This window comes from Cannabis sativa, chromosome 8 (genome assembly GCF_029168945.1).
Source record: "Cannabis sativa cultivar Pink pepper isolate KNU-18-1 chromosome 8, ASM2916894v1, whole genome shotgun sequence".
Classification (NCBI taxonomy): domain Eukaryota; kingdom Viridiplantae; phylum Streptophyta; class Magnoliopsida; order Rosales; family Cannabaceae; genus Cannabis; species Cannabis sativa.
In genome coordinates this window covers 29,911,269-29,983,357 of record NC_083608.1, presented here as the reverse complement: position 1 = coordinate 29,983,357, position 72,089 = coordinate 29,911,269, and the positions used below count along the sequence as shown (strand labels likewise).

The following is a 72,089-nucleotide window of genomic DNA, read 5'->3' as shown; positions in this document are numbered from 1 at the left end:
GACTAGACCAATATTGAACTTGGTAAAGATATTATAAACTTACTGTTATATCTTTCTAAGTCAGTATCACCAAGTTGATCTTAGATCAAAAGATCTTAATCTTGGTATGGTTAGGTTCGATCTCAAGAGTGTTATTTATGTTCTTAGAGTTGTTCGTTAAAGCTGGCCAATTGATTTGGGCCAAGACATACATCTTGGGAACATGATAGTACAATTGAGTGGGAGTGCTAATCATAAAAATAGAATCTATAGCTTCTATCTAGACATAGAAGTGAAATGATAATTTCCTTCGAGCTTGGCTTAATAGAGATAAATGGAAGAGCTCTTATTTTAGAAATTATATTAGTTTACTGAAATATCATTTATAGGAAGCTAAGTACTTTAAGGATAAAATACATTAAGGGGTAGAACGGTAAATTTGTTCCTACTCGATGTAAATCATCTATAGAATATCTTTGATTATTTGGATTAGAACGATGGATAATTAATAGCGTATCTATATCTTGGAATATATAGAGCGTTCTATATAATTCAGAGTACAATTTTGAATCTATAGTGGCACAAAGAGGAATTAATAAGTTAGAAAATTTACTTGGTAAATTCTAGATCTACTTATTGGAAGCTTGATTATATAGGCCCATGGTCCCTACACTAGTTGAGATAATACTGCTTGTAGACTCAGTTAATTAGTTTTGATTAATCAATTATAATTCTAAGATTAGACTCTATTTTATTTATGAATGTTCACTAAGCAACAACTTAATTGTGAAGAAAAGACGTTTTAGGGTTTATTTATCAATTAATAGACTTTATTAAGTCTAATTAATAAATAAGTTAAATAGTAATTTTATTTGATGATTAATTTTAATTATTAAATAAATAATTTTGACATTTAAAGGATTAAAATTGGAAAATATGGCATTAGTGAAAAAAAAAAAAAAAGAAGATAAATTATTGAATAAAATGACAAAATTATAACTAGTGAGGCCCACATCCTATGCTCGGCCACTTAACGACAAATTTAGCTATTTATTTATCAACTTTTTAATTTCATATAATTCAAACCTAATTCTAGAAGGATTCCTATAAATAGATAGTGATAGACTCTTAACCTGAAAAGAGAGACATTGATAACATAAACCTCTCAGTCAACTTTGTCAAATTAAGAAAGAGCCATCTCTCTCTCTATTTCGAATCCCTCCCTCTCTTTCTCTTCATAAATGTCGTCCATTATAGTGATAGAGTACATGCCCACTCATATCAAGTCAAGTACTCAATCATAGTACGGAAGAGTGTGAAGATTCCAACACTTGAAGGAGATTCAGGCCCAAATCTTGTTATTACTCTACGACAGAAAGGAACAAGGGTTAGAGATCTGAGTGGAAGAAGACATATTATTTCACTGCCACTAATGTAAAGTTTTCTTAACTTTATATGTGTTTATTTCTATTATTTTAGGAATTCATGTTTAGGGTTTTAGATTATAGGATATAATCAACATACATGTTAGTAAATCCAGATTCTGGTAAAATAACTTTCAACAGCCAAAGCCATAGCTAATGGTTTCTGAACAAATTGTTGCGTCAACATTGATCTTGACACTGTTATCAATTGGCTTGATCCATCGCTCAGCACCATTGCCCACAAACAAGAGGTTCAATGAGGGAATACTCCCCACTCTCCCTCAACTTTTATCGACGAGACTGTAATGCAACCGATACCACTTCAGCAACCGACCACCCCTTCTGCTCCCAAACCGTATCATCATGAGTTCCACAAATAGCTCAACAAACCATAGCTACTGTAGCTACTCTAGACTGTAATATGAAAACTTCATGTTTGATAGTGACTATTTAGTAAGAAAAGTGAACAATAATTACTATAAGAACACACTAAAATTTCAAAATAGAATAATAATGAAAAAAATAAAAGCTAGTGATTCTTCAGTTAATTGTTGCCCCATTGATCAAGTATATTCTTTTATAAGTGGTCTTTGTGGTCTGATTCTTTAATGGAATTCGATCTCTTGATCTTCAAGCTCACTAGATTTCCTCAATTTTGGACTTTTGTCTGTCTAGCAATTATTGTAATGTTGAATTTTAGAAGTAAAATTGACTAGACCATCATCAACTTTTCTTTTTCTTTTTCTTTAAAAACTTACCTATAGTCAATTATAAAGATCACATATTCTTTTCCCATGGAACCAAATTATTCTTTTCCCTTTTGGTGCTAGTGGAACTCTAATGAGAAGTCTAATAGACTTGAAAAGATGTTCTTATAACCAGTTCAGTTTGATTCTTAATTATAATCTTTTGGACCACAAAATAAACCTTTTTTTTCTAGACCAAAACTCAGTAGAAACATTATTAAATAAATATATCTGCCTTCCAACATCCCAACATGGCTTCATTTTAAAATGGAGTACTTTGAGTTTGAGCTACTGAACCAACCTCATATACTTCTGCTCTTTTTCTAATTTCTTATTTCATTTCTTCTTCTTCTTCTTTTTCTGTTTACAATATTTTATTTTAGTCACATGCACATAAACAGTTATTCACTACAAAACATCTTATTTTCTCCAATGGAGTTGAAGAAAATGATCTTTTTCGGTGGTCCTTATTTATGAATTGGGAATATGTAAGCTTGAGGACAAATAATGAATTTATCAAAAGACAATTATAGTGAATTAGAGGGGATATTTCTGATTGTGACTAATCAGGCATCTTTTAATATATTAATAAATAAATATTTGATGTAGGTATAATGGAAAACATAAAAAACAAAACTAAGCCTAGAGCATCTTTCCTAAATCATATATCTAGTAAGAAAAAATGTAAATAATGAAAAAACATAAGTTATATATGAGAGGTTCGAATTGGCTTATGAAATGATTGATAACCTCCCACTCAAGATTTCTTTTGTGGCAAAAAAAAATAAAAAAATTGTTAATATAAATTGGATGAAATAATATAAAGCAAAGAAGTAGGTGAGGGATGGAAAATTCTGTTCTTTCAACCACCAAACTTACCCTTTCTTGTAGCACATGGCAGCTTTGATTACATATCATATTCTTGTCTTGAATGAATTGTATTTTAAATTCTAATAAAACCCTTTAAGCATGCTCTGGTATTCTCTTGGCTGCTATTACTTGAAGCTCCAAAATAAGGCCAAATTGCCTCGATAATTATAGGTTTATGGTAGTAGGAGAAACTGTGCCAACTGGCAAGAATTCCAAAAATAGACCCAATTTCAAGTGTCTAGAATTTTTTCTTTTTCAAATCTATTATTAATGTTAAGGTCTGAATGATTAAAAAAAAAAATCACAATAGGAATGTGGACTCAACCAACTCGTAGAGGAAATCAATCAACTAACCAACATTTATGATCATTAAGTGTTTGATTATAAGTGTCATGGCTGTTAGGTCTAAGAGCCCATCAACATGAAGTTGAAGAAGAAGAAGAAGAAGAAAGAAGAGGATACCTATTGCCCTTCCATATTCTTTTTTCTTATTATTATTATATGAAAGAGCACTTGTCATATTGCAGAAAATAGTCAGTTTTTTTTTCCAATGATTTGCTTTGTAACGAGTAATAATTTATGTGTGGGACAATGAAGTTAATTTATCTACTTTTGGTCTAACAGGTTATGCAGTTAAAAAGCTTTATTTTTGTTTTCTCCAAATTGTAGTATTGTAACTAAGATCCAAACTCTCTTTCATAATATTTTATGCTTTTAACTCATTCTGCTTTTTCTTTGCATTATGTAAATCAAATGTTCTAGTGTACAGTATTTTTTCATTATTAGCATCATCTATGAAACCCCCAATGTTATTTGGAACTGTTCAAAACGTCACTATTATCTCAGCAATCTCGTTTTCCAAGTCAACATCTTCACTGGGGAAAAAAATTGATGGTTACATTTATTTGAATTCAACAGTCCAGTTTTTCAAAAGGATATATTGCTACCACCAATTTTTTTAATCTAATTTTTAAAATAACTAAAATCTTCTCTTTTTTATTTGAATAATTTAGGCCCAACTTTTTATATTTTAAAGATAATTTTTGGCATAAATATTTAAGTTTAAGTTGTTTATAAATATTTAACTTTAATTTTTCATGATAAAAATACTTAAGTCATATTCTTAAAACTTCCATAGTTATATAGCCAATAGATATCAAATTAAATTTTTATTTTTTATTTAAAAATTAATTTAAATATACCAATAAAAAAATAGTACATATATAATAATGGAAAATTCTATAATGCACCCCCTTAAAATGGATATATTGATGCACCCTTATCTGTTTTAGCATCTGAAATAATTTTTTAGTCAAATTTTTTCTCATGGTCATGTATGTTATAGTTATTTAAGACATCCTGCAAAATTTTAAGAAATTTGGAAAAGTTTAACACGACGAAAATTATGTTCAAACAGTATGTTGCACGCGTGACTATTTTATTTTATACGCGTGTAAAATAGACTGTTTGAACATTGTTTTCTATATTGTAAATTATTCCGAATTTTTCAAAATTTTGTAGGATATCTTAAATAGCTATAAGGTACATGAATATGAAAAAAAATTAGACTAAAAAATTTTTCTGGATGCCGAAACAAGTTAAGGGTACATCAATGCATCCCTTTTAAGGGGTGCATTGTAGAATCACCCTATAATAATTTGACTTTTAAAAGTCAGGAACCTACAAAAATTATAGAAATATAACATAGGAAAATTCTACAATGCACACCCTTAAAATGGATATATTGATGCACCCCTATCTGTTTTAGCATCCGAAATAATTTTTTAGTCAAATTTTTTCTCATGGTCATGTACATTATAGTTATTTAAGACATCCTGCAAAATTTTAAGAAATTTGAAAAAGTTTAACATGCCGAAAATTATGTTCAAACAGTGTGTTGTACGCGTGACTATTTTATTTTATACGCGTGTAAAATAGACTGTTTGAACATTGTTTTCTATATTGTAAATTATTCCGAATTTTTCAAAATTTTGTAGGACATCTTAAATAGTTATAACGTACATGAATATGAAAAAAAATTAGACTAAAAAATTTTTCTGAATGCCGAAATAAGTTAAGGGTGCACCAGTACATCTCTTTTAAGGGGGTGCATTGTAGAATCACCCACTATAACATATGTACTAGGGTGATTCTACAATGCACCCTCTTAAAAGGGATGTACTGATGCATCCTTGACTTGTTTCGGCATCCAGAAGAATTTTTTAGTCTATTTTTTTCCATATTCATGTACGTTATAGCTATTTAAGATAACCTACAAAATTTTGAGAAATTTAGAATAATTTACAATATAAAAAACAATGTTCAAACAGTCTATTTTACACGCGTATAAAATAAAATAGTCACTCGTGCAACACACTGTTTGAACGTATTTTTCGGTGTGCTAAACTTTTCTAAATTTTTTAAAATTTTACAGGATGTCTTAAATAACTATAACGTACATCACCATGAGAAAAAATTTGACTAAAAAATTATTTCGGGTGCTAAAATAGATAAGGGTGCATCAATGTATCCATTTTAAGGGGGTGCATTGTAGAATTTTCCTATGTATTATTATCATAAAAAATTAAACTTATGTATTTATCTGCAACTGAAAGTTAAAATTAAGTATTTATGTCGCAAATTACTCTATTTTAATTTGTAGATCCTTAATTATTGATCTTTTCTAGTGGCAATATCCTCTAATTTATGCCAACTACTTAAAATAAATTTTATAATATTTAAATAATTAAAATTACAATACTACTTTGGTGTCATTAAATTTATTAAAAAAATAATTAAAGTTATTTCGACTAATAAAAATATTCTACGTGTACATACAGTAGCAGTATTTGGCATTTAAAAGTAAATTTGAAATCAGGCCTCAAATTTACAAATAAAAGTTAAATTAAAGGAATATTGCTAAAATAATAATGATAATTGTATATAAATTGCAACATGTTGATCTCGCTTTTAGCCAACGATAATGAGCCAATTAAAGCAATTAAAAATAATTAATAATAATGATCAAGCAAATAGAACACAAAAATTGTTATAGTGGTTCAGTCCCATGATGGTGGTAATATCCTATTTCCATTTTTCTTGTATTGACTTGTGAGAAGAGAGCAAGGATTTCTTGATCTTCTTTGAAAGCTCTTACAATGGTTTTAGTAGCGTAACTGTTCTATGGAATGAATGATTTCGGATCCCTGAATAGTGAAATAATTTCACTATTTATAGGGAATAATTACATTAGTTTAGTTTTCCAAAACAAATAAGAAAATTTAATTACTTTCCTAAATCAAGAGAAATAAAAAGGAAAACTAGGTGGATTTCCTTCTTTCTCTTGTCAGCGTGAATCTATCCCACAAAATAGAGATTTGATCGAGATTTGCATTGCTTGAACATTTAGAGAATACCCTTAAAGATATTCTAGTTGCATTTACTCTAATTGGTCTGTGCGAGCTAACTGCAAAATAGATGTTGGTAGGTCGGTATAATGTTCCTTGTCTAAATATTTCAGCTTCTTCTTCAAACTAGTCATTTATGATATAAATAACTCTTGACGGTACACCATGAAGTGAACTACCCGCCCAAGTTACGAAATTCTCTCCACATATCACCCAGATGGATGCCACATCATTTTGTACAAAAATTGGGATAACATTTTCCCCCTAAGTCCGCATGAGAACTTCTTGCTCGCACGTGGACTTATTTGGCCACCAAGCTGGTCAGATAAGTGACACGTGTTTGGTCTTTGTATTGCTCTTGATCCGATGTGACTGAATGAAGATTCGATTCTCTTCAATATTTGGTGCATTTATTGTTGCCTTGAGATTTGGAGCTCGATTATCGCATTAAGTACAGTTTCCGTATACTGCATGTCGTTGTACGTACTTTCCAACATATATGATGATTATACTTTTTTGAAGGAAAAATCAAAATTTGAACTTTAAATTACCATATTACTCCTCTAACTGCCTATATAATAGTTAAAAAATTATTTTATACTCTTTTAGCCATTTTCACTCTCAAAGAAAATTAGTGCAACATTTATTTTCTCTCTGAAATCTTCGAAGAACTCTCTAACCGAAGCTCGATCTTTAGCATTCATTCAAGCACATTCAAGAATACATGCATTATTATTTTAAATTTCTCTGTGAAATCTTGAATTTTGAAACGCTTCTTCAATGATTCGAGACTAGAAATTTTAGGGCTTTTGATTTTTGATGTTAATACACGCCCATGACATATATATTTTCAAATTTTTAGCTTTTCCTCACTGTTTTTCTAGGAACTATTATAAATTCTCCATTCAGAATTTTTGGATATTTTCCAAGTTCTTCATCATTCATTAAACCTCTCAATTTAGGAATTTCATTATTAGAATGAAATTTATTCCTTTTTTCTTTTAAATTGGCCTGGTCAGCATATTTGATATGTTTTTTTTTCGAAAAATTTATATTTCTATCCGGTTCTTACCTCTTTGTCTTCATTCTTTTGTAGATGAATCCTGATGAATACTAGGGAGGTAACCATCGGATTGAAAGTGACCTTTTTCATCTTCTTTCGAGACCTAACCTAGGCTTCATTCAGACTCATCTTCATCGAGTGAAAATTGATCCACTTCGAGCTTTGATGAATGGGAGGTTACGAGTGACTTGTCAGAATCCCCTGAATCTTTGGTGCAGTATAATTATTATCCCGACTAGAAAAATGCAAAAGGATATGGCCTGTTCATTTAGACATTTAACAGAGGCTAGAGGTGCACTTTCTTACTACTTGGACGTATAAGGTCCGGGCTGACGTCCCTGACACATTGCCAAAAGGCCGTCTAGAGCCTTTCATAAAGCAATATGCACTAACATAAATTTATATCACTATCGCGAGGCATACTTCCAAACCAAACTTGCCGCCCAGGAATAAAGTAATAGCAAAAACCAAGGAAACCTTTAGGAAAGCTTCAGATAAGGACCCACACTTTGCTCGACTATTTGCGATGGTCAATGTGGAATGATCTGAACCTTCTAGGGAGGATGCTGAAACAAATGTTGGGGACATTGATGTCCAAGAGGTTGAGGACCAGAGCGAGGTCAATGCATCCACTCCTCCTTTCAGCGATGGAGATGAGGTAGCAGAAGAAAAGGAAGAAGCTCCTTGGGTTCTTTCATTTGGAGGATATAATGAGGTCGGAGAGCCTGTTTCCGATTTTGGAGATGTCTTGGTTTTGGGTCAAGACTATGTTAAGAAGGAGTACGAGGAGGCCCGTCCTATGAGGACTAGCGAGAGAAGGGTTCCTCAGTGGGTCTCCCCTCTGTCCAACCTTACATACAAGAGGTTAAAGAACCTCCATGACAAAGGTCTTCTTGGCAGAGTCAAAGATTTTCTACCTACTCACTTTGCAACCATACTTTAGGAAGATCGCGAACTATTATAAGATTTTCCCGACCTAATTCACCTCGAAGGGAATCAAGTACTTGGCCACATTATTTGTGTTGTATACTCAACAAGGATGGGGCTAGCCTTATGCCCACGACACCAATTGACTCTTTTATTTGAAGTCAAGCCCAAAATAGAACAAGTCAGGCTACTTTTATTTTTCTCAAAATGAGTATCAATGGCTAAGCGGTATGACACAAAAAGACATCTCAAAGATTGGTAGCTTCCTCCAAGACTACTATATTTTGAAGGAGATGACTGTTAACCATCTTTCATTTCAGTTGGCTGAATCTTATTTTTGTCCCCCTTTCACTTTGGGGTTAAGTTCAAGAGAGCAGACAATTCTTCAACTTTCAGCATTTGCTTGGAACATCTCTCTCCTGACTACCACTAAAAATCTCCTTGAGTATGGACTTTATCCATTAGAAGAGGTACAAGAAAATGATCAAGTAGCTAAGGATCTTACTCTTGAGCAAGAAGTTCCATAGAAGAAGAAGAAGAAGAAGAAGAAGAAGGAGGAGAAGGAGAAGGAGAAGGAGAAGGAGAAGGAGAAGGAGAAGGAGAAGAAGAAGGAGAAGAAGAAGCAGCAGAAGAAGGAGAAGGAGGAGAAGGAGAAGAAGGAGAAGAAGAAGAAGAAGAAGCAGGAGAAGGAGAAGATGGAGGAGAAGAAGGAGAATGAGAAGAAGGAGAAGGAGGAGAAGAAGAAGAAGGAGAAGGAGGAGAAGAAGGAGAAGAAGGAGAAGGAGAAGGAGAAGGAGAAGAAGAAGAAGAAGAAGAAGAAGAAGTTAACAAAGCCAAGTAAAGGGCCAGTCGAATGGACTATTAAAATTAGGGACAATACTGAGGTAGTTGCTCATCCTATTGTACAGGCAGTCATTAGCAAAGGAATAGTCAAGGTGCAAGATGATGGAGACTCTTAGTATGAGATGCTCCATCTTTACTTGTTTGGGAGGGTGCAACTACTGAAATTCAGGGTATCAATTATTTTATCTAGCTTTGTTTCTCTTTTAACTTGTTTAAATATTTACCAAGTATTTTCTTCTATGCAACTATGTCAAACAAGTTGAAAGAGATGCTGAAGAGGAAGGTCGGTGATAGTTCCAGCCAGAAGTCACATGTTAAGCAGCTGATAACTCTAAGATTTACAGTTATTTTAGTATCTTTAAACTAGAGTTTTAAACTAAATAGTAGAGTAATTAGTGTCTATTTTATGTAATTGTGTTTAGTTTGTTGTGTCTTTGTAGTAAATAGAAATGTGTGTGTGCTATTAAGTGTTATAGAGACTTATGTTACTGTTTTTGTGTGTATTAAGCAGAAAAAAGGCTGAAATAGGTGTTGGGGAGTGTTTGGAACAAGAAGAAAAAGAAGCAGGAAAATGCATGTTGCTGACTGTCATTGCTGTAGCAATTAGCACGTAAAAATTGGCAAGCCCAGTAAGAGAATCGTGCCAGAAATTCCAGCTGGCTTTAATGAGGAATAAAGGATGCTTATGTGGTGAAAATGTGTACAATGAGTCAGTTTATGTGGAAAAAAAACAAGTGGACAATGACTTGGATTTCCAATTAGGGTAAACTTTAGTACATTTACCTAAATGGGGGGCAGCCGAGAATAGAGATTGGAGGAAATAAATAGAGAATAGAATGACTGCTGCAACTTTTAGAGACTAAGAGCAGTACGAATTTTCAAAAAAAAAAGTACAGAGAAAAAAGAACGAGAATACAAAGAAGAGAAGAAGAAGACTAAGAAGAAGGAGAAGAAGGCAACCTCAATAGAGAAGATTTGAGCTCACCAACTCATTTCTTTTGCTCTCCTCTTCAATTTTTGTATTATTTTCTACTCTCTAATATTCTCTTTAGCTTCATGACTTTGTTATTTTCTTGTTTTATGTTGTTAATTTCAAACATGAACTAAGATCTTTGATATTTGGGTGGTTATGAACCCTTTGTATGAACTAGTGCTTTGATTTGCAATGGTTGAAGTAATCCTATCTTTATTCAATAAAATGTGATGAAATGTTGATTGAATGTTAATTTTTGGTCAGATTTAACATTTAGTAAGCTAGATCTTACTTGGAAAAGTAAGACCTAGTTGAACACATTTAATTGATGATTGATTTTAACCTATCTTTTAAGCATTAATTAGTAGTGGAATAGGCATATTTTGCTACCTTGCATAACTAAAGATTTGATGCTACCTTGGACTGTTTGTGACATGATTTAGTGTAGGAATGCATTATTGAGGTTATGAATGGTATATTGCAGGTTTTGGGAAAAGCTTGCGGATTTTTGTGAAATGTGTTAACTCTGATAGGATTGTTAAGTCATTGTTAACTCATTGTTGTATCAACTGAAACATACCAGGGGGAAATTACCACCCAAGTCTATTTTCTAAATCTGAAATTTTCACAACTTTAATCACTCTTGGCTTCTTAATTTTAGTTTATTTAGCATAAAATATTATTTCTAAAGTCTAGAATTAAGGTTAAGAATTTTTCTCTTGAATTGATTAGTTATTTTGCTTTATTTTTACTTAGAATTTTTGAATTGCTTTTAGTTGATCTTGTATTATTGTGTAAAAGTCCCTGTGGATACGAACTTTGATTACTTATCTTTGTATTACTTGTTTGTGATTGTGTACACTTGTGCAATTATAAATCAATATAATTTTCGCAACAAGTTTTTGGCGTCGTTGCAGGGGATTTTAAGTTCTAAATTCTGTTTTATCAACTAATTGAAATTTTATTTTTGTTATTTTTGATCTTGCTAGTTTGATCTTTGAAATCTCATGTATCTATAGTGTATCAACCAGAAAGAGGACTTTGAACTTGCTCCTATTGACTCCGAGATAGAACGCACATTTCGAAGAAGGAAAAGGGTTCAAAAGGCTAAGGGCCGAGACATCATGGCTGAGAATCTTGATGATGATGGGATTGCCCAACAGATTGGCAGATGATCGAGTAAGGGCTATACGGGAATATGCTGCCCCCATGTTTAATGAGCTCAACCAGGCATTGTGAGGCCTGAGATACAAGCACCACAGTTTGAGCTCAAGCCAGTGATGTTTCAAATGCTCCAAACCGTGGGGCAATTCAGCGGGATGCCAACTGAGGATCCTCACCTCCATCTCTGTTCATTCTTGGAGGTGAGTGATTCTTTTAAGATCCAAGGAGTGAGTGAAGAGGTGCTAACGCTGAAGCTATTCCCATTCTCACTATAAGACCGAGCTAGATCATGGCTCAATACTTTGCCCCCTGATTCCGTCACCAATAAGAATGATCTTGATGAAAAGTTTCTGTGGAAATACTTTCCTCCTACTAGAAATGCAAAATTCAGATGTGAGATCATGTCTTTTCAGCAACTTGAAGATGAATCTACAAGTGATGCGTGGGAAAGGTTTAAGGAACTTTTGCAAAAGTGTCCACATCATGGCATTCCACATTGTATACAGATGGAGACCTTTTATAATGGCCTAAATGCAGCTTCTTGAATGGTGTTAGATGCATCGGCCAATGGTGCTATTTTGTCCAAGTCTTACAATGAAGCGTTTGAGATTTTGGAGACCATTGCAAGTAACAACTACAAATGGCCCAACACAAGAGCTTCAACAAGTAGAAAAGTGGCGGGGGTCCTTGAAGTAGATGGAATAACAGCTTTGACAGCTCAAATGGCTTCCATGACGAATGTTTTAAAGAATTTGAGCATTGGGAACTCTAAGAATATTTAGCCAGTTGCTTCCATTCAAAGTGAGGATGTCTCATGTGTGTTTTGTGGAGAAGGACATGTGTTTGAGAAGTGTCCTTCTAATCCAGAGTCCATTTGTTACATGGAATATCAGAATTTTAACAGAAACAATGGGGCATTCTCAAATCCTAATCTAACTTGGGGGGTCAAGGAGCAAGCTCAAGCACCGCACTAGCCCAAGGAAGACAAGCATATCCACCGAGTTTTTCACAACAGCTGCGACATTCACAACATGCTCTAAACTCCCAATCGAGTTCTTTGGAGAGTTTAATGCACGATTATATAGCTAAAAATGATGCAGTGATACAAAGTCAGGCAACCTCTCTTCGTAACCTTGAGTTGTAGCTGGGACATTTAGCTAATGAATTAAAAGCTAGGTCGCAAGGTTCTTTGTTTAGTGACACGGAAAATCCAAGGAGAGATGGGAAAGAACAATGTAAAGCCATTCAGCTAAGGAGTGGCAAGAATCTGAAAAGTTCTGAGGAGGAAATAAAGGGTAGTGGCGAGCCCACTTCAATCCAAGTCGACAAAAAATTGAGTAACAAAACTGCCCAGGAAGTTACTGAAACTGGCGCAGTTGATACAGCAAAGTGTCAGCAACCTGTGAGTCAGCAATCCGCACCAGTAAATTTTGGTCCTAAACTACCCCTTCCATTTCCTCATAGATTTCGGAAACAGTAGGATGATGGGCAATTCAGGAAGTTTTTGGATGTGTTAAAGCAGCTCCATATCAATATTCCCTTGGTAGAAGCGCGAGAGAAAATGTCGAATTATGTCAAGTTCTTAAAAGATATTTTGATAAAGAAAAAAGAGGTTAGGGGAGTTTGAAACTGTAGCTCTCACCGAAGGATGCATCGCCATGTTAAAAAGCAAGATCCCACCGAAGCTGAAGGATCTTGGTAGTTTTATAATCCCTTGTTCTATTGGGGGACGGGATGTTGGAAGAGCCTTATGTGATTTGGGTGCAAGCATCAACCTCATGCCTATGTCAATCTTTAACAAGTTGGGTATTGGTGAAGCACGGCCTACAACAGTTACATTGCAGTTTGCTGACAGGGCCATGGCTCATCTGGAAGGCAAAATAAAAGATGTTCTAGTACAGGTTGACAAGTTCATTTTTCCTGCCGACTTCATCATCCTAGACTATGAAGCTGATAGAGAAGTGCCTATTATATTGGGTCGGCCATTCCTTGCTACCGGGAGAACTCTAATTGATGTTCAAAATGGGGAGCTCACTATGAGGGTGAATGATCAAAAAGTCACCTTTAATGTGTTCAATGCAATGAGATTTTCGGATGAGATAGAAGAATGCTCCTATCTAAGATTAACTCTATTGTGGCTGAAAGAATTCACACGGAAGTTTGGAAAGATGAGAAGTTGATAAGTTCTCTTGAAGAGCTTGAAGATTTGAGTGAAGATGAAGAAATCAAAGTTGCTTGGGTGGAGCCAATGCAACTTGTCCCCAAAATCAAGAGGCCCCTTTGAATCTTTGGAGTTGAAGGAAAGTAATTTCAAGCCTCCAAAACCCTCCATCCAAGAACCACCGAAGTTAGAGTTGAAATCCTTGCCAAGTCATCTAAAATATTCTTATTTGGGGGAGAATGAAACGCTGCTAGTTACTGTAGCAGCAAACTTGGAAGTTGAAGATGAAGGTGCCTTGCTAGAAGTGTTAAAGAAGCATAAGAAAGCAATTGGGTGGACTATGGTTGACATAAGAGGCATTAGCCCAACGATTTACACGCACAAGATACTCTTAGAAGTTGGTTGTAGTAATTTTGTTGAGCATCAGCGAAGGTTGAATCCTATCATGAAGAAAGTGGTGCAAAAAGAAGTGATCAAGTGGCTAGATTATGGTATTGTTTACCCAATCTCGGATAGTTTATGGGTTAGTCATGTTCAATGTGTGCCTAAGAAAGGAAGAGTCATGGTGGTAGCTAATGAGAACAATGAGTTCCTACTTGAACTGTGACTGGTTGGAGGGTGTGCATGGACTATCAGAAGCTAAACAATGCTATTCGGAAGGATCATTTCCCGCTACCATAAACTGACCAAATATTGGATCGTTTGGCAGGAAAAGAGTTTTATTGCTTTCTTGATGAATATTCGTGTTACAATCAAATTTCTATAACATCGGAAGACCAAGAAAAAACCACATTCACTTGTCCATATGGCACCTTTGCCTTTAGGAGAATGCCATTTGGATTATGCAATGCTCCTGCTACTTTCCAAAGGTGTATGGTGGCTATTTTCTCGGATATGGCTGAGAGTATTTTGGAGATATTCATGGATGATTTCTCTATTTACGGGGACTAATTTGGGGGTTTTTCGAAGAATTTGGAAAAGGTGTTAAAAAGATGTGAAGTAACCAACTTGTTGCTAAATTAGGAGAAATGACATTTCATGGTGCAAGAGGGCATTATTTTGGGTCACAAGGTGTCTAGAAAGGGGATAGAAGTTGACAAGGCAAAGTTGTAAGTCATTGAGAAGTTACCAGCCCCTACCACAGTAAAAGGCATAAGAAGCTTCCTTGGACACGCGGGTTTTTACAGGCGCTTCATTAAAGACTTTTCTAAGGTGTCTAAACCCTTGTGTAGCTTGCTAGAACAAAATAGGCCATTTGAGTTCACTGCTGAATGTAATGAAGCATTTTTGAAGTTGAAGACAGCTCTTGTTACAGCCCCCGTGATTGTAGCACCCGATTAGTCGCTGCCCTTTGAACGCATGTGTGACGCCAGCGATTTTTCCATTGGAGTTGTTCTTGGGCAGCAGAAAAACAAGGTCCTTCACTCTATTTATTATGCAAGTAAAATGCTTGTTGATGCCCAAATTAATTACACCACTACTGAGAAAGAGTTGCTGGCTGTGGTTTTTGCCTTTGAAAAATTCAGATCGTATCTTGTGGGGACCAAGGTCATTGTGTATAATGATCCCTCGGCAATCAAGTATTTGATAGCCAAGAAAGATTCTAAACAGAGGCTCATACGTTGGGTTTTGTTGCTACTAGAGTTCGAGGGACAATTACAAATTCAACACTCATTCCCAGACGAACAACTGTTGGTGGTGGAGCAAGCACGGGTACCATGGTTTGTGAATATTGTAAACTTCTTAGTTGGAGGTGCCAATCCACCTAATTTTACCAAACAACAGCTAAAAAAGTTCCTTCATGATAGCAGATTTAATTTTTGGGATGAGCCATACTTGTACAAACAATGTTCGGATCATATAATGTGAAGATCTGTGCCTGAAAATGAAGTTAAAAGCATCTTGGAGCATTGTCATTCAGCCCCATATGGTGGCCATTTTGGTGGACAACGTACGGCTGCCAAATTATTTCAATCAGGTTATTATTAGCCCTCAATATTCAAGGATGCCCATGATTTTACTCAAAGATGTGATCGCTGCCAGCGAGTGGGAAATATTTCAGCAAGGAATAATGCCACTAAATTGCATTTTGGAGGTTGAATTGTTTGACGTTTGGGGCATTGACTTCGTGGGGCCTTTCCTTCAATCTTTTGGAAATCTTTACATATTGGTGGCTGTAGATTATGTGTCCAAATGGGTGGAGGTAATAGCTAGTCCAACAAATGATGCTAAGGTGGTAGTGAAATTGTTGCATAAAAATGTCTTCACAAGATTCGGGACGCCAAGAGCATTGATTAGTGATGAAGGGACTTACTTTGTGAACAAAGTCTTGGCTGCCCTTTTAGCCAAGTATAATGTGAAGCACAAAATATCCATAGCTTATCACCCACGGACCAACGGACAAGCGGAGATTTCAAATAAAGAAATCAAGGGAATTCTTAAAAAAGTTGTGGATCCCAACAGAAAAGATTGGTCCCAGCGGTTAGATGACTCACTTTGGGCCTACCGTACAGCGTTTAAAACTCCTCTTGTCATGTCTCCTTATCGCCTAGTTTATGGGAAGGCATGCCATCTTCCAGTGGAGTTGGAACACAAGGCATTTTGGGCACTAAAGAACCTGAATTCGGATCTTTCAGCTGCTGGAGAGGCCCGAAAATCGCAACTAAATGAGCTAGATGAGCTGCGATTGTTTTCCTATGAAAATGCAAAGCTATACAAGGAAAAAATGAAGAAGTGGCATGATAGTAGAATCAAAGAAAGAGTTTTTGAGAAATTACAACAAGTATTGTTGTTTAACTCAAGATTAAAGCTATTTTTGGGAAAGGTGTCTCATTGAGAGAGCATGTGGTTTGCATGATAGGCTCAACTGTGAGATTGAATAGAGCATCAGATTCTATAGGTTTTGCTCAAAGCTTTTGTAGTTTCTTTCTTCTCAATTGCCTAAAAAAACCTAGAAATTGACTTTCTTTGGTTTCTGAAAAGGGTGTTGTATTGAAAGAGGCTACCTATATGACTAGACCAGTAGATCTAAGCGTAAACATAGTATAAAAGAGTAAGTTGAAATACATATTACAGTTCCTGAAAGATACACACACTCTCCTCTTTCCTCCCCCTAATCACATCATGTTACTAAATTTTAAGTCAAAGAAAAAACTAGAACAAAATCGAAACGATTCCCAACAACATTACAATCAATACAAGGAAATATCAAAAGTAGAATAAATTACAAATACGAAAAATTGATAACTCACCTACAGCAAAATGGCAGTACCTTAGCTTTTTTCGGGTTGTACGGAGAAGAATCGAGCAGCGAATGGACTGCTAATAGAGGGCGACACACCTGGTCTATGAAAGGGAAAAGGGAATGATGACAATGATAAATTAGGGAAAGAGATACACACACATACCAGAAGAATTAGAGAGAGGGAGAGAGAGAGAGAGAGAGAGAGAGAGAGAGAGAGTACCAAATGAATATCAAAGATTAATATGCTAGAGAAGATGAAGTTGCTCTTCACTGAAAATGAATCTGAGAGATCGATCTGCCAGAGAACACGAAGTTGCTCTTCACCGAGAAATCCAGGCCAAATCGGCCAAAGAAGATGATTGAAAATCAGTGAAGATGGTTGAACGGGAAAATGAAGAATTTTGGGTGAGAGGGAGAGTACTGGCTAATACAGCCACACCCTCCAAAATAATACAATACTTTTGGAAATATTTTACCAGGATCTAGATTTACTAACAAGTATGTTTCATTAACATCCTAATATGAATTTCTAAAACAATGAAATAAACACATAAGGATTTAAGGAAACCTTACATTGGGTGCAGCGGAATATAATGACTCCTCCCATTCAGATCTCTAGCCCTTGATTCCTTTCTGTAGCAGAGCATTATCAAGATCTGAACCTGGATCTCCTTCTCTCCTTCCTTGAGCCCGATTCTCCTTCTTGTTGATTGGATTCTTCACAGTCTTCCACATTGATTAAGATACCACTTGATGTGTGTGGGCACTCACTCTATCACTCAAGGGTATGAAAAATTGAAGAAGAAAAGAGGAAAGATGGTTTCGGCCTAAGGAATAGAATAGGAGGCTCAATTTTCTAGAAGACAAGAATTTTCATCAAACTGTTAAGTGTGAGCCATCACTATATATTTATAGGTAGCCACTAGGTTTAGGTTAGATTTATTTGGCATTAAAATAATGAAAAGAATAAATGGTAAATTGCATTACAAGTGGTCGGCCTTGTGTATTGGATTGGGCCCCACTTTGCAATTTTTCCATTTTGTCATTTTTCCATCCCATTTTCTCAAAAACGCCAATTTTCCAATTTAACCACTTAAATGCCAATTCTAATTATTTAATAACTTAAAATTAATTATTAAATAATATTGTCATTTAATATATTTATTAATTAGACTAATCAAGTCTCTTAATTAATAAATAAAACCTAGAATCTCTTTTCTTCACAATTTTGCCCTTGCTTAGTGAAAATTCATAAACTATACATAGTCTAATTTTAGAATTATAATTGATTAATCAAAATCAATTAACTGAGTCTTACAAGCAGTATGGTCTCAACTAGTATGGGGACCATGGGCCTATATAATAGAGCTTCTAATAAGCAGATCAAGAATTTACCAAGTAAATCTACTAACTTATTAATTCCTTGTTGCATCCACGCATAGAACTTGGAATTGCACTCTCAGTCATATAGAACGCTCTATATGTTCCACAATATAGATATGCTATAAATTATCCATTGTTATAATCTCAATAATCAATGATCCTCTATAGATGATCTACATTGCATAGGGATAAAATTACTGTTACACCCTTTCAATGTATTTTATCCTTAAAACACTTGTCACCTATAAATGATATTTTAGTGAATTAATATAAACACTAAAATGAGATCTCAATCATTTATCTCTATTTATCAAGCTCGAAGGAAATCATCGTTTCACTTCTAAATACCTATAGAAGCTATAGATTTCATATCTATGTTTAGCGTTCCCACTCAATTGTACTACCGTGTTCCAATGTACGTATCACCCTAACCAAAAAGTAGGCTTAACTAACAAATTAAAGAACACAAATAACACTCTTGAGATCGAACCTAATCATGTCAGTATTAAGATCATTTGATCTAGGATCAACTAGGTGATATTGAATTGAATAGATAATACGGTAAATTTATCATATCTAATCAAAATTTAATATTGGTCCCTTCCAGTGTATACTTCATACATCCAATACTGGTAAACTTTGCCAATGCCCTGGAAAGGACATAACACTTATCCAAGGTGTAAGTATACCTATCGCTGATTATCATGTCAGTCTAAATCCAGTGAACTGACAAACCAGGGAATTAAACTTTCGAACATATAATCAAGATTATATTCCAGTGTCCTGACAACACTATAATCATTAACAAAAACATATATTCTGGACTTAATAGAATTTATAATCATGAAATAAATCATGTGAACCATGCAACATAAAGTGATTTCTGATCTTTACTAAGTAAATCTGATTATATTGAAATGGGTTTTATTTAGGGCACAAAACCCAACAAATACAACCTTATACACTCTTTTTATTCGGTATATAATAATACAGGTTAGATTGTATTAAAAATTAGGGATGTAGAATACAAGGTCCCACCCAAACATGGTAATCTTATAATTAAATACAATGCGAAGCCCTTATACAGGGATCCAAACGATCCCATAAAGTTTAATAAAATCTCCAGAATTCAGAAATTATAACTCTAATGCCCATTTTTAGAAAATAAAGCCCACAACATAAATATTCACATATAATCATAAGAACAGGTAAGTAATGCTAATTTCCCTACTAATCCATATTTTAATCATGCGGTCATTATAATTGCCATATATACTACAATGTCTTTTCTCTAAAATCTTAATTACAATTTTTAACCAGATTTTCTGTACACCTGCCTCAAAGTTCAATTTTAAAGTTCAAAGGGAAATAAATAATATGACTTACAAATGACCCCAATACTTAGACTCTACAAAATATGCTCAACTTAATCCAAACAAATTCATAAACCAATTTTTTAATATGCTTGTATCATTTAAACTTCTCTACTAATCTCAACAACAAATGCTTTGGAATCAAAAGGACTTTAAAAGGTTATAACATTAGGCTTAGGTAAAGGTAGATGAAAATATCATTTAGGTTCAACTATACCATAAGATTTTTACATTCTAAGCACCTAACTTTTACTACAGAACTATCTTATTCTCCTAACTTTTTTCTTTTTTTTAAGAAAAGAATTGCAATATATTAAAAACAATCTCTCTCAATAATTTTAAGCTTTCTCAAAACACGGTACCCTAATTATAATTTTCCCCCAAACTTATTTCAAAGCTCATGATATAGTTAGGACAAAGGAAAATAATAAATAGGTCAAAATATGTTGGCTTGAATGGCACAAACGTTCCAAAGAAATTTCCTAAATTATTTTTCAAAACATAAGTCATCAAGGATTTCACCTCAAAGGCCAAACAATGCAAGTTCTATCGAATTCAAACTATCATGCCTCTATTGTATTTGTGAAACATATTAAAAATTTCTCATCAGAACTTTTTAAATTAAACTTGAAAATAATTGCAACAAGCACACAGTTATTAGCAATTTTCATTTTACAAGAAAAAATAATGCAATATAGACAAAAACAATGGCTTAACAAACAAACACTAACAAAATCAGAAATAACTAAAAAAAATTAAAAAAATTGTAAGTCCCTCTACTGCCAAACTAAAAATTTAGATTGTCCCTAATGTGACTATAAAAATAGAGAGAAAAAACTTACTTGAGATACGTGCCACATCAGTATGGCAAAGCTGTTGGTGGTGGTAGCCATTGGTACTATATGTACTGTGTCAGATCGGTGAAAAAGTTCTCCATGGTGGGGCTCACCATTAGCCTTTGAACTAGCTCATTTAGGTGATCCACCTGAATTCTCTCATCCTTGTTTACTACAGGTCGCTTGGCCTTTTTAAGACTCTGAACAGAATGGGGTTGTTTCTTTGTCTTCTTCTTTCTCCTTTTTACTCTCAGACCATCATCCACCACATTAACTCTACAACAAGTGGGAATATCATTTGCTGCAAAAACATTAAATATTTCCTCTTCATTTTGCACTCGCAACTTCAATTCTCTCTTTTGTATATCGATCATCGCTCTCCCTATGGCTAAGAATGGCCTCCCTAGTATAATTGGGATATTTTCATCTTCCTCCATGTCAAGAATAATGAAATCAGTAGGAAAGATGAATTTACCTGCCTTGACCAAGACATCCTCAATCATTCCCCTAGGATGCGTAACAGAGTGATTTTCCATTTGTAACGAGACAGTTGTAGGAAGAATTTCTCTTAATTTCAGCTTTGAAAGACTGATAGAGGCATTAAATTCACACTAGCCCCCAAATCACACAAGGCCTTTGTTTTAACTAAGCCTCTTATAAAGCATGGAATATTAAAACTACCTGGATCTTTAAGCTTTGGGGATAGTTTCTTTTGAAGGATAGTATTGCACTCCTCAGTAAGTGCTACAGTCTCATAGTCTTCCAATCTCTTTATCTTTGATAAGATTTCCTTTATGAACTTCACATAACCTGAAAAAATTTTCAAGTACCTCGACAAAAGGTATGTTAATGTGAAGCTTCTAGAAAATATCAAGAAACTTCAAAAATTGCTTATCAAGTTTCTTCTTTTAAAGTCGTTGAAGAGATTGAATTTTGATGTGGTGGTCATAATTAATTGGCGGCTGCTTTTTCTCAAGGTTCTCAGTTGTCTTATCTTCCTCTAAACCATCATTCTCAATCTTGATCTTTGGTGCAGGAATAGGTTTCTTGACTGGCTCTTCTAACTCTTTCCAACTTCTTAGAGTGATTGCACTACAGTTTTCTTTAGGATTTACCTCTGTATTGCTTAGAAAGTTCTCTTAAGGTCTCTCATGCAGTATATTAGACAGTTTCCCCACTTCTGTTTCAAGATTTTTTTATGGATGCTTTAGTCTCAGTCATGAACTGAGTTTGTATGTAATGACCGCATTTATAATATGGATTAGTAAAGCAATTAGCACTAATTAGTGATATTTTTATAGTTATTTATGAATTTATTTAATTATGGGTCCCATTATCAAAAGTGGATATTAGAGTTATAATTTTTCAATTCTGAAAATTTTATTAAACTCTAGGTGTATTATTTGAATTAAATATGAATTATATTATTTTTGTAATTTTTGCTCGGTGACAACGAAAAATGTGATGGATAACTATTTTAATCACATGGGTAAGTCTATAACCTTTTCTTAGTGGGATTTATGTTGGAGAAAAATAGAATACCGGGTTTGAGCGGTGTTATGAATTTTGACCATTTTACCCCTAGACTTTAAAATGCCTAAGTTTTAACTTGAGGGGTATTTTCATAATTTTTCAAGGTGACTTAGGTGGCTGCTTGGTTGTGAGGCAGCTATCCATTTGGGTCATTTTCAGCCAACATTAGGTTTAATTAATTAACCTTTTAGAGAAAAACAAAGAAAAATAAGAAAAAACCAAAAAAAAATCAAAATACTCTCTCTTCGAACCAGCAAGAACAAGGGGATTTGCTGCTGATTTTTGTGTTTTTAACAAGTTATTCAAGTGGGAATCAAGCCAAGGTAATCCTAGAATCCTCAGACTTGTGTTTTTGAAGCTTTAAGTTTGGTTGAGTATGTAATTTTTAGTTATAGGGGTTGTTAGGGTTTGCTTCTGTTATATTTTGATTTCTAAGTTTAATTTAAGCTAGAAATAAGTTCTTGTTGCTGGTTTTGTTGATTGTGGTGGTGGATGATCAAGTTTGAGTTTGACAACTCAAACTTGAGTCATCAATGGCATATTTTAATTTAGTGTGTTTTTCAGACATCTGTTGGTTGGAAAATATTGTGTAAGCTCATTTTAGGTATTCTGGAAGGTTTGGTGGCATTTGAATAAGTTTTAAACAAGTTGGTAGTTCTTTAGGGAAACCTGGTACAAACCGGTTAACCAGTTTGCCATGTCCTATAAAACCGGTTAACCGATTTTGGAAGATTCCCCGAACAACTCATTTTCTCAATCCTTGCCCATTTCAGTGCCTTAGTTGGGTATTCCCTGTTTTTTAGGTTATTGTAGTTCCTATTAATATTAACAGAACCTTAAGTTGTAGGTTCGAATTTCTCGAATTAGGGTTTTGACATGTGATTTACCCGGTTATGTTATGTGATTAGGGCATCCATCAAGCACGAGACTTTCCGTTCAGGTCGGCCAACTCACTTGAGTTCGAAAAGGAGGTAAGAAATTTGTATAATATGTGATATGAGAATGCGAATGTATGTATGTGATAATGTATATGCATGCTTGTTATGAGTGTTACACTACCAACACTTGTACGGAAATGGTACAGAGTGCATTGGTATAGTGTATATTGTTAAGAATACATTATGGTGTTACCAGCACAAGTACGGAAAAGTACAGGGTGTGTGTGGTATATCACTCAGTGGTACTCAGGGTACGAAACAAACCTACCAACACTCGTGCAATCAGGTACGTAGTTACAGTGGTTGTACCCTAGTATGGAACGTTCTTACTCATCTGTTAAGCCTTGTAAATAGGTGTATGGGCGCCTAGATACAAGTCGTTATTATGTGATATGTTATATGTTTTTCTTACTGAGTCTGTTGACTCACAGTTCTACTTTCATGTGTAGGTAAAGGAAAGGCGAAAGCTAAACAAGAGTGAGCTTGAGCTGGGATGGGATTGTACATGTCATGGCGGCGCGACCTGGAGTTTTCGGTCTCAGGACATCTGGGGTTCCATTTTGAAGTTGATGTGTGACCTGACATATGTATTTTGGAATATTTTGTAAAAAGGTTTAGAAACGGGATCCTGACTTTTATAAATAATTATGTAAAGTTTATAAAGTTTCATAATTAATATTAAGGTTTTAATTTGACACGATTTTCGAGAAAATTATTTGATAGCAAAGATAGCACTACAATTGAAAAATCATTGTAGCGTGCCTTAGCATTAGGGCATTACATTGTATACTTGTGAGAGTAAGCAAAGCAGTTTGTAGATCAATTGTTGAAGCAGGTGGAGCTTCAGAATTTTGCTACTGAGAAGTGAAAGCTTGGTTCTAAAACTGAGGTTGATGCCCTGGATTATTTGTCCAACCATTATTAAATGAGTTGAAGAAGGATTTGTTGAATTTCCTCTGAAAATTGGCTATGGCTTGCACTTGAGCAGGAGTGGCCACAACATCTTTAGTTGATTCACACTTGTCAAAAGTGTGTGTTCCTCCACAAATCTCACACCCAGTTGAGGCTTGAACAACTTTGGCAACTTCCATTGTCTTCTACAATTGCTTAGTGAGAGTAGTTACCTGGGCTATCAAAGCAGCAATGACATCCAATTCATGAATACCACCTTTCTTCTTTCTAGTTGCTCTTTCATCAAACACTTGGTGATTGTTCATTGCCATGTCTTTAATTAATTCAAAAGCGACAGTTGCACTTTTGTTCATGAATGTGTTTCTAGATGCAGCATCAATAGTGGTCCTAGTAGTAGGATATAAATCATTATAAAAGTTTTGAACCACCATGCACTGCTTCATACCATGGTGAGGGCATCTTCTCAATAGATCTTTAAATCGCTCCAAAGCTTCAACAAAGACTTACCATTATTCTGACAAAAGTTATTTATTTCTCCCCTCAATTTAGCAGCTTTTGAATGAGGGAAAAATTTAAATAAGAACTTTTGAGTCAAATCTTGCCAAGAAAAAATTGAATTTTGTTGTAGAGAATTCTGCCAGCTTTTTGCTCTTTCCTTAGGGAGAATGGAAAAAGCCTTAGTTTGATAGCATCATCACTCACTCCATTGTATTTAAAAGTGCCACAAAGCTCCAGAAAATTAGCCGAGTGTGAGGATCTTCAGAAGGCAATCCACTAAATTGGAGAATGGACTGCACCATATGTAAAATAGTTGGCTTGATCTCAAAGTTGTTGGCCTCCACTACTGGTGGTCTTATACAGTTATGTACTCTCGTCAAAGTAGGGAGTACATAGTCTCTCAGGCTCCTTTCAACATTAGGGTGAGTCTGGTCTCCTTGCATAACTCTAGGAATTAGATCATTCCCTCCATTATGTGCCATTTTCTATGATTTTTTTGCTTCTCTCTTGTTCTTTTGGTTTTGCTTGCAGGATTTCTCAATCTCAGGATCCAAAGGAACAGGGCTCTTTGCACCTCTTTTACTGCGCATATAATAAATCCACCTGAGATAGGCAAAAATCTCAACAAAATAGGTTAGAAACAAGAGAAAAAAATACTAAATTAGAATAAAAATTAACTAAACTTATATTGATAAATTCAATCCCCCACAACAACGCCAAAAACTTTGTTCGGTAAAATTTGACACCCAAGTATATGCAATCGAAATAAGTAATATAATGATAAATAAAGTATCGTTCTCACGAGGATTGATTATCAATTACCAATCAATTAATTCTTTAGTTCTATTTAATGAATAATAATTGTTGGATAAAAGTAAATAAATCAATGTTATTATCAAAATTTAGAAAAATAATAATAATAAAGATAAGATTATTATGATCCTCAACTATCCTTTATTTTACCTCATAATGTAATTACCCAATTTCTCTTTTTATTATTCAATTGATAAGTTGAGTTAAGAAGTTTATAATCTGGTTAAGGCTTATAAGCCCAATTTATATGAAAACTTCTTATATTCTTATGATAAGTTTAATCACAAAAATAGCATTAAGCATAGCAACTAGTAAAAAAAATTATACATATAATCTAGATACTCTCGTTCTAAATTGATTTGCATCCATAACAATCATAGCATATTTAAATCTTATTTTTTTTTTCAGAATTTTGATTTAAATTCATAAATAACAAGTAAGGCTGATCAGTTAATAATTGTAAAATTAAAACAAATTGCATGAAATTAAATAAAGAGAAGAAGAAGAAATTAAACAATCACATTAATCCATAAAATAAACTCAAGTGGTTCACATAATAATTCTTAAGAGAAATTAGCTACTAAAAGACATTCTAAAACAAAAAAAAAAAATTAACTAAAGACATAAAAGATAGAGCTGAAGAGATAGAATACTGTTGGAGTCCTCTACTAGTGCCTTCTACTCCTTGCTCTCCTTCTACACTCAAAATTTCTCTCATTTTTTGAATGGTGTCAAAAGCTAGCCATCATCTCCCATTTTACAGCACAAATTTTGAGTTGCCCAAAAAAACTACAAGGTCGCATCCTTACAAGCTAGTTTCCCAAAATTTGTTTCTTCGATAATTCTTTGTTCCAGTTTCCATTTTTTTTCAGCGAACACAGGTAAGGTCGCGGCCTTGTAGGCCAAGTTTCTTTTTTTCTTTGATTTTCTACCTTAATTTTGGAAATTGACCTCTATTGCCCTTTGACCACGAAATTAAGAGCTAAAAGTATCATTTTTGACCCATTTTAAGAAATAGGAAATTACTCCAAGTTAAAAGAAGTTTCTTTTCTTCATAATATTTTCTCACTTTTTCTCATAAAAGACTTGCGGAACACCTAAATTACAGAAATTGAAGATCTTCAAATATTTTTCCTAAAACACACAAAAATAAAAACCAAGCCTAATTCTACACAATAAAATAATAAAAATACTAAAACACACACTAAAATTGACTATAAAAGTGCATAAAAACAAACCTAACACTAGCCACTTGCATTAAGCGACTGTATTTGGACAGATGGGTCCTAGGGTCGGACTTGCCTTAATACAATTCCATTTGTGGCATCTTTAAGTTTTCAGGTAGTAGAGCTTCAATAATCCGCCTAACGCATGGTTTTGGATCTTCATCTTTCGAGTTAGAAATTTCTCCACTATGCGTCTGCACTAATCTTTTCAAAGCGGTCCTAGGGTCTGTCTTGCCTTCATACAATTCCATTTGTGGCATCTTTAAGTTTTCAGGTAGTGGAGCTTCAATTATCCGCCTGACGCATGGTTTCGGATCTTCATCTTCCGAGTTAGAAATTTCTCCATTATGCTTCTGCACTAATCTTTTCAAAGCGGCTATCTCTTCTTCCAAATGTTTTCTGTCGTTGTTCGGAAGCTCACGTCCATGGATCTTATCATTGATTTGGTTCCGTAGGTTATTTCCACGAGGCCTCACCTTTTCTCCCTTGCCTTTTTCACGTTTGGCATCCAGGCGTCTACAGAGTTTGTTTCATTTCTCTAAGGAAATCCTTAGGGGTTTGTACTATTTAAATTTTCTGCACTCCATGGTTCTTGATTTCTTTTTCGCTTTGACTTAATGTTCATAGTGTATTGTCTTTGTTTTTGTTCTAAAAGAAAGTTTCAAACTCAAGAGAATTGTAGTTAATTATTTTTATTGATAATAATTTTAGTGTGATGTTTTCATAAAGGTTTATTTCAAGAAAAAAATTTCACTTCTCCTAAAAATATTTGAGTTCTTCCAACAGTATTATGTAGGGGTGTTCATAAAATAGTTGATTTAATCCAATCCGTACGATTTAATCAATCTAATCCGCAAAGTGCGGATATCCGCACTTGTGCAGATTGGATGTTGATTGACATGTAAAAGTTAACTGATCAAATCCAATCCACATATATTTATAAAAAAAAAAAAATTATATATACAAATAACATTTTAATGTAAAGAAAATAGTAATTTAAAAGTCTAATACATATAATACAATTATATGACAAAACTTAATAAATTAAATGTATATTTTATTCTTATCTTTTATATTCTAAATACAATTTAAAATATAATTAAATATTTTTTATACATACAATTTTTTTTCTTCCTTTGAATTTGTTATTTTATTTATTTTAATATGTTATTGGAAACATAAAATAACTATAATTTGTTTTATTTTGTTGCAAGTTATGTGAAAAAAAAAATATTTTTTTCATAAATATTAAAAAGTAACCAATCCAAAATAGTCGATCCAATCCGCACTTTTCCGAATTGGATTGGATTAGATTTGAGCTATTGTGGGGATTGGATTGGATCCAAAAAATAAAATTTGCACTTAGTGCGGATCGGATGCACTATGAGCAAAATAGTGCGGATTTGATTGGATGAACACCCCTAGTATTATGTAAGCTGCTATTTCTGAAATTTAAATAAAAATATAATAAAAATTGTATGTTCAAGCTCTATTGGATTAATAGAGTTACCAATCTCAATGCGTGAAAATCGTCTCTGAGTATGTTGATATTATATAATTAGGAGTTATGTATAGAATACGCTATTGAAAAAGACTACTATTGAGGTAGTGTGACAGCGTCTCCATTAGTTACATATACTCAGAATAAGGTTTTTTGACAATTTGGGCAATATTCTCTTGCTACTCTTTCACACACAAATGCTTGGTACAATTTTATTAAAAAAAAATCTAATAAACAGTAGTGTAGAAAATAGTGTTTTAGGAATAGTGATAGAATCAAGAGAAGCAATAAAAGAACAATATGAAGAGCAGCTTGATTATCACACCATAATTTTGCTAGAATAGAAGTCTCAAACCCGAATTCAGTCAAAAGCTGATAAATCCATATTACCTCACACACGGACTGGGCCATAGCTCTATATTCTGATTCAGCACTAGATCTAGATACAACATTTTGTTTCTTACTCTTCCAAGAGACCAGATTGCCACCAACAAATACACAATATCCTGAAGTGGATCGTCTATCTACCTTGGAGGCTGCCCAATCTGCATCAGAAAAACACTCAATCTGGGTATGTCCATGATCCTTGTAAACTATACCTCGTCCTGGTGCTCCTTTTAAGTAACATAAAATTTGTTCTAATGCTGCCCAATGATGAATTGTTGGGGAAGACATGAACTGACTGATAACACTAACTGGAAATGCAATATCTGGACGAGTCACAGTTAAATAATTCAACTTTCCAACTAACCTGCGATATTTCTCAGGATCTTCAAATGGTTTCCCATCACGTGTAAGATGCACAGCTGGATTCATTGGAGCATTGCAAGGTTTTGATCCCAATTTCCCTGTCTCAGTTAGCAAATCAAGTACATACTTTCTTTGAGACAGAAAAATACCTTGTTTACTCCGAGTAACTTCAATCCCCAAGAAATACTTGAGTTCCCCTAAATCTTTCGTGTTAAACTGGGTGTGAATGAAAGACTTAAGGGATGAGATGCCTTCAGTATCATTTCCAGTAATAACGATGTCATCAACATACACTACTAACAAAATGATACCAATAGTTGATATTTTATAAAACACAGAATGATCTGACTTACTTTTCAACAAACCAAACTTCTCAACAGCCTGACTAAATTTACCAAACCAAGCACGAGGGCTTTGTTTCAATCCATATAAAGATTTGCGAAGATGACAAACTCGCCCTAACTCCCCGAGCAACAAACCCGTGAGGTTGCTCCATATATACTTCTTCCTCAAGATCTCCATGAAGAAAAGCATTTTTAATATCAAGCTGATGCAAAGGCCAATGATGAGTAGCTGCCATGGAAATGAACAGTCGAACAGATGTGAGTTTAGCAACAGGAGAAAAAGTATCACAATAGTCCACTCCATAGGTTTGAGCATAACCCTTGGCAACAAGACGGGCCTTTAAGCGAGCAACTGTGCCGTCTGGATTGAATTTAACCGTGAACACCCATTTACACCCGATGGCCTGTTTTCCGGAAGGTAAATCAACCAAGACCCAAGTACCATTCGCAACCAAAGCATTCATCTCTTCTATCATTGCAAAGAAGCCAACCAGGATGAGACATCGCTTCTCGAACAGTTTTAGGAATAGTGATAGAATCAAGAGAAGCAATAAAAGAACAAGAAGAAGAGGAGAGATGATTATAAGACACAAAAGAAGTAATAGGAAAAGTACATTGACGTTTACCTTTACGTAGTGCAATGGGAAGATCATCTGAGATGTCCAGATCTGATGACGAAGATGCAGGTGCAGGACATGAAACAAAGAGGTGGAGGAGGGGGCGCCCGGTGTACACTATAGGAGGCCGAGGGAGTGATGGAGGTGGTAGAGGTGGTGGAGGTGGTGGAGGTGTAGACATTGTGGGGGTGACGACCGAGGCGAGGTGAAGGAACAAGAGACCCGCTGTAACATGGAGCGGCGCATAGGATGTGACAGAATAAACCAACAAATCATCATCCTCCCCCTGACTAGTAGAAGTAGTGGAAGATGAAAAATAAGGTGTATTTTCTACAAAAGTAACATCAATAGAAACAAGATATTTGTTGAGATCAGGACAGTAACACCTATACTCTTTCTGAAGACGAGAATAACCAAGAAAGACACACTTTAGTGCCTTAGTGGTCTAATTTGGTGACGGATGGACGGACATCGCGAGCAAAACAAACACTACCAAATACTCGCGGAGCAACCGGAAATAATGACTTATTAGGAAAAAGAATTTTAAATGGAATTTCACCATTAAGAACGAGAAGAGGGCATGCGATTAATAAGAAAGCATGCCGTAAACCGCATCGGCCCAAAAAGGTTTAGGGACTTTCATTTGAAACAAGAGAGCACGTGCAAGCTTCAAGAAGATGTCCGTTTTTACGTTCGCAACACCATTCGAGGTGCCGTATCAACACAAGAAGTTTCATGAAGCATGCCATTAGAGGTCATATAAGATTGAAATTGAGCGTACATGTACTCTTTGGCATTATCACTTCTCAAAGTACGAATAGATACATTAAATTGAGTTTGAATCTCGACAAAAAGCACAGAATATAGAAAACAACTCGTAACGATTTTTCATTAAATATAACCAAGTTAACCGAGAATAATCATCCACAAAAGTAACAAAATACTGAATCCGAGTTGAGACAAAATAGGAGAAGGACCCCAAACATCGAATGAACTAACTCAAAAGGAACACTAGCACGTTTATTGACACGTGGACTCAAACTAACACGATGATGTTTGGCAAACCGACATGACTCACATTCTAACGAAGATAAACTACTATATTGGGGACACGGTTTCTTGAGCAAAGGAAGGGATGGATGACCTAAACGACAATGAGCCTCAAAAGCGGAAGCAACACTCGAACAAGCAATAGAGGTTGGCGGAAGTGGGTCAAGAACATACAAGCCACCGGCATTCATGTCCTTTACCAATAATCTTCTTCGTCATAAGATCCTGAAACAAACAATAATCAGGAAAGAATGAGATGCAACAAGTTAGATTACGAGTGAGTTGACTAACGTAAAGCAAATTAAAGGACAAATCGAGTAAATGTAAGATCGATGATAAAGATAGCATAGGTGTAGGAATAATAGTGCCGGATCCAAGAACGTACGCCGTTGACCCATCGGCTAAGGTGACAACGAAGTGGGACCGTGAGACCGAAAAGTGGAAAAGAGACGGAATTACTCCGTCATATGATCCGTGGCACCGAATCAATGACCCATTTCGAGGATTTGGAAAGAAGGCATGCATTAGAGTTACCCGAATCGCAATCGCAAGTGATGTAAGAAGATGAAGACTTAAGTGTTTCCCGATACCTTGAGAACTTGGCAAATTCATCGGCGAAATAAGGACCGATTTGTCGGATGCATCACTAGTGCTTGCAATATTGGCGAGTGTTGTTGTCGATTCTTAAATTGTAACTTCCTACACTCAAACTTGGTGTGGCTCGGTTTCTTACAATAATTGCACATGATGCTCCCTAATTTGGTGTGCGGTTATCGGGTCCTTGTGAATTACCTCCTTTAAATCCACTTGGAGTAGAGTTTCTTTCGGTGCGTAATTATTACGACTCACCAAGTGCGCTATTAAGAGGAGTTGAAGAGGTAGTCTCGTGCGAAGAACACGAGTAAACACATCTTGTAAAGAGGAGACATCGTAACCGTAGAGAACTTGTGACTTTGCAGAGTCAAATTCAGATGAGAGTCCTACAAGAAAACTCATAATAGCCATCTGTTCTCGTTGGCGCTGTTGAACTTTTACATCAGGACTAAAGGGTAATAGCACATTAAGTTCTTCATATGTTTTCTTGAAAGCCATAAAATAATTCATAAGAGACTTATCTTGTTTTTCCGCACGATAAAAAGCTTTGCAAACATCATATATGCGAGAGATGTTGTCTTTGCCAGAATACAAAAACTCCAAGTAACCCATTAGTTCTTTAACCAATTCACAATGATTAATCAAACTAATTACCTCATTATCGATAGAATTTCAAATTTGAAGGAACAAGCGAGCATCCTCACGGAGCCATATTTTCCTTGAATCGTTTGTTTCTTCAGGAGGATCGTCGATCAGTGATCATCTTTGTCAATACTCCTCAAATACAGTCGAATCGTCTTACTCCATTCCAAATAATTCGAACCAATCAACTTATGGTCCGTGATTTTAGACATCACGGGAACTACATCAGAAACAACGATTGACTTCGAATCTGATTTTATCTCTGCCATAATCTCGAAACCAAAAAAAATTGACAGAAAAAGGAAGAGAACAAACTCAAAGGAATAGATACCCAAACACAAAGAAGACAAAAGTATCAAACCACAAAATGCGAAGAACCGCCGAAAACCGAAGCAAGGAGGACGAGAAAGGAGCAGGAGTGGGACGGGCGTCGACCGACACCGGAGAAGACGCCGGACGCGCCCTCACGCGCCGGCGCGTGGGAAGGGTGGCAGCGGCGGACGACGGCGCGTGGGCCCCACGCGCGGTGAATCTGGACGCCGGACTTTTGGGTTTTGCAGTCCGGCGGCTGGGCAGTCTTCCTATGTGGGCGGTGAGAAAAAATGGTGACTCCAAATAGGGTTTTCGAAAAAACAACCCTAAACTCAAACCCTAATTTTTTTTTTCCAGAACCCTAATTTCGAATTTCGAATTTTGAATCACAATGGCTCTGATACCATGTAGAAAATAGTGAATCGAATTATATGTATATTTCATAGAATAGTACATATTTATATACAAAGCTAGGAGACTAGGAAATAGGAAACTACCAACAAAATAGGAAACTACTAAATACAAGTTACCCTAATTCTTTTACACCTAATATACAGCTAATTCTCTAACAAGTAGTAAGTAGTCTTATAAAATTATTACAAACTTTTTGAATTGCTTAAAATATTTTTGATGGCTGAGAATTCTTTAGTAATTTGTATGATTTTATTGCACTAGTTCTTTAGCTTGGTAAAACAATATTTGTATGTTTTTATGAGTTTGACTTGTTCTCATGAACAAAGATAAAGCAAGCATGATATTTATTTTGTTGGCAAAAATATATCAAGGTTTATTTTCTTTATAAACAAAATGTGACTAATTGTTGATGAGCTTTCTTAAAATTACTTCTATTTTTTTTTTTCATTGTTTTCTTAGACAATATTTATGCTCTACAATGTTGATTGGTGTCCTATGTTTTTTTTTTTTTTTTGAAAAATGCGTTTATAAATAAAATTGAAGTTAGACCTCATAGTCATTACAAAAGATATTAATAGGTATAGTAGATATCTCTACCATGCCCGTAACATTGTTGGCAAACGCCCATTTGGCCACATTATGAGCCGCGTAGTTACAGCTTCTAGCTATACAAGAGAAATTACAATTAGTCATAAAAGTAGAGAGGAGCTTGCAATGACGCACATAGTTCTCAATCCCCCAAATAGAGTCATCCCCTTTTAGGTTCTTAATAACAATCTCTGAATCACTCTCCACCAAAACAAAAGGATGATGCAATGAGACCGCCGTCTCCATGGCTAAAAGACAGGCCGCAGCTTCTCCAGCGAGTGGGTCAAAGAAGTGTAGCCTTTTAACTGCCACCCACAATGCTGATTCGTTATGGTCTCTCGCAATCGCCACAGCACATATAGTGTCACCTCCAACTTTGACATCGCAGTTGATTTTAACCCAATCTTCCAGTGGCGGAGACCAAACCTGAGTCCCAACAGACTGTGGAGGGGAAAGAAGACAAGAGTCATAATCTGTGTAAGAAGAAGAAATAGAGTCAATATAGTGTTTAATGTTACCCATTGATTTATTATGTACCTTGTCGTTACGGGCCCTCCAAATCGTATCTACCACAATCGAGGCATAGAGGAACAGCTCATTAGTATCAACTCCTCTGGATTTAAGATTCCAAAGAAAAGTAACCCAGTCCCACATTCGGGCTCCTGAATCCAGAACAGGCATAACCCCCCAAGGAGAAGATCGCCAAAGGTGGAAGGCAAAGTTACAATACAAGAACAAGTGTTATGTGGTCTCCTCAGCCTCCCCACAAATAGGGCGGGAAACCTCCTCAAAACCCATTCTCTTAGCAAGAGGGTCTCGTAAGGGTAGAGCATTAGAAAGGATACTCCACCAATGGACCTTGTGTCGCTCCAAAATCTTTGAGTTCTAAAGTTTGTTCCATAGTGCCAGAGCAATGTTGCACTAGGGATCCCGGTCAAGGGCTTGAATAAGATAGGCAGACTTGGTTGAAAACAGACCATTTGATTCTTTTGTCTAGACCCATCTATCCCTTCCCTGGCCACTCGGAATACCGCCTCTTAAGATGTTACTAACAGTTTCCTGGTCAAAAAGGTTGTGGAGCTTGGGTGTGTCCCAATTTCCGTCAGGTAGAAGTAGATCCGACACTTTCTCTAAGCCCCGCTGTTGACGATAATTGGACTTAGGGTAAAATTCCATACCATGGATAACCCAAGGGTCATCCCAAATACTTGTCTCTCTCCCATCGGATATTAGCTTGCACGCCCCTTTTCTTAAAATCTCTTTTCATCGCACCACATTTCTCCAAAACCAAGAATCAGAGCTCTTAACCTCACAGTCAAAAAACTGTTTACCCTTAAGGTATTTAGATCTGAGAACATTACAGCACGGCGACTTTTCCTCAGTAAGCAGAGCCCAACCCCACTTGGCCAGCAATGCCTGGTTCATCTCCACAGTCTTTCTAAAGCCAAGCCCCCCACAGGACTTGGGAAGGCACAACTGGTCCCAAGCTTTAAGACAGATGCCTCTATTACCTTGTCCACAGCCCCACCAGAAGTCCCTCACCATACCATCAATCCTAGATGCAAGCTTTTTAGAAAGCTTTGTCGTCTGCATCGTGTAAACAGGCAAAGCAAGCCCCGCCGATTTGATCAACGTAGCACGACCAGCCTTTGATAACGATTTTAATTTCCACCCATGGTGTCCTATGTTATTTAGTGTTTTGTTGCTCTTCTTTTTCGGTTTCACTATATATAATAAAAGGACATAAATTGAAAAATTAAATAAATCATAAAACAAATTTTAATTTTATTGTAATAATATTAACTCGCGGACTAAAATTTATTAACATCCCAATCACATAAAAACTGCGGTGTTATATTTTTAGCTTTTACAAATATATTTGATTTCTGAAAATTTGTGATAGCAAAGTGGAAAAGGAATTTCATTAGATAATATCTGATATTGCTTATGTATGCTTGAACAAGAAAGGTCAGCCTGAAATAGCTATAGCTAGCCAGACTTCGATTGAATTCAATCAAGTCCTTGCTTCATTGGCTGTTTCAATACGTTAAAACTTACTTTCTTGTCTTTGCTTTGCTTTTTCCTTTTTTTGGGTGAATGCTACAATCTGTCAAATCAAATAGGCCAACTATATGTGTTGTTTTCTTGTAAGAGGTTAACCCAATTCATGGCTTCGGTTTGGGATAGCCAAACGCAACAAAACATGTACTACTACCACCTCCAAGAAATTGACCCCTTAATGAACAGTAACCTTAATTATCTAGCCAATGGAGTTAAGTAACCCCATTGAGCGTTTTATCTCATGATTTTATAGAAAATGGAAAGAAAGAAATGTCTAAATCACATTAACCAAAGATGAAACAATCCCTGTTGTTCTTTTGTGGTCCACTTATCTATAATGAGGCTACTCCATTACTTTTGGGGCCTGCCAAAGATGGACATATTCTCCTTTTTCAATGACGTACCTCTCTCTCTCATTCTTGGCTGATTGATTCAGCTCATCATATAATCTACCATTCATTTTTTTCAAGCTTTTATTTTTCCTCTTCTACTTCATAATGTCATCATAACTGGGATTGTTTGATAATGTTGATGGGTTTGTTATGTTTTCATAGATAAAAAGAAAAGAAAGATTCCTTTTCCTTTTGAAGCCTGTCATTGTAATCTAGAGCCTGCATATAATATATATATATATATATATATATAGAGAGAGAGAGAGACAGAGAGAGAGAGAGACTGAAACCCGACAATCAACCACCTCATTGAGACAAACTGTAGCTATCCTAACTCTTTTAACTTCTTCTAAAATACCTTTGTTCAATTCCGGATTACTATCTATTTTTACAACCTTTTCTCATCTCGCATTTAATGTTTTACTTTTTCTGTTTACCTTTATCTCATTCCATTTTTGGTCTTCCATTTAAAATGGAAGGAGAAATCCTGGAACATGCTGACAAAATAATTCACTGATTCTAAGTTCTAACTAATTAGATTGAGACTTCATATAAAGAGGGGGGACCTCAATTACGTGATTGGAATCACTTGCGAAATTCCAGACTCCTCCCAATGCAAGAAAGCTAGTAAATGTCTTCACTTAACTTGTTGGAGCTGACCATGAAAAGCAATAAACTCATTAAATAATTTGTGAAAAAGAAAAAGTACCTTCCATTAGATCAAGAATAGGAGAAGAAACTTCACTTCATCTTTGTGTTGGAAGAAAATCTCTATGTATGATCAGAGAAATTGCTCTAGTACTTGAGCAAAATACATGAGAAACTAAGTGGCCATTCAAGGCCATCTGCACATGATTAGAATCCGAAATTGAAACAGAAGCTAGAAAGAATAATGGAAAAAAGAAAATCAAAGTTATTTAGAAAGGAACTCATTAACTAATGATGAGAGACATAGACACCAAATGGAATAAGATATGGAATATCCATTAAAATAAGGAAAGTCTTAAACATGGTATGAGGTTCTGCAAATCCATTGAATTGATATAGGTCCTTGAAAGCATAATTTCATCAGCTTAGCTACAAAACTCCAAGTAGGAGACCAAATGCAGCAGAGAAAAAACTGGCAATTGGCACCCAATTTTTTTTACTTCCTACAGCTACAGCAAAAAAAAAAAAAAACTAGCTTTGTAATTTCTATAAGACATGATAAAGTTTAAATTTCAGTACTCAATGTACAAAGATATGCTTTTATGCATCCCAAATGGCAACTTCAATCTCCAATCCTTCTGTTTACGACTTAAAGGTCGACCTTTGCTAAGAGGGTCTCTATTTTCCTTGACATCAGCCAACTTCCATATGCAAGTCTCCATGTCAAGGGACTCCAGCAAAAATGTACCATTTTTTTCTGAGCAATTAGACTCTTCACCCCCTACGTAGCAGACTCGCATCGGCATATCCTTGAACCGATCAAGATCATCCGGCACCTTTAATAATCTCTCTGCACCAGGAGATGATACCTTCAAAAGATAACTTGTCCTATAATTTGTGATTCAATATATTTTTAACCAGTAATACTAAAAGAAACTACCACGCCACACAACACTATGAAAAAGCTATTTGTCATTTAATTACCTCTAAAGCTAAGTCATTAGGTATTTGTCCACTTTCTCCAACTTCGTCTAGTCTCTTCTTATATTCCTGACTGTAGCCTTCAAGCTCCTCCATGCTGGGACATCCATATCTTATGAAGCACAAAATAATATATTACCACACATGAACCCAAGTCAATAATATACGTAATTTAAAAGTTTGTATCCTTTTCCATGGTTTTAAAATTGGTCAAAGCGTGCCAAGACAGTTCAAAACAAAATCTGAGGCTACACCTCTGCTGTTACAATTAACGCATACGCCTCACGTTGATGTGGTGCCCTTGAGGCGCTTACCTCTGAGGTGCAAGCCTCAGCTTAACTGTGTTAGGACTGTTCTATTGTGGGTTCATTTAGGCTTTTAATGACTTAAATGGGCTTATGATAAGCCTAAGGGGTTCCTCGTGTATCAGAGAAGAATTAAAGGAAATAATTAATTCTTCTCTATTTTGTTATTGGGCTTTTAATTAGTTCTTTTATTTGTTTTATTTTTTGAGTCCAATTGTAATCCTAAGTGGCTAATGTCTAAAAAGACCAATGCATATAAATAGAAGGGTAGCTAGTTCATTTAGGGGAGCTGAGAAATTAAGTCAATAAGACTTGAGTGGAGAGATCTCACCCTTTCGAAAGGTGGAAGTAGGAGAGTGGAGCCTTTCGAAAAGCTCCAAACCTTTGTAATTGTGCTACCAAACTCAACAAAGTCAAACTTACTGGATTCAAATTCTTAAATAATATCATAGATAGAAAATTCTAAGGGAAATCTATCAAATTAGTGCGGTGAGCTGCGGACACCATGTCGAAGAAACTAGGAGACAAGAGCACATTGGATTCCACCGTCGACGATGAAATTGCGGCGTTGAAGACGGAAGTGTTGGGAATTACAAACGCTATCAAGGAATCGATCATCGAATCGATGCTCGAGATGGGGCGCCCAATGCAAATGATGCAGCAACAGTTCCAGCAATTTTTGGAAGCTCAAGATCACGCAAGAATGGTCCAAGAACCAGTGATGGACAATCACGAATTCTTCAAGAACCACCTAAAACACACACCAACTTCTAGCCATCAAGATATTTATGCTGCGAAGATTCTAGACACCATAATGGGGATAAAAAGTAGTCCACAACGGCTATTACAGGCATGAACAGCGATTAAAGAAACTAAAAATACCAAATTTTGACGGGAACAATCCAAATGGATGGGTCATGCAAGCTGAACGATTTTTCACGTGCCATCATTATGATGAAGACAAGAAGATCGAGGCAGCGTTTATTTCTCTATCAGGAGATGCCTTGCTCTGGTATCAATATTAGAATAAGAAGAGAACAATTCTGAGTTGGGAAGACCTGAAGAGGTTGGTGTTGAAGCATTTTAGGGACAGCCAAATAAGATCCCTTTACGACCAGTTTCTTTTAGTCAAACAGGAAGGATCAGTGGGGGAATTTAAGAAGAGTTTCATTTGACTCTTGGCTCCATTGGACAACATCCCACCGAAATTCAATTGAGTACCTTCTTCAATGGCTTATAGCCAATAATAAAGGCAGAATTAAGGGTCCAACGTCCCCGAAACGTGGATGAGGCAATGGAAATTGCTCAGGACTTAGAAGAGAAATTGCAAAGTACTTCTTTTTTGTGCCCTAAAACAGGGAACATTGGACGCACGACTGATCAGGGGCCAAGTCCCAGTACGAGTTCAAACAGTATCAAGACTCCTCCTAGTCGTGTCCAAGGTGAGGTGAGACACCTTACTGATGCTCAGATACAGCAAAAAAGAGAGAGAGGTTTGTGTTTCCGCTGTGATGATAAATGGGCTCCAGGCCACTGGTGCAAGCAAAGAGAACTCATGTTTTAATGATACCAAAGGCAACCGACGAAGCACCATTGGAGCAAGGCTCCGAAGACCTGGAACAAGACACACCAAAGCTAGAGTCAACAGAAGTTATCAAAACTGTCAAAATATCAGAACAATCAGTGGTTGAGTTGACTTCGAATAAAACTTTAAAACTCAAAAGGCCATATTGAATCACAGGAGGTCGTGATTCTCATAGATCCCAGGGCAACCCATAACTTCATTTCCAAGGAAGTGCTAGTGCAACTCAAAATTCCAAAGGCTTCTACCAATATTTATGGTGTGATTATGAGCAATGGAGAATCAATCAATAATGAAGGATTGTGCAAAAATCTCCATGTTCACTTTCTAGGCATCGATGTAAAGGACAATTTTTGCCAATTAAATTGGGAAGTATTGATGTGATTTTAGGGATACAGTGGCTGGCCACCTTAGGTATGACCCACACCAATTGGAAACTCCAAACAATTGAGTTCCAATTGGGAAACCATACAATCCCTGTAAAGGGGGATCCAGCCCTTGGTCGACGCTTGACTACACTGGAAAATATGTGTAAAATGTTGCTGGCTACAAAAAATGGAGTCTTGGTGGAGTTAAATAGGGTGGAAACAGACCAACCATCGAATCCTACGGAGTGCCCTCCATACTTACAACCCACCCTCCACAAATACGCATCCTTTTTTGAGGAACCCACGGGTTTGCCCCCTACACGGCAACATGAGCACGCCATTACACTACAACCTGGTACAGCCCCCATAGGTGTGCGTCCATATCCGTACCCACATTACCCAAAAGGTGAAATTGAGGAATTCATCCAAACAATGCTCTCAACAGAAATTATCCAGCCGAGTAACAGCCCTTTATCAAGCCCTGTCCTCTTAGTGAAGACGAAAGATAGGTCTTGGCGTTTTTGTGTTCATTACCGGGCCCTCAATCGTGCTACTATACCAGGTTATCATCAAATACGAATGAAGGAGGATGTGCACAAGACCACCTTTCGCACCCATGATGGCCGCTATGAGTTTTGGGTCATGCCATTTGGTTTAACAAATGCTCCAGCCACTTTTCAATCCTTAATGAACGACAATTTTCGCCCCCATCTAAGGAAGCGGGTCTTGATATTCTTCGATGACATACTAATTTATAGCAAGACTGAATCGGAGCATGTGCACCACTTGACTGAAGTTTTCAGCATTCTTTCTCAACAAAAGCTCGATGTTAACAAGAAAAAGTATGCCTTTGGGCAGCAGGAGATTGTATACCTCGGCCACATCATTTCTCAGAAGGGAGTGGCGACCGACCCCGACAAGATTAAAGCTATGGTTAATTGGCCGACACTCACCACTATCAAACAACTTCGGGGGTTCTCGGTCTTACGGGGTATTACAAAAAATTTGTGGCAAAATATGGTTGCATTGCCCAACCCCTCACTAACTAGCTCCAAAAAGACCAATTAGGCTAGAATTCCATGGCTAAAAATGCCTTCCAGGCCCTAGAAATAGCTATGGTATCGGTCCCTATTCTCACTTTACCTAATTTTTCCAAGACTTTTGTGGTGGAAAGAGATGCATCAAGTCATGGATTAGGGGCAGTTCTTTTGCAAGATAACAAGCCTATAGCCTACTTCAGCCAAAACCTTGGGACACAAGCACGAAAAAAAAAGCAATCTATGAGAAGGAATTGATGGCTATTGTTTATGCTGTAGCAAAGTAAAGAGCTTACTTAATAGGCAGGAATTTCGTGGTCCGGACCAACCAGCAAAGTTTAAAATATTTGTTAGAACAAAGGTTCATTGGGTCTGAATATTAAAAGTGGGTTTCCAAATTGATGGGCCTAAATTTTGATATCGAATATAAGTGTGAGGCGAGTAACCGAGTGGCTGATGCTCTTTCCCGTCAATCCATCCCTAAACTTCAACAATTGATAGTTGTTGCGGAGTGGAGTTTATGGCCCAAACTAGAAAAAGAGATCGTTGCAGATCCCTTGTTGGGTAAGGTCAGTAGTGATATTCAGCAAGGACAGCTTCATCATGGTTTCAGCTTGCTCCAGGGCATGCTATATTACGAAAACAGACTCGTCATTCCAAAAAAATCAAACCTTTTGAATCAAATTCTACAAGAGTATCATTGCACTCCAGCAAGGGGACATGCGGGTGAGCTAAAGACTTACAAACGCTTACAAGCAGAGCTATTTTGCGAAGGCATGAGAACTGTACACAACTTTGTCCAGTGATGCACCATATGCCAGCAAAACAAGTACCTTACTACTACACCCGCTCACTTAATTCAACCTATACCGCTACCCGCTCAGGTGTGGGACGACATCTCCATGGACTTTATCGAAGGCTTGCCAAAATCAGGTGGATGAGATACCATCTTGGTGGTGATTGACAAATTATCCAAGTATGCCCCTTTTTTGAAGTTACGACATCCCTTTACACCGAACACAGTCGTTGAATGCTTCATGGCTGAAATAGTTCGACTCCATGGTCTTCCACAGTCAATAATTTCTAACCGAGATTGAATTTTCCTTAGCAACTTCTGGAAACAATTATTCAAACTCCAAGGCACTCAACTCAAACGCAGCACCACATGCCATCCCCAAACAGATGGTTAAACTGAGGTACTAAACAAAACTTTGGAAACTTACTTGCGGTGTTTCACTTATGAGAACCCCAAGGAGTGGTTCAAATGGCTCGCATGGTCAGAATTCTGGTACAACACCTCCTACCACACCTCCCTTAAGTGCACTCTTTTTCAAAGCACTTTATGGGCGTGAACCCCCACCACTGCTACCCTATAAAAGAGGGACTGCCATAGTTTCAGCCATGGATAACTTGTTGGAGTCTTGTGATGCCATACTTGATGACCTCCAAATGCATCTGCTAAGGGCACAACAATAAATGCAGAAACATGCTAATCATGAACGCCATGACATGGAATTCCAAACCGGCGATAAAGTGTACCTCACGATCAGGCCGTACCGACAAAAGTCCCTAGCACGACGTACCAACGAAAAACTATCAGCTCAATTCTATGGTCCCTATACGGTTATCCAAGAAGTGGGAAAAGTCACTTACCAGCTCCAGTTGCCCAATGATGCCACCATTCACCCCGTGTTTCATGTGTCGCAGCTCCGCCATGCTGTTGGTGATAACCATTCCTCCCCAACCCTTCCCCCTCCAACTCAAGTCGGATTTAGAACTCGGTGTCCTGCCAAAGGCTATTTTGCAACAACGCGTCAAGACCTCAGAACCCACCAACACTGAAGTTCTCATCAAATGGCAATCGCTACCGAAGTTTGCTGCTACTTGGGAAGACTTCCAAACTATCTTTGAACAGCTTCTTAATTTTCACCTCGAGGACAAGGTGAAGATCTTAGGGAGGTAATGATAAGCCTAAGGGCCTCCTCGTGTATCAAAGAAGAATTAAAAGGAATAATTAATTCTTCTCTCTTCTGTTATTGGACTTTTAATTAGTTCTTTTATTTGTTTTATTTTTTGGGCCCAGTTGTAATCCTAGGTGGCTAATGTCTAAAAAGACCAATGCATATAAATAGAAGGGTAGCTAGTTCATTTGGGGGGAGCTGAGAAATTAAGTCAATAAGACTTGAGTGGAGAGATTTCACCCTCTCGAAAGGTGGAAGTAGGAGAGTGGAGCCTCTCGAAAAGCTCCAAATCTTTGTAATTCTGCTACCAAATTCAATAAAGTTAAACTTACTAGATTCAAACTCTAGAGTAATATCATAGATAGAAAATTCTAACTAAGGAAAATCTATCAGCTTAGTTTGGCCTGCAGATTTTTAATAAATTAAATAGGCAAGATAAATGAAAACCTAAAAATACTACTTCTCCAATTCAAGTCAGGTCCTAGGCTAGTGATGCTTGTTTTAGAGCGGTAGATCATTTTATTTCTTTTCCTTTCATTTTGTGTTCTTATGTTGCTGATTTTTCTTCTTTTATTTGTTTTTAGTTGATTAATTTAAGTTGTGATGAGTAGAAGCGAAAAATGATGACTTCTAGGTTTAATAATTTTAGTTTATGTTTGATAGACTTATGAGTAGGAATTTTATGACTTCGATATGAACTTTATAACTAGGAATTAGTTTAGTTTATGTTTGATAGATTTATGACTAGAAATTTTATGACTTTGATATGAATTTTATAACTAGGAATTAGTTTAGTATATATGTTGTTTGTTATTGTCCTTTTCCCATTGGAATAAGATAAAAATAATCTTACACACAAAAGGCTTCAGCTAAACAATGATATGGGAGGAACTTTGAATGTTTAGATTGATAGAAACCTAATAACTTAAAAATAAAATTATTATACAGCTACTAACACTAACAGAGTTGAAACTCTTGAAAGCAAATCACAAAAAGGAGCAGAAAATTACTTGCTCGATAGTTTATCCAGCCTCACGTATACATATCCACGAGGAGTGGTCTTGAAAGCAAAGAGTTTCATGTCATCACCGAATTGTGACAAGACCTCATTGGCAATGGAGTAAACCCTGTCACCCCAAGGCACATCATGGAATACAACCCCTCCACCATCTCCTCCATCTCCAACCTACATATTAGCATCATAAAACATTATCAGCAGCATAGCTTCTAGGCTGATTCATCATATAAGAATCATAATTCATTACCTTAGGCTCAGTCACATCCTCATCTTCCCATTCTTCATCTGTAGCAGAACCCTCTTCCCATGAGTCCAATCCATCTTTGGGGTCGCTCTCTTTATTAGCTTCACCTGCAAGTAAATAAAAGGTGCATAAGGTGCTTCCCCCCCATTCTGCATTTGCCTATTATATACATATGGGATTCATACCAAATTCCCAGAATCAAATTTCAATGGCAGTGTCATTGTTAAGGGCACAAAGAACATCATATATGTAGGAAAGGATACGCACATAAAAAAAAATATAAAAAATAAAGCAAAAAATGATGTACCTTGAAAAGGGTCATGATTGGTATCCTTAATACTCTGGGAAGAAGTGGTTCTCAGAAAACGAAGAGTGGCACAAGAAGAAACTACGGAAGTGGGTTTGCAAGAAAAACAAATCAACGGTATCAAAGAATAAGAAGGGTTGAGAAGGGAAGAGAGCTGAAGTGGGGGAACGGTATTAAAATAAGAGATGGTTGTGGAAGAAAATGGAGAAGAATTATTGATAGTGGAAGTGAATAGTCGTAATAGATTTTTAAACATGGTTATCGTTTCTGTCTCAGTCTGGGCAATGGCCAATGGCCTTGGTTTCGACTTTCGTTTCGAGCTGTGGCGGTGGCGGCGGCGGCTTACAGCAGTGGGCGTCGCATCTCCCCTAACTCCTCCAGAATCCAATCCAGTCGAACCAGGTTTCTTTCTAAAGTGTTTGTTTTGTAACAGAAGACACCTTTCCGAAGCAGTTCAATTCATTAGGAAAGAAACTACTTTTCTTTACAGTTTACTCCCCCATGGGCCATGGCTCACTCTTTCAGCCCTAACTTTTCCGGTCACTACGATCAACAGATTTCTAAAGATAAAAAGTCCAATTTGTTTTTTAAAAATACCATGTTAAATTTTCAGACAAAAAAAAAAGATTTTTTTTTAATAGTGCACATTTTTCTATGTTATTTTTATTTTTTACCAGCTCTCTATTGTTTGTTAAAAATTTATCTCTATTTTTATTTTTATAAGTTGTTATTTAACGGAATTTTTGGTTTAATAGATTTTGTTAATTTACCTTTTTTTTTTTTTTTTGTAATTTAACTTCTTTTTCTTCTATACAAAGTTAACAGCATTACTTCACCTTAATTTAAAAGAATTAAATAAAACATAATAGCAATGAAACCAAACTCTTCATTTGTGGCTCTTCATCCTGTTTACTCGTTCACGTCGATGTAGTTTTCTAAATTTGAGAACGAACATGGCTCAACTATGAGTATTGTAATTCTTCGTTTAGCTAGTGAAGGGAGTTATTGTCTGATTAAGAATCTTTCTCTTAACTGTTTATGATTTTGTATTTTGTTTGGTGGGGTTACATAATTTATTGATTCTTTATATTCTTTACTAATACAAATTTTGGTATTGTTTGTTGTGACTAATAAGAACCTTTTAGGCTCTAAAATTATTAATTTCTCCGGATATTGTTCTTTGTAATTTTATTGTTTTTCATCTTTTTTGAATCATTCGAGTTTAAAAAAAAAAAATGATTTTTATGAGTAAAAATTAATGAATTTAGTGTTTTAAAGGCTAGGTGATGTTAGTAGATGAAATGACGCGCCAAAACAATGTTTTCTTATAATTTCGGAAGTTCATGAAGAGTCAAAACGCATGAGGTGTCGCTGTAGCGAAGGTTGAGTGCTCATTGTAGCAAGCAAAAAGAAAAAAAAATAAAAAATAAATAAAGAAACAGGAGTTGTCGCCGCGGCAACAGGAAGGCTTTGCCGCAGCGAGGACACTGTCACTGCGGCGAAGGGTCCTACTCGTTGCGGCGAGGAGGCGGTTACTGGGCAAATTCAAATTTTATCTTTTTTTTAAAGGAGATATTTTTTTTAGTGAAATATTTTTCAAGCATTATAAATAGGACTTTTAAGGTACGAATTTTAAAATTTTTTAGCTACGAAATTGAGATAGAAACTCAAAGAGAGAGCAAAGGAAAGATGGAGATTGCGACTTCGAGTGTTCTTCATCATAGTTCTTTTTCTTCTCCTTAAACTCTTACTATTTTATTATGATTTTGATTATAATGTCTAGGTCCAAGTAGTTTCCTTTTAGTTAAGAGTTATTTCAAAGAAGACGTGAGTTTTTAATTTCATTGATGAATGTTAATTCTAATTTCCATTATATCAAATGGTTTCTATTCTTCTATGTTCAATATCATGATAATTGTTTTAATTTTGTATAGATAATCACTAGATTAGGTTTTATTTTAATCTATTGTCATCTTAGGATTATTATTCACCTAATAGTCTAGGATTCTAAGCGTTTGTGATAAATTGTAATTTGCTAATATTGTCAAAGGTATTTTAATTGTGATGAAGGATAGAATCTAGGTTAAATGAATTACATGCTTCATTAATTTATTGCCTAAATTAGTCTATTTCCATAAATCTTAAAGCTTTATCTAAGTTAAATAAATTGCATGTTTTGTGGATTTACTACTTAGATAAAAGAGTTAATTATTGAGCGATTCGCCTTGATTACATGTAATATGGTGATTGGGATAATTTGATCGCTTCAGTTTTATTTGCGGGATTAATAATTTGATTGGAAAACTAAAATTACATTCATTAATAGAATTTAAGAATGATTGTTGAGGGTAGAGAATAACCTTTAACTATTTATCTCATATCGTAGAATCACATTTAATTTGTTTTTATTTTTATTTATGTTATTTTATTCTCATCATCAAACCCCCCCCCCCCCTTTTATAATTCTTGATACTAATTTTTGAATAATTGAATAAACATAGTCATCATGGAATCGACCTGTATTTACCGTTATACTGAAGTAACTAGTAATATAGAAATAAAAATAATTAGTAAATTTGTTATGGTTTACGACACGCATCAAATTTTGGGGCCGTTACCGGAGACTATTTTTTTATTTTATTATTCATATTTAATTTTTTCTTTACTAACTTGTTTTCACTTTGACAATCTCAGGTGTACAAGTCTAGTGCAGACGATATTCAAGAGCGACTATCAAGGGTAAAACAATATCTTAAGTCATCGTCTGCTTTTCGATCATCAAAGAATATCACCGACAACCCAATTTTTCATCCTCTTAGTCCTGTCAAAGAGCCACTATCAACTGATCCTGAGTCTGATTTTGACGACTCGATTAATTCTCACAGAACCTTGGCTCAAAATAGGACGTTGAAGGAGTTGGCCGCGTTAGATCTTGACCAACAACCACTGTGCATTCATTATCCACATTTGGATGTTAACTTCGAACTGAAATCAGGCCTCATCCACTTACTGCCAGCTTTTCATGGGTTGCCTGGTGAAGACCCTAACAATCATTTGAAGGAGTTTCATATTATATGCACTAGTATGAAACCTTCTTCGGTGACTCAAGAATAAATCAAGTTGTGGGTTTTTCCTTTCTCCTTGAAAGATTCTGCTAAGGAGTGGTTGTATTATTTACTACCTAGTACTAGTGAGACATGGAATGGCATGAAGACTGTTTTCTTGGAGTGTTACTTTTTAGCCTCTAAAGTTCGAAGTATCAAAAAAGAAATTTATGGAATTAGGTAAGTTACTAGAGAGCCACTTTATGAATATTAGGAACGGTTTAAGAGGTTATGTGCTAGTTGCCATCATCACTAAATAAGTGAACAACTCCTTATCCAATACTTTTATGAAGGCTTGTTACCATTAGATATGAGTATGATTGATGCAACTAGTGGAGGTGCATTGGTAGATAAGACCCCTGCAGAAGCCAGAACTCTAATCTTAAACATGGCTGCCAATTCACAACAATTTGGCATTTGTCGAGACCTTGCTCCAACATCACGACAGGTTAATGAAGTGAGCAAACCCATTGAGAACCAGCTTAGTCAGCAAATAGCTCAATTAACCTCCGTGGTACAACAACTTGCTTTAGGCCAACAGGTGAGGCATGTGAAATTTGTCAGATTGTGAAACATACTACTGATACTGTCCAACACTATTTGAAGAGGAGACTGAAGATGTGAACGTAATGGGTAATTTTCCTGGTCAATTAAGCCATCTCTATGACCCACACTCACGAACTTATACACCTAATTGGAGGAATCATCAGAATCTTTGCTACGACAATCAACAAAATGTCCAGTAATCTTTACCTGCCAAACCTGATTTCAATTATCAATAACGGCCGCAATAGAATTTTGTACCAAGACAAAATCAAGCACCACAAGGTACCCCACTAGCAAAACCCAATCTTTCCACTGAAGATCTTATTAATGCCATGGCTACTAGTTCTTTTAGGTTCTAGCAAATAACTGAAGCCACATTGAAAACTTTAGAGAATTAAGTGGGCCAACTCTCAGAATCGTATAATCGATTGGAAGCTCAACTGTTAAATAAACTACCCTCCCTGTAAAGACCGCTTAACTTTAATTTGAAAATTAGCAGATAATTAGAGTTTAATTATGATACTTGCATATTAGTTTGGATTTACTTATTTACGGAGATTTATTTGAATTCAGAATGCGTTTTATATGTTATATATGGAATTTCATAATTTTCCATGTTTTGTGCCCTGCAACATTGGAGCGCGGTATTTGGCTATTAGAATCACATCTTAGTATTTTTAGTATAGCGGGGGAATATAGTTAGACATTGAGAATGTCAGGAATAGTCAAGATTTTAGATAATTGACTAAAATACCCCTAAGTGTGACCTTTTATGATTTTTAGTGTGGGAAGGGCAAAATGGTCATTTTGCTTATATGTGTTTTGTCTTTTAGTGAAGATTAATTAATTTAAATAATCTGATTTTATTTATGTTTTAAGTTGATAAAATAATTAATTAAAAACCTATTTAGTTTTATTTCATTTTGCAAAAAATACAAAAATTGAAAAAAAAAAAAAAAAAAAAGTAAGAAACTCTCTCTCTCTCGAAATCCCTAGAACCAGCTAGGGTTCTATTATTGTTCATCAAATTCTTGTGATTTCCAGCAGCTCTAAGTAAATCCAAGTCAAGGTAAAGCCTCTAGCAACCTCCTCCTTAGTTTCTTAAGTTTCAAGTTATGAGTTTTTGCATGATTTGGGTTTTAAGGTGTTGTGGTTGCTGTTATTGTTTATTTTTGTTTTTAGAGTTTGAATTATGTTTAGATATGTTGATTTAAGCTTGTTTTGAGGGTTGTTTGGTTAGTTGAGCAAGCTTTGAGTTTTAGAACTCAAGCTTAGCTCTTTAATGGTGATTTTTGATTTTGAGCTTGTGTGGTTGTGTTATTGCTTGGAATATGTCTATTGGGGTATAATATGCAAGTCTGGAAGGTTTGGAATCGATTTGGTTAGGTTTTGGATTTTTTGAGGTTTTCTGGTGTACACCGGTTAATGGCCGGTTTTATAAGACCTGTAAAACCGGTTAACCAAATTTCGCTGCTGGGTTCCCCAAAAAAATTCGTGCTGTCGATTCGTGTTAGTTTCAAAGCTTTGATTGGTTAATTCCCTATTAGTTTAGGGTATTGCCATGTTAAGTTACAGTAGATAGGTTTTTGGTTTAAAACCTAAGTCTCTGGTTGTGATTTAGCGTGTCACTTATCTATGTTATAATCGATGTGATTTAGGGGCCTGTAATTTGCTGAGTAGTTGTTCCACTCAGGTTGGCCGGCACACCTAAATTCGAAAATAAAGTAAGATTAGTATAATGTTATGCATATGTAATTACTGTTGGGTTTTATGCCCTAAATAAAACTCATTTCAATATAATCAGATTTACTTATTAATATAGATCAGAAATAACATTTAATGTTGCATGGTTCACATGATTTATTTCATGATTATATGTATATAATGTATAAATTCATCTGAAACCCTTTTCACATACTTGATCCTGTTTATTGTGCTGTCAACACATTGGAAAGTAAACATGACTATGTGAATAAAGTTTCCTAGATTTATCAGACATAGGGTTTTACTGATATGATAATCTACAACAGAGTTTACTTGCATTTGGAGAAACGCTATGTTCTTTCCAGAGCATTGGTTAAAGTAAAGCTCTGGTTGGATGCATGGAGTATGCATCGGAAGGGACTGATATTTAACTTTGACTTAGATTTATTAAACTTACGGTAATATCTATTCAAGTCAATATCGCCTAGTTGATCCTAGATCAAATGATCTTAATCCTGTTATGATTAGGCTCAATCTCGAGAGGCTATTCGTGTTCTTTGATTTGTTAGTTAAGCCTACTTTTGGGTCAGGGTGATACGTACATTTTGGGAACACGGTAGTGCAATTGAGTGGGAGCGCTAACATAAACATGGAATCTATAGCTTCTATCTGGCAAATAGTAAGTAAAGGATGATCTCCTTCGAGCTTGACCAAACGAAAATAAATGGTGGAGATCTCATTTCACATAAGCTGAAATATCATTTATACGGGGTTAAGTGTTTTAAGGATTAAATACATTGTAGGGTGTAACGGTAATCTAATCCCTTTACAATGTAGATCATTCATATAGAGGATCATTGATCAAATTAGGATTATAACAATGGATAACTAATGATGTGTCTATATGGTTGTTAGGCTATTTTTAGCCTAAGTTTTGGGTCACATTTTATAGTTATTTTTCTTCTTTATTATTGTTTTTGGAATAGAATTACGCTTGTTTTCTTTGGTTTCAGGTTTCAACACTTGGAATGTATAAATTGGACAAATTTCGGAAAACAGTGATCTATAAAATAGAGAAAATTTTAAAAGAGAATAAAGCTGAAACTTCAAGCCTAAATTCGACTATGTTTTGATCATATTTTGGAAAAAGTCAAAACATAAAAGTTTTAGATCTCTTTCTTATCTTTCCAACGCATCTTAAATCAGCCCATTTGGAGTTTGTATGAGAAAGTTATGCCCATTTTACTGAAACAGATCGAAGCAGAAAATTCCATCTCGCCGCGGCGAGACCACTTTTGGCCGCGGCGAGCGTCCGTACGGTCAGGGGTATTTTTGTCCGACGAACCCTAAAAATTAGATATAAATAGAAAACTGCGATTGGAAGTCAAGGGAAGCAATTTGGAACCCTAAAATACAGCAGAGAGCGGCAGGTAGAGCACAGAGATTCAAGTGACGATCCGAAATTCATCCACCAACAGTTCTTTTCTTTATTCCTCCTTAATTTATTTATGTTGAATATTGCTTTAGGAATGGTTATGGATTTGTTTCTGAACTAAATTTCCCATTTAGGGAGGATGATGTTTGTTGTTTAATGTTTGGCCTAGTTAATGTTTAATTACCATTCCTCCATTCTTGTTTGTGAAATTATCTTAATTTGTGTTTAACTTCATGTTTAAGATTGATCACCTTGTGCATGCTTTATGATCTCAATTCGAAATCTGAAAAGTGAGAATTGAGAATGCTAAAATTAGGATAATCGATGTTCTATGTGAAACGAGAGTATTTACATGACTTATGTGACGAATAGATTATTACTTAATGCTGATTTCATGTTAGTTTAATTAAGGAATTAATTAGATAACATGTAATTTAGAATCTAGAAGATCTGAAAAGAGCTAGGTTATTTCATAATCTGTCATTCACTTCAAGAACAGGATAGTAATTAAGCATTAACGATTTGGGTAAACAACAACAGGATTCTCCTCCCTATCTTCTCATCTTGCTTAAACTTCAACTGTGTTTTACGTTTTCTGAATTACTTTACTGTTCTTAAATCATAATTGTTTTCGATATTGCCAAATAGAATTATAAGTATAGTTTAGTGGTATTTAATCCAATTCCCTGTGGGATCGACCTCACCTGTGTGAGTTTTACTACTTGATTGCGTATACTTGCGTAGTGTTTATAATTATAGCAACAATGGTGGAATATATAGAGCATTCTATATACTGAGAGTGCAATTCTAAGTTCTATACGTGGATTCAACGAAGAATTAATAAGTTAGTGAATTTTATTATTAAATTATTGATACGCTTATTGGAAGCTCGGTTATATAGACCCATGGTCCCCCCACTAGTTGAGATAATATTGCTTGTAAGACTCATATAATTGGTTTTGATTAATCAATTATAATTCTCAATTTAGACTATGTCTATTTGTGAATTTTTCACTAAGTAAGGGCGAAATTGTAAAGAAAGAGTTTTAGGGGCATATTTGTTAATTATGATACTTTGTATGGTTCAATTAATAAATATGATAAATGACAATATTATTTAATAATTATTTATAGTTATTAAATAGTTAGAATTGGCATTTAAATGGTTGAATTTGAAAATTGGCGTTTTTGAGAAAATCAGATGCAGAAAAGATAAAACTGCAAAATTGCAAAAAGTGAGGCCCAAATCCACATTGTATGGCCGACCACTTTTGTAGGGTTTTTCCTCTGATATTTTCATTATTTTAATGCCAAATAATTCAAACCTAACCCTAGTGGAATGCTATAAATAGATAGTGAAGGCTTCAGGAAATTTACACTAAATTTACACACTTTTCTTCTGACTTTTCATTCAGAAAAAACTGAGCCTTTCTCTCTCGCTATCTTTGGCCGACCACTCCCTCTCTCTCTTCCTCATTGAGATTTCGAAATTCTTAGTGTTAGAGTAGTGCCCACACACAACAAGTGATACCTTAATCATAGTGAGGAAGATCGTGAAGAAAGACTTTCAGCAAGAAGGAGTTTCAGCACTAAAGAATCAGAGAAAGAGATCCAGGTTCAGATATTGATAATGTTCTGCTACAGAAAGGAATCAAGGGCTAGATATCTGAACGGAAGGAGTCATTATATTCCGCTGCACCCAATGTAAGGTTTACTAAACTTTATATGTGTTTATTTCATCGTTTTAGAAAGTTCATATTTAGGGTGTTAATAAACATACTTGTGAGTAGATCTAAGATCCTGGTAAAATAATTTCCAACAATTACATGTTTAGCATACATGTTGTTTATGCTTGTTATAGTACATTGATAGTAGTAATAGTATACTTAGAGTTGCACTGATTACTGATAAATGTATGTTGGCTGAAATACTGATCGATGATGTCACATCAATATGGCTAGAGTATGACTGGTATATTGAGTATAGACTGATATTTTGGTCGATAGTATTGTCTTATGAACGTTCTAGACTTAGTACTGTGTGGGACACGAGGATAGGGTTATGATTGGGTGTATGGACGCCTGATTATAACCCGGGATATTATTATGTTTTATGTTATGCTTATCTTACTGAGTTTGTTGACTCACAGTGTTATTTTCATGTGTAGGTAAGGGCAAGGCTAAGGCTGAGCAGCCGTGAGAGCGAGCAGATGAAGATTGTACATGCGGGGGTGATTAGGCTTGGAGCGTACGATCTTTGGGACATCAGGGCTTTTGTTCTGTAGTCGCTAGGCGACAAATTTCTGTATATGAATATTAAACTTTTGTAAATGTATTTTGTAAACGGGATCCCAAAATTTTATAAGTATGATACTTTATGTTTTTAATTAAATAAGTAAAATTTTAATTAATCACGCTTTTCGATAATCTCGTTGATTAGCAACGAACTGCACAGTGCGTTAAAAATCACGCTAACATGCCTAAACTAGTTAGGGTGTTACAATTTGGTATCAGAGCCACGAGGTTGTCTTCCGAAGATCATCACGACATGTACAATCTGTTGGGAATATTTTACCAAGATCTAGATTTTACTAACAAGTATGTTGATTAACATCCTAAATATGAATTCTCTAAAACAATGAAATAAACACAAAAGGGATTAGAAAACCTTACATTGATTGCAGCGGAATATAATGACTCCTTCCGTTCAAGATCTCTAGCCCTTGTTCCTTTCTGTAGCAGAGCATTATCAAGATCTGAACCTGAATCTCTTTCTCTCCTTCGGGTTTGGTTACCACCGTCTTTACTCACTATGATTAAGTACTTGACTTGCTATGTGTGGGCACGACACTCATTCACTCAATGTGTTTCGTATGTGGAAGAACAATGAAGGAGGTGAGAAATCACTAAGGAATGAACTCTCTCATCAAGGTTGGTTGAATAGTCAAGATGACATTAGTTTAACAAAGTGTCAAGTGTATGAGATGAGAGTATCATGTTCCTTTTATAGTGTTTCAACTAGGGCTTAAGGTTAAATTATATGGATTAAAAAAGAATAAAATATTGGACAAAAAATCACACTAAGCCATACACTTAAAGGACCAAACTCTAGTTAGATTTTCGCCACTTTATTTCAACCACTTATTCTTCTTTTTAATAATACCATATTTTCCATTTCAATCCTATAAATGCCAACACTATTTATTCTACTACAATCAATGTAACGTTTTCTAAACTCGTATGTGTTTAATTTCATTGTTTTAGAGATATTCATATTTAGGATGTTAATCAACATACTTGTTAGCGAATCTAGATCCTAGTAAAATATTCCCAACAATAATTTCTTCTTGAACGTGTTGTTCTGGAAGTATGGGGTCTTTGAGAACCCATTGGTTCTTTCCCAGGGTGATGAGTAGTTTCCTCAGAACGACTTCCATCGTTTTGATTATTATCAGCCATGGATAGATTTTTATTTGTAAGGAGGGATTTTTCTTAGTTTTATCACGTAGGCTCTAAATGAAAGCAACAAACGATTAACGCAGATTTTTGTTAACCAATAATAAGCCTTTTCATAATAAATATAACACATAAATAATAAGAAAATATAAAATAAATTGTATATGAGTAACACCAGATATTTTTACGTAGTTTTGCAGTTAAATCTGCATACTCCACGAGTCTATCTTATTCAAGATGTTTTCTGAGTATCAGATACAGTTTACAATTGATCGTATATATTTTTCTCTCTCAAATTCTTCCGTCCCTTTTTCTGTGGGATCTGCCCCTATTTATAGAAATATAGGTTGGCAGTTATTCATATTTAATTCAAAAATAACTGTGTAATGAAACGTGGTCAATTCCCACGTTTCATTTAAAACATATGTTGGATAATACTTGATAACCGCTTAACTGCTTGTTATTCTTATCATTCGATGGTCAATACTAATTTGGACAATAGCATCTCGCTTGAATCGTCGATGATTAATGTTGATTTGGACAATTGTATCTTGCATATTTCCAAGTTATTATCCTTGAATACTATAATGTAGAAAAAATACTAAGTGTTGGCAGATGATTCACCTCGTCAAGTTTCTTAAGAATAGCGAGGTGGATGTCTCGCTATATATAACCCGAGGTACTTTAGGTAACTGAATTCACTCCTTTGAATAAATGAATTATCTTCTTGGACTTGTGTATTTCGAGGTAGGCATATGTCTCGTCAATATAGGTTTTAATAGGCCTTCTATCCTTGTCTCGCTTAAGACTGCATTAGTCAGCGAGTTATGAATATTTTCTATTAATCTTTTATTAAACAATTTATTCCTTTCCTTTGCATTAAATGATATAATTTTATTATATTAGGATGTTCATATTCCATTGTTCGACATGTGTCACCCTCTGAAGTGAAGCCAAATTTTGGGTATAACAGCTTCAACGAACAAGTCAAAGAACATAAATAACACTCTTGAGATTGAACCTAACCATATCAGGATTAAGATCTTTTGATCTAAGATCAACCAGTGATATTGAATTGGAAAGATACAACGGTAAGATTATAATATATTTAGCAAGATTAATATCGGTCCCAGTCTAATGTATACTCAATACATCCGATACTAGCATACTTTGCCAATGTTCTGGAGAGAACATAACACTTATCCAAGGTGTAAGTAAGCTTTATCGTTGATTATCACATCAGTGTAAATCCAGTGCACTGATGAATCATGGAACATAATCTTTTGAAGCATATAATCACAATTACCTTCCACTGTGTTGACATCACTGTAATTGTGAATAACTATATGTTCTGGATTTAGCAGAAATTGTATATTAAACCATAAACATGAATGATATCTGTAAACATAAATGACTTCTAATCTTCTATTGATAACAATAAGATTATATTGAAATGAGTTTTATTTAGGGCATAAAATCTCAACACCTGAAGCATCAGGCCGACCACTTAAGTGAACCACTAAGACTAAGTCAATATAAGACTAAGTCAATATAAGGCCACCTGTCAACCAAGCATGGTGTAACACCCTAACTAGCATAGGCGTGTTAGCGTGATTTTTAACGTAATGTGCAGCTCGTTGCTAATCAACGAGGTTATTGAAAATCGTGAATAATTAAAATTTGCTTATTTAAATAAAGACTTAAAGTATTACATATATAAAATTTCGGGATCCCGTTTACAAAATACTTTTTAAAAGCTTGCTATACATATAAACAAAAGTTTGTTGCTCAGCGACTATACATCAAAAGCCTCGTAGTCCCAAAGATCGTACGCTCCAGGCCTAACTGCCCCGACATGTACAATCTTCATCTGCTCGCTCTCACGGTTGCTCAACTTTAGCATTGCCCTTACCTACACATAGAAATAGCAACTGCGAGTCAATAGATTCAGTAAGAAAAGCATCACATAAACCATACTAATATCCCAGGTTATAATCAGGCGCCCATACACCTAACCTTAACCCTAACTGAGTCAGGAACGTTCACGACAAAGTATGACTAACTGCGAATTCAGCCTATACTCATTACTCTACCCGTACTGATGTGGTAGTAGATAACTCATACTATCTGATAGCCTAGCATATATCTGATTGCATCTCGGTGCAACTCTATGTACACCTCATTGTTGCCCTGATATGCTAATCTGATGGCTATAGATTTGCCTAACATATATCTGTTGGTATCTCGGTGCAACTCTATCCGATACCCTAATATGTTATTCTGACGACAACTAACATGGACGGTAAACATGTATAAACATATGCATAACATTATACTAATCTTACCTCAATTTCGAATTCAAGTGTGCTGGTCAACCTGAGTGGAACAACTGCTCGGCGAATTATAGGCTTCTAAATCACATCGATAACAACATGAATAAGTGACCCACTAATATCACAACCGGGACTTAGGTTTAAAACCAAAAACCTATTTACAGCAACTTAATATGGCAATATCCCAAACTAGCAGGGAATCAACCAACCAGAAACCTGAAACTGACCCGAAACGACAAGCTGAAAAATGGGTTTTCCCTGCTGCAAAATTCGGGTAACCGGTTTTACAAGCAGTGTAAAACCAACCAACAAAATCTCATACTCTAACCAAATCGTTTCCAAACTAAATCAAACTTTCCAGACCTGCATATTATACCCCAATAAACATTTTCCAAGTGATAAAACAACTACCCATACACAGAAACGGATTTCACCATTAAGGCTTCAAGATTGAGTTCTAAAACTCAAAGCTCATTTAAACTTACCAACAACTCTTTATTCATGCTTAAAACAACATACAAAACCATAATCTAACACCAGAAACATGATTCAAACACCAACAACTAACACAGCAGCTACTAACTCAAAATCATGCAAAATTCATTTCTAAAAATTCAAGAAAACTAAACTAGGAATTGCTAGAAACTTACCTTGGATTGGATTCACACTAAGACTTGCTGCAACTTGCTTGAATTGTGAAGAAAAATCATACAACCCTAGTTGGTGCTAGGGATTTCGAGAGAAAGAGAGAGAGAGAGCTTGAAAGAGTATAGTTTTTTTCTTCTTTTCTTTTCTAATTGATAAAATGAAATAAAATCTTATTCTTTTCTAATTGATAAAATGAAATAAAATCTTATTAACTAAGGATAATATCAGCATAAAACTTAACTTAAAAATCAGATTTAATTAACCTAATTAAACCCATATAAGACAAAAACTCTAATAGGCAAAAATACCATTTTGCCCCACCCATACTAAAAGTCATAAATGGTCACTTAGGGGTATTTTGGGAAATTCTAAAATCCTGACTATTCCCGACATTTTCAATGTCTAAAATATTATTCCGCTATACTAAAAAATACTAAGATGTGATTCCAATAGCCATACACCGCGTTCTAAAGTTGCCGGGTACAAAATATGCAAAATTATGAAATTTCTATATGTGACATAAAAATGCATTCTGAATTCAAATAAATCATCATAAATAATTGATTCCATATTAATAAATAATCTTCATAATAAAGCCCTAATTATCTGCGAATTTCCAAATTAAAGCTAAGCAGTCTTTGTAATTATCCCCCCTTAAATGGATTTCGTACTCGAAATCTAACCCGAACAACTCTGGATATTGAGCTCTCATGTCTGATTCTAACTCCCAGGTGGCTTCTTCCACCTTGCTATTTCTCCAGAGTACTTTGACCAGAGCTATGGTTTGGTTCCGAAGAACCTTATCCTTTCTGTCAAGGATCTGAATTGGTTGTTCTTAATAAGACATATTTGGTTGCAGCTCAAGATTCTCATAGCTAAGTACATGAGCAGGGTCTGAAACGTATTTTCTCAACATAGAGACATGAAATACGTTATGAACTGCTGAAAGAGCTGGAGGCAAAGCTAATCGGTATGCCACTTGCCCAACCTTCTCAAGAATCTCGAAAGGTCCTCTTTTCCCGAAACGTTTGATTCTTTTCATTGGAGATACTCGTAAGAAGACGTGATCCCCTACTTGGTACTCAACATCTCTGCGTTTCGGATCTGCATAACTCTTTTGTCTACTCTGAGAGGCAAGCATTCTAATTTTAATTTTCTCAATTGCCTCATTGGTCCGATGCACTGATTCATAGATTATTTATTTTTTATTTTTTTTAAAAAAACTTAAAATGGATATTATTCTTTGATTTTTTTTTTTTTTTTTGAGAAAAAGTCTGTTATCATAAATTAAGAAGAGTCTTTTACAACAACAGAGAAAATGGTAGAGGGAATATCCTCGTACCACATACAATCATTATCTAGCGCTAATGCATGTTTAGCCAAGCCATGAGCAGCTTGGTTCGCATCTCTACGAACATGAGATATTATAATTTTTGTATTTTTATTTTAAAAATAATAAATGATAGACACAATTTTTTTTAATTTTTTCTTAAATTTATATTTTTATTTTTTAAATTTAAAAAATAAAAGTAGTTATAGAATAATTTTTTTTTGTTTTTTTATTATTTTTTTTGAAAAAACTTAAACAGAAGATAAATATTTTTAATTTTTATAGATAAAGTGGATGAAGTGGTGCCTGTATACAAGTTTTTTTTAGAGAAACTACATGGTGTGTGTACAAGCTTTACTTGCTGTTATGTAAAATGGATATTAATTTTAGTAGTATCTAAAAATAAATTAAACAATAAAAACTTTAAAATAGGAATAGTAACGGGGAAGAAGTAAAAATAGGATATATAGGGGTGGAAATTAAAATAATTTACAGTTTAATTATTCAAAAATGAATATAATGGCGGTATATAATAACGCATAGATATACCTTTGTATCTCCCTCTTTCCAAACCGTCTCTTTCTCTCTCAGTAGAAGCTGTAGTTACTCTCTCTCTCTGGTTCGGAGTTTGGGTCCAGATCTGATCCCATCAGCCAGGTATGTATTCATACTCTTAACCTAACCCTAGATCTTACTCTCTCTTTGTGTAATTAGGGTTTCGTACAAGAGATTATGCTGTCAATTTCATATGATCCTTCATCTGTCCCTATCGCCTATTTTGAAAAAATAAAATCAAAAATAAAAAACAAAATCGATGGTTGTATGAACTGATGTTTTCTGTGAATTATTTTGTGGGGTTTTCTCTTGTGAAATTATAGGAATGATTGAATCGCATGCATTTTTGTATCTTAGATCTGTTAGAGTTCTTCGCATTTGCGGTGCACTTACTAGTGGTTGATTGCGACTTTCCTTTGAGATTTACTGTCTTTTGTTCTCGGATTCTGTCCTGGGTATAAAAAATTGAAGGTTTTCTGCATCTTCTGTATAGTGAGCTTACTTTCTTTACATGTTTGCTTAGGCATTAAGCTGTCTTATAGAGTGTAATCCATGAATAAGAATGATTTATTCATTACGTTTTTTTCTGGATCCTGATTAAAGATATTAGTTCCAGTGTCTGTGCCTCTGATGGGTGTTGTTTGTTGTTGCTGTGATGCTCTCATAAGTCATATCTGTAATTGTCTTGATAACGCTTTGGATTTAAAGTGAAGCAATTAAGAGAACTTCCTTAATCATAATAATTTAGTGTCTTCTACCTAGTCGTTGATGGTTTAGGGACAAATCAGTCCGGTATCATGGAGTGTAGCATTGTTATTGTATTATTTGACTATAGCAAGAAAGTATTTAAACATATATGGTACTGGTAATCATGACAATGGGGACAACAACGACATGGTTGTTGTGAATTTTGAGAATGCTTCTTTGTTGGTCGCTAAATCATGGTTTATTTCAAGCGTTGCTTAAGAAATGGGTTGGATGTGTTTGATAATTAGTGCTTCTTTGAGAAATTCATTCTGGATTAAACTACATACCTTTTTTTCCATTTTCATCTATTGTAACCCAGAGATCAGAGGATACTATCTTAGAAGAAGACATGGGTCGTGGAAATAGCAGCGGTGGTGGCCAAAGTTCCTTGGGTTATCTTTTTGGTAGTGGAGAGGCTCCCAGTCCCAACAAACCAGCCACAAACAAAGCTCCAGCTGCACCAAGTGAAGCACCTGCTGTGACTACTGTGGCTGCTGCCAAACCTGCTCCTGCTCCTGCTCCTCAACCTCCTGTGGATATTACTAAGCAGATCCCAGCTGGTATTCACAGCACATCTACCAACAACTACATGCGGGCTGATGGCCAGAACACCGGCAACTTTATCACGGTATGTTTTGCCTTCCATGCCCACCATTTAGCTCTAATGAGCTGGTTATAAATATTCTGAATTCCTTTGGACTGCTTAAGTCATCTATTATATACGTGTTTCTTGAAAGGAATTATTAATATGGATTGAGTGGATCTTATTTGAATCAAAGCATTAAGTCTAAACATTTTTTTTATCAAACAGCATTAAGTCTGTACTTGAACATGTAAATTTTTTTTGCTTTAGAAAAATAATCATGTTATAGTAATAAGCACTTGTAGGCCACATCCGGTTTTTTGTGAAATCTTTCAAGATGTTAATGGGTTTCAAATTCCACTGAGATATTATTGTAAGCTATCACAACATGTAAGCGGACTAGGGAGTTGTCCTCCCTTTTTTAAGATGAATAAAAAACATGTGTGTGTGTGTGTGTGTTGTGTGTGTATATATACAATTAATTTATCCTGTGTGTTTTACCCGTATGATTTAACTTGGATTATAACAACGTTTCTCAATGTTCTTTTGATCTATTGGTTGTTGGTGCAGGATCGACCCTCAACTAAGGTCCATGCTGCCCCTGGTGGTGGATCTTCTCTGGGTTACCTCTTTGGTGACGGTGGTGGTAACTAAGGATACTGCATCTTGACAATGGAAACTGTTACATTGATTTTTGTGGAATCATCTACTTTAGATGAGGTGTCGTTTTCAACTTTTATTTTTTATATTTTATATAAATGGATAAAATCTGTCTGAACTTGTAATGTAATATAATCGTGGTGGTGGTTGTTGGGATTGTTCAATCAAATGAGCACTCTGCTGTAGAGATGATGCTTGCTTGAGACATTTTCGACACAGCTATATTAGTTGTGGACAAAGTGACATTTTCGAGTGCATGTTCTTTGTTCACAATCTCTGTTTAGTATGTTATGTTTGGCAGTGAAATAATATCTCCTGCCTAATGCAATTTTTCATTTTCATCTCTTTCCTTTTCTTGCTGCACAGTTATTTGTCACGACTTCTGTTTGATATTAATTATTGAAGCAATGAAACAAAAGATGTCAATTATTGGGACAATGAAACAAAAAAGTAAAGGAGGTGTGTAAGTGTCCACTTTTTTTTTTTCTTATTTGCCAGGAATATAAAGCTACTTGTAAGTAAAGTATCATTTATGTGGAGTTTGGTTGAAGGTTATGGAATGTTGGTTGAAGGTTAGGGAATGGAAATTAAACAATTTTTGTTTTATTTTTTTGGTTTCATTTTAAAGTATTAGAATGTTATTCTAATAGAGTGTTTTTTTTTAATCATTTTAATAAAATGATTATTTTTTATTTAAAATAGAAAGAATGATAATTTCAATACAAGATAAAATAATATTTTTTTATTTAATTTTTATACATTTTAAATTTAATATTTTATTATGTTGTTTACTAAACTGTGAAAAAAAATTTCACCGTAATCGGAATGCTAAAATTTGACTAAATTATCATTATTAAAAAATGTACTTATTTTTCATTTATAGTTTTTATAGTTTTTAGGACGTATTGTCTTTTAATTTTGTAATTAATAAAACTAAAATAGAAATAAAGTAAGTTAGCAAAAAGTAAGTTATTTCTTTTAAAAATTAGAGGAGAATCTTTTTCTTTTTTTGCTCTCTAATTTTAGTAGGCTCCAGTAACTTATCCCATTGCAAAGTTTAGTAAAACAAATAAATGAGAATCAATATCAAATTCTCATTCCGTTTAAGTCCGTTTAAGTAAACATTAAAGTATTGAAATATTATTCTAATAGAGTGTCTTTTCTATCATTTTGGTTAGGGGTGTTCATCTAATTCAATCTGTACTATTTTGCTCATAGTGCATCCAATCTGCACTATTTTTTGGATCTAATCCAATCTGCACAATAGCTCAAATCCAATCTAATCCAATCTGTAAAAGTGTAGACTGGATCGGTCATTTTGGATTGGTTACTTTTTATTATTAAATTATTTAATATTTATAAAAAAAAAAATTTTTCTTTCATATTACTAGCAACAAAATAAAATAAATTATTATTATTTTATGTCTTCAACAACATATTAAAATAAATAAAATAACAAATAACAAATTTAAAGGAAGAAAAAAGATTGTATGTATAAAGAAATGTTTAATTTTGTGAATGGAATATACATTTGATCTGTTAAGTTTTGAAATATAATTATATTATATATATTAGACTTTTACATTACTATTTTGAAATATAATTGTGAATGAAATATACATTTGATTTGTTAAGTTTTGAAATATAATTGTATTATATTATATGTATTATATGTACACTTATGAGATGGCTTCAGGGCAAAAGATTAATTTCAACAAGTCGTCTGTTTGCTACAACAACAACACCAACACTTATCATTGAAATCTGCCAAATGCTTGATATATATGAGGCGAATGAGAATGACACTTATTTGGGACTCCCTTATTCGGTTGGTAGGAATAAGAGTGCTATTCTTGGTTTTCTGAAAGACAAAATAAGAAAGAGAATTCAGGGATGGGAATGACGAATTTTATCTCGAGCAAGGAAGGAAGTGTTGCTGAAGTCGGTTGCGCAATCAATTCCCAGCTATGCTATGAGTGTTTTTTTGTTACCTTTGGATACTTGTAAGGATTTATAGTGTCTTATGGCAAAATTTTGGTGGCAATCTGATTCTATTCGGAAACAGGTGTTAGTTGGATGAGTTGGGATTGTTCGAGCTGTCATAAACATGCTAGAGGCCTTGGCTTCCGAAGCTTGCGAGATTTTAACTTGGCTCTTCTTGGAAAGCAATGTTGGCGTTTGCTAGTCAATGATCGCTCCTTGGTGAGTAAAGTTTTCAAAGCAGATATTATGCTCATGGTTCTTTCTTTTCGGCTGAGTTGGGAGAAAACCCAAGCTTCATATGGAGGAGTATTTTTGAAGGTAAGGGACTGTTACAAGCAGGTGTCACTCGAACCATTGGTACAAGTGATCAAATCTCTGTATTAAGGGACCCTTGGTTTCCTCACCGCACCAATAATTTTGTCTCTTCAACTCATCCTGCTCTTCAAAATTAGTATGTTAGCAGCCTTTCTAAAACAGACGGCCGTGCCTGGGACGAGGAGATTATTAGAGATCTCTTTAATGTTCGAGATCAGGAGCTGATTCTATCTATTCAACTAAGTGCAACTGCTACAAATGACTGTTGGAGTTAGAAATATGAAAACCTCGGCCAGTACTTGGTCAAGAGTGCTTATAAATATTTGTAAGAAATGAAAGGGGCCTGGCCTAATGATGGTGTTTCGGGTTTTTGGAAGGAGCTGTGGAATCTGAAGGTTCCACCAAAAGCAAGTAATTTTCTATGGAGGGTAGCTTCGGGTTCGCTTCCTACTTGTTTTCAGCTGAAGAAAAGGCATGTTCCTGTTAATTCTATATGTCCTTTGTGTAATGCTTCAGATGAAACGATCTACCATGCTTTGGTGGGGTGTGATTTTGCTCGTGCGTGCTGGCATAAAACTATGGTGGACGTGGGCAGCACTTTGAATGACACATTCTGCAATTGGCTGCTGGTTTTGTTCAGCCGTGGTAGGCAGGGAGAGATGGAAGAAGCCACGGTTGTTAGCTGGTCAATTTGGTGTGCCCGTAACGACTTTGTTTGGCAACAAAGGAGCCGTATTGCTGCGAATGTGGTTGCTTCAGCAAGAACTCTGCTTGATCAATACAAATCCGCTCAAAAAAGAAAAGGGTCTTTCTTTGTCTTCGTTGATTGATGGGGACTGTGTGCTTGAGCGTTGGACTGCACCTGCTATAAATAAGATCAAAGGTAATGTTGATGGCGCTTTGTTTGAGTGAGAAGGCCGGTTTGGTTTTGGTTGTGTGGCTCGAGATTCCAACGGTAATTTGGTAGAAGTTTACAGGATGGGATAGATGGGGCGGGTGCAACTTGAAATAGCTGAAATTGTAGGCATCAAAGAAGCTTTAAGCTGGATTGACCGTCATTCGTGGGGACAAGTGATTTTGGAAACTGATAGTTTAGTTTGTGTTCAAGCCGTGCAAAGCCAAATTACTTTGTCATCCTCTTTTGGTCTTTTAGTCCATGATGTTCATACTCTTCTCTTATCCTTAAATAATGTTGAGTTATGTTTTGTCAAACGATCTGCAAACAAGCTGGCTCATGTTTTAGCCAGGGATTGTTGTTTCTCTACAGGTCGTGACTCGTGTGCTTCAGTTGGAGGATTGTTCCAACAAAGTGCATTCTATTGTTATTAACGATTGCTTGTTAATAAAGTTGCTAAGTTTTATTCAAAAAAAAAAAAAAATTAATTGTATATACAATTTTTTAATTTTTCTTTTATAAATATGTATGGATTGGATTGGATCAGTTACTTTGATATGTCAATCAATATTCAATTCGCACAAGTGTGGATTCTAAATTTTTCAATCCAATCCGCACAAGTGTGGATGTCCGCACTTTGCGAATTGAATTAAATTGGATCGACTATTTTATGAACACTCCTAATTTTAGTGAAACAACTATTTCATAGTGAAATGAAAAGAAAAATCATTCAAATATTTTGTAAAAAAAATTAGTATTTTTATTATTTCTTATTTTACGTTTTAAATTTAATTCAATTATATTCTTATTCTTATGTTTTTCATTACTTCCAGGCCACTTAAGTTTTAAGAGTTCTGTTTATCAAAAACTAAGTTCCAAGAGTTCTATCATAGAAGCATAGATTAGGGGTGGACATCATCCAATCCAATCCAATTGAACCGAACTGATCCAATCCAATCCAATTACAAAAGGGAAATTTGCATTTACAAACGTAAATTGTATTTTATTATTAATAATAACGTAGCAATCTCATTCAATACATTTTGTACCGTAATTAATATTATTGTACCGTTTTTTAATTGATAAACTGACAACTACTTTTTTTGTCTTTTGTCTTTTCTTTTTTATTTGAAGGTAGGTTTTATAATTATATAGAAAAAGTTAAAATAAAAAAAAAATATTTTTTTTTTCTCTTATTTCCAACTTTAAAATAAAATTTTAACCACGTTGCTAGTTGTTTGGCCTCAAAAATAATATCATTGCGACTTACTTTTCAATGTGATCATTTCAAGATATGGGAAGCATATATTTTTTCACCTTTTCAAAATCAAAGTAACTATTTAGTTGTTTACCATATCAATTATATAGTCATTAGTTACATTTCAACAATATATAATTATAAAAATATAACTTTTTTAAACGATTAACCTATTGGTATTGCGTTAGTTTACTAACTAAAATATCATCAGTCGCCACTAAAAATCTAACATTACAACGCTTTTTATTGGCATCGTAAACAATTATTATTATTTTTTTTCCTGATAAAAAAGTGCATATTAATAAATGAATGAATTATTTTTGTGTTGTGTGTGGAAAGGTAACTTCCTAGTTACTTTACATTTTAGGTATCATAATTAACTAAATAGTTACCTTTTACTATAGTAACGATAGAAAAATATCTATATTACGTATTAAATTAACCACAATAAAGAATAGTTTCTTTTTCTATTTAATTAACCAAAAAATAACCAAATTTTATAAATAAAAAAAATTTAATATGCAAACTAAATTCATGAGTTACTAAAACATACTTTCTTATTCATATTCAAAAATTATTATATGATAACTAATTAGTTTCTACAATAAATTAAGGTTATCAAAATGTATCTTAAATAATATTAGGATACTGTGATGTAACTTTAAAATAACTAATTAGTTATTAATTTGGATGTCTAAATATTTTACTAATAAATTATGTGATTTATTTTACTTTATTGTAACACGTTAGTTTTTTCAATAAGATTGAAGGTAACATAAATGTTACACAAAAATAACATAAAACTATATATCTTAAATAATGTAATATAAACTAATAATAACATATAGTTTTAAAAGTAACTAATCTAAAAGTCAAGTTATCTATATGAGATATTTTTATTTTAAAATGTATAGATCGTTTTATGAAAAGTAACCAATTGGTATCTTATCGAAATAATAATCAGTTGGTCCAAAAAAAATGTGTCTTGTTTGTAATGTTTTAAAAGTTATTTGTAACTTCATTCTTTATTTAATTAATCAAAATGCATATATAATTTACATTTAAAAAATATGGGTGGCTTAAACATGTATGATATTTTCTTTAAAATACAATTTACTAAAATGGTAGTTTACTCCATGACAACTTATTATATTTTCGAAAATAAACTTGAAGGTTACTCAAATGTATTAATATAACTTAAATAATTAATTGTTTATTAAGGTGTATACATATAAATTTTAGAGCTAGCTAAAATGTATCTCAAATTATATAATATAAAAATAATATTTTTTTATGAAAATTAATTTATTGGTTTCTTATCAACATCATAAGTAACCAAAATGTTACTTTTGAAACGTAGGAAAAAAAAAATCAGGATTAGTTTCATTTCAGGTATATTAGTTTGAAATTAAGTTAAGTAATTGAGATTTGTTAAGTTATTATTTCTGTAATTAGATTACATTTTACGTATATTTTATTAAAAAAAATCCCTTTCTTTTTTCATTTAGTTAATCTAAAAGTAACTAGATTTTAAAACTATTTTTCTGACCATATCGTCGCTCACTTAAAATAAAAAAAAAATATTTTCGTGATATACTCTTTAATGTGATTATTTTAAGATATGAGAACATATATTTTTTTTTTATTATTTCAAAAATAAAAGAAAAACTATTGAGGTAGCCATGATACCAATCATATACTCATTGGTTACTATTAAATTATATTATATATTAAAGAAAATTTAATTTGTAATTAGTTTCTACTCTTTCTACAATAAAATAAACTTGAAGGTTACTCAAATGTATTTTGAATAATAAAATATTATAATATTACATAAAAATAACTAACTTATTATTAGGATATATACAAATAAGTTTTAGAAGAAACCAAAAATGTATATCAAATTATATACTATTTAGTTACTGTAGTGGCCAAAAATTGCTCTAAGCCCAACGAAAAAGGCCCAACGATCGAAGTACTTACGAAGCCCACTTATAAGTCAGAAACAAGGAACCCGTAAGCCCAATGGCTCACATGGGCCACGCCCAATCCATGCCTTTTGGGTCATACCCATATTCGAATGTCCAACCCACAATAAAGCTTGATTCTAAAGTGTAATGTTAGGGTTGACGCGTGGGGGAAGAAGAACGTTAAGTTTCCCAACTAACCCACGAGAATAGCGATCTTCCCTAGCATAGCGGAGCAAGAATATCAACCCTCTAAGTGATACACTAAGGGGAGGACGCTGATCGAGGAGCGAACCAAAAAGATGACGCTCATCCCTGGAGAAGTGGGGGGAAGACCGTTTCTCTAGGGACGAACCACGTTTCAAGAGGTAGCCGTTTTCCTAAGATAATAAATAGGCCCACACTGGGACTGAAAAAGGAAAAAAATAGAGACGAATATTCACTCTCTCTCTCTCTCTATAGTTTTACTACCAAACTTATTATTTCTCTACGATCTGACATACTCTTTCTCATTCCGGTGAGCGAGGTTTGACCGCGGATCACCACATAACCATAAACACAGGAAGTATTTATTTACATTTCTTGTTTTCTTTTCTACTTCGCACTATAAATTTACTGACTTGACCGTCGGAGTGCCTTCGGCCGGCACCACCCCGGTGTCCCAAGGTTTTACGGTCATCCTTTGTCTTTGTTCCGCAGGTTGTCGGTGCCCACAAACGCTCATTCCGATCATTGTAGATTTTAGCATCTACAATTTGGCGCCCACCGTGGGGCCCTGACAAACTGACTGTGAGCAAGGCGATCTATCATCACCACACTTCAAATGGCAGAAGAAGGAGAGTTTGTTGCCCAAGAACAACCCAATGTCAATGAACAGCTTGCCACAATAATGGCCCAGATGCGCGAGATGGCTGAACGAACTGGAGTTCTGGAGCGAGAAAATGCAACCTTTAAGGAGGAGAACGCAGCATTTAGGAGTGAAAATGCCACAATAAAATCACAAATGGAGTCACTGAAGGCTACCATGACGACTCCCAGTGTTGCTCAAAGTCGGTTCCGAGTTCCAATTGCACCAATGGCATCACTAGACTCAACTCCTATAAGAACAGAGACCCAAGTCTCTGATCAACAACCACTTGGAGGAACATCGACTCCAACGTTAGGAAGTCATTCTGTCGTAGGAGGTTCTCAACCTCAACAATCTGAATATACTGATATGCAAACAGATGGGACAAACTCTGGAGGTCTAACGACCAACAATGTTGCCTCCGACCTGCCTACGGTCAGTCTTCCTACAACCAGTACGCCTACGGTCGGCCTTCACCGCAGCGGCTCCGCCTACGGTCGGCCTTCACCTGACGGCCACCGCCTACGGTCGGCCTTCACCTGGCGGCACCGCCTACGGTCGGCCTTCCCGCACCGGCCTTTGCCTATAGTCAGCCCCCCATCAACTAGCAATTTGGGGATTGGCACTACAACATCTGTTCCCCAAAAATGTCTCCTCTTGAAGGACTCCCACCATCACAAGTAACTGCCACACAGGCTATGCTAAACTCTAACCTGAATCCATCTTCTGTTGATGCAGGTCATACCACCATTCATACTCTAACTCAGGAGGATTTGATTGAACGAGCAATCGCTCGGAGGTTCGAAGGGATGGAAGCAATGATCCAACGTATCCCAGGGGTTCCAACACCAATAAAGAAAAGTTTGCCTAGCAGTTTTGCTGACTCACCTTTTGTTGACGCCATTGCATTGGTCGAGATGCCAAAGAAGTTTGTGTTCCCATTAATGAGGATGTACGACGGAACAAGCGATCCAAACGATCATATAGCCAGTTATAAACAAAGGATGTTCACTGCCGCCATCCCTCGCGAGTTGCGCGAGGCATGCATGTGTAAGGGGTTTGGGTCTAGCTTGGCTGGCCCAGCCCTCCAATGGTACACGAATTTACCCAATAATTCGATCTCTTCTTTTGCTTTGTTAACGGATGTTTTTGTAGAACAATTTGCGAGCAACAGGAAATTGGAGAAACTCTCAGATGACCTATACCGCATCAAACAGAGGAGAGGCGAATCCTTACGAGACTATGTGGCAAGATTCAATGCTGAAAAAGTTTCCATCACAGCATGCAACGTGGACACAGCCATTACCGCCTTCCGTAAAGGCTGCGGGTAGAATCTGACCTTTACAAAGAACTCACAAAATATCCATGCAGGACAATGGAGGACGTGCTTGCCAAAGCTTGGGCGCAGATCAAGTGGGAGGAAGACGAATCCAATAGACAATCGACAACATCCTACTCTTACTCTCGCGACAGTAGAGTACCGAAGAGGGTAGAGCGACGACAGTCCTACCATTATTCAGAACCTTATCCAACCAACAGATCACGGTCATACAGAGATAGCGAGAACTCCACCCAATCACACAGACCAAGAGATTACATTGCAAAGACAACACTACCTCGGCGGATGAGGGAATCAGACAAGGGACCGATTCCTGAATACAACCTGAACATTAGCCCTGTCGAAATAGTTGCAGTAATGAAAGGAATGGGAAACCAAGTTAAGTGGCCTGAAAAGATAAAAAAACCAGCAGCAATGCGCGACACGACAAAGTGGTGTGAATTTCATAATGACCACGGACATACCACTCCAGAATGCATAGCATTAAGATATGAAGTGGCTGGACTCTTGCGCAAAGGTCAATTGCGAGATTTTTATCGGACAAGGGGAAGATGACCGTGACGGAAGCGGACAAGAGGCCAACAACACCACCGAGAACCACCTCGGCACACCGGACATGTAATGTCATCTCCGGAGGGTCAGAGGTCAGCGGCGTAACATACTCAGCTGCTAAGAGGCATGCACGTGAAATAATCGGGACAGAGGGTAGAGCAAAGAAACAACCAGCAGCCTATAACGGACAGATCATCAGCTTCGTGGACGACGAAGCTTCAGATTTGCTCAATCCTCACCATGATGCTTTAGTCATTTCTTTATTCATTTCGAATTGTTTTACTAAACGTATGCGATCGATAACGGTAGCTCTGCTAACATCTTATTTTTGAATGCTCTTAGGGAGATGGGGATCGACGAGGCCACCATCATCCGCAAATCCACAGTATTGGTTGGGTTCAGTGGAGAGCAAAAACACTCAGTCGGCGAGGTCACACTCCACGTTTATGCAGAAGGAGTCAACCTACAGACGAAGTTCATTGTAGTTGACTCTCCATCAGCTTATAATGCAATCTTGGGCCGACCGTGGATCCATTCCATGAAAGCTGTGCCATCCACATACCACCAAGTGATCAGGTTCCCAACCAAGTGGGGAGTGAAAGAAATATGGGGAGCCCAAAAAACTGCTCGAGATTGTTATCAAAACTCGCTAAAAGAGAAATCGACAACATTATAGCAACTACAGCAGTCTAGTCCAACCTTTGCACCGGATGAACCTAGTATGGAAGACCTAGATGACGTGTGCATTAGCAAGGAGTTCCCAGACCATAAAGTCCAGATTGGAACAAAGCTTACACCTGAGTTTCGAGCCAGGCTGATCGAATTCTTAATCAAACGCCATCACTGCTTTGAATGGTCCCATGAGGACATGACAGGTATTGATTCTAACATTATTGTTCACAAGTTGCAGGTTGACCCTGATTACCCACCGGTCCGACAAAAAAGACGTAAATTTGCACCTGATCGTAACAAGGTGATAAATGAAGAGATACAAAAACTAATCGACGTGGGATCAGTCAGAGAGGTTGATTATCCTGACTGGTTAGCAAACGTAGTAGTTGTGAAGAAGAAGAATGGAAAATGGAGGGTATGTATCGACTTTACAGATCTCAACAAGGCATGTCCGAAGGATTCTTTTCCACTTCCTCACATTGACATGATGGTAGACGCAACAGCTGGACATGAATTGTTGAGTTTCATGGATGCCTTCTCTGGTTATAACCAAATCTTAATGCATCCCAATGATCAAGAAAAAACATCATTCATAACTGAGCGAGGGACTTTTTGCTACAAAGTCATGCCGTTCGGACTAAAGAATGCAGGGGCCACGTACCAAAGGCTAGTCAATCGAATGTTTGCCGACATGCTTGGAAAGACGATGGAAGTTTACATTGACGACATGCTTGTCAAATCTTTAGCGACGAGAGAATCACCTCGATCACCTCAAGCAAGCATTCCAGGTATTAGAAAAATACAATATGAAACTTAATCCTACTAAATGCTCTTTTGGTGTCTCTTCAGGAAAATTCTTAGGTTACCTCGTCACAAAAAGAGGGATCGAAGCAAATCCAGACCAGATAAGATCAATCCAAAATATACAATCTCCAAAGTCAATCAAAGATATTCAACGTCTCAACGGAAGGATAGCAGCGCTCGGCTAGTTTCATTTCAAAGTCATCCGACCGCTGCCACTTATTCTTTTCAACTCTTAGAAAGACCAAAGACTTTGTGTGGACGGAGGAATGCGAAGAAGCGCTAAGACAACTCAAGAGCTATCTTAGCTCCCCTCCACTCCTAGCAAAGC

At 35.5% G+C, this 72,089-nt stretch overlaps 4 protein-coding genes and 2 non-coding genes across 7 annotated transcripts; 2 read left to right on the top strand and 4 right to left on the bottom strand.

The window, feature by feature from the left end:
• Positions 1-11,779: 11,779 nt before the first annotated feature.
• On the bottom strand, positions 11,780-11,886 carry LOC115701599 (small nucleolar RNA R71). Its single transcript, XR_004008593.2, has one exon. It is a non-coding gene; the product is annotated as a small nucleolar RNA R71 (small nucleolar RNA).
• Positions 11,887-24,217: 12,331 nt separating this feature from the next.
• On the top strand, positions 24,218-24,323 carry LOC115701592 (small nucleolar RNA R71). Its single transcript, XR_004008587.2, has one exon. It is a non-coding gene; the product is annotated as a small nucleolar RNA R71 (small nucleolar RNA).
• An 8,691-nt stretch (positions 24,324-33,014) lies between these two features.
• LOC133030234 (uncharacterized) lies at positions 33,015-36,415 on the bottom strand. The gene is made up of 2 exons (XM_061102751.1): positions 33,663-36,415; positions 33,015-33,566 (listed from the first exon to the last, which is right to left on the bottom strand). Exons 1-2 carry the CDS (start codon positions 33,804-33,806, stop codon positions 33,081-33,083), a joined length of 630 nt encoding a protein of 209 aa, XP_060958734.1. The 5' UTR covers positions 33,807-36,415; the 3' UTR covers positions 33,015-33,080.
• On the bottom strand, positions 34,119-34,718 carry LOC115700016 (uncharacterized mitochondrial protein AtMg00310-like). Its single transcript, XM_061103313.1, has 2 exons — positions 34,398-34,718; positions 34,119-34,265 (listed from the first exon to the last, which is right to left on the bottom strand). The coding sequence occupies exons 1-2, from the start codon at positions 34,716-34,718 to the stop codon at positions 34,119-34,121; spliced, it is 468 nt and encodes a 155-aa protein (XP_060959296.1).
• Positions 36,416-36,541: 126 nt separating the features above from the next.
• On the bottom strand, positions 36,542-45,023 carry LOC115700852 (uncharacterized). Of its 2 annotated transcripts, none has more exons than XM_030628517.2 (5): positions 44,030-45,023; positions 43,726-43,829; positions 43,471-43,646; positions 37,211-37,319; positions 36,542-37,095 (listed from the first exon to the last, which is right to left on the bottom strand). In XM_030628517.2, exons 1-5 carry the CDS (start codon positions 44,283-44,285, stop codon positions 36,799-36,801), a joined length of 942 nt encoding a protein of 313 aa, XP_030484377.2. In that variant the 5' UTR covers positions 44,286-45,023; the 3' UTR covers positions 36,542-36,798. The 2 variants fall into 2 exon arrangements, with proteins under 2 accessions (XP_030484377.2, XP_030484378.2); XM_030628518.2 differs by having other exon boundaries at positions 36,542-37,114; positions 44,030-44,601.
• Positions 45,024-59,196: 14,173 nt separating this feature from the next.
• LOC115699427 (protein SPIRAL1-like 1) lies at positions 59,197-61,474 on the top strand. The gene is made up of 3 exons (XM_030626825.2): positions 59,197-59,241; positions 60,206-60,514; positions 61,040-61,474. The coding sequence occupies exons 2-3, from the start codon at positions 60,236-60,238 to the stop codon at positions 61,121-61,123; spliced, it is 363 nt and encodes a 120-aa protein (XP_030482685.1). The 5' UTR covers positions 59,197-59,241; positions 60,206-60,235; the 3' UTR covers positions 61,124-61,474.
• Positions 61,475-72,089: the final 10,615 nt, after the last annotated feature.

Excerpts from the sequence above, each read along its gene's own strand:
- LOC115699427 (XM_030626825.2), top strand. The coding sequence starts at position 60,236 with ATGGGTCGTGGAAATAGCAGCGGTGGTGGCCAAAGTTCCTTGGGTTAT. Across the intron at positions 60,515-61,039 it reads ACACCGGCAACTTTATCACG|GATCGACCCTCAACTAAGGT; the intron begins GTATGTTTTGCC and ends TTGTTGGTGCAG.
- LOC115700852 (XM_030628517.2), bottom strand. The coding sequence starts at position 44,285 with ATGTTTAAAAATCTATTACGACTATTCACTTCCACTATCAATAATTCT. Across the intron at positions 43,830-44,029 it reads CAATCATGACCCTTTTCAAG|GTGAAGCTAATAAAGAGAGC; the intron begins GTACATCATTTT and ends ATTTACTTGCAG. Across the intron at positions 37,096-37,210 it reads CTAATGACTTAGCTTTAGAG|GTATCATCTCCTGGTGCAGA; the intron begins GTAATTAAATGA and ends TATCTTTTGAAG.
- LOC115700016 (XM_061103313.1), bottom strand. The coding sequence starts at position 34,718 with ATGCAGACGACAAAGCTTTCTAAAAAGCTTGCATCTAGGATTGATGGT. Across the intron at positions 34,266-34,397 it reads CTTGGTTTTGGAGAAATGTG|CGGGGCTTAGAGAAAGTGTC; the intron begins GTGCGATGAAAA and ends TATCGTCAACAG.
- LOC133030234 (XM_061102751.1), bottom strand. The coding sequence starts at position 33,806 with ATGCCTGTTCTGGATTCAGGAGCCCGAATGTGGGACTGGGTTACTTTT. Across the intron at positions 33,567-33,662 it reads GGAGGGCCCGTAACGACAAG|TCTGTTGGGACTCAGGTTTG; the intron begins GTACATAATAAA and ends TCCCCTCCACAG.